The sequence below is a fragment of the Coptis chinensis genome, chromosome 7 (genome assembly GCF_015680905.1).
Source record: "Coptis chinensis isolate HL-2020 chromosome 7, ASM1568090v1, whole genome shotgun sequence".
In the NCBI taxonomy this organism is placed as follows: Eukaryota; Viridiplantae; Streptophyta; class Magnoliopsida; order Ranunculales; family Ranunculaceae; genus Coptis; species Coptis chinensis.
In genome coordinates this window covers 75,569,407-75,640,513 of record NC_141462.1, presented here as the reverse complement: position 1 = coordinate 75,640,513, position 71,107 = coordinate 75,569,407, and the positions used below count along the sequence as shown (strand labels likewise).

The 71,107-nt window shown below is 37.1% G+C and overlaps 6 protein-coding genes and 1 non-coding gene across 9 annotated transcripts; 5 read left to right on the top strand and 2 right to left on the bottom strand.

Annotated features, from left to right (window-relative positions):
- Positions 1-7,863: 7,863 nt before the first annotated feature.
- LOC147488911 (glucan endo-1,3-beta-glucosidase-like) lies at positions 7,864-11,915 on the top strand. Of its 2 annotated transcripts, none has more exons than XM_086573370.1 (3): positions 7,864-9,132; positions 10,242-10,590; positions 11,640-11,915. In XM_086573370.1, exons 1-3 carry the CDS (start codon positions 7,933-7,935, stop codon positions 11,666-11,668), a joined length of 1,578 nt encoding a protein of 525 aa, XP_086429496.1. In that variant the 5' UTR covers positions 7,864-7,932; the 3' UTR covers positions 11,669-11,915. The 2 variants fall into 2 exon arrangements, with proteins under 2 accessions (XP_086429496.1, XP_086429495.1); XM_086573369.1 differs by having other exon boundaries at positions 7,868-9,132; positions 10,242-10,596.
- Positions 11,916-33,676: 21,761 nt separating this feature from the next.
- Positions 33,677-34,057, top strand: LOC147488910 (zinc finger BED domain-containing protein RICESLEEPER 2-like). The gene has a single exon (XM_086574517.1). The coding sequence runs from the start codon at positions 33,677-33,679 to the stop codon at positions 34,055-34,057; it is 381 nt and encodes a 126-aa protein (XP_086430643.1).
- Positions 34,058-44,365: 10,308 nt separating this feature from the next.
- LOC147488909 (uncharacterized) lies at positions 44,366-45,349 on the top strand. The gene has a single exon (XM_086573409.1). It carries the CDS (start codon positions 44,469-44,471, stop codon positions 45,132-45,134), a length of 666 nt encoding a protein of 221 aa, XP_086429535.1. The 5' UTR covers positions 44,366-44,468; the 3' UTR covers positions 45,135-45,349.
- A 5,309-nt stretch (positions 45,350-50,658) lies between these two features.
- TIM9 (Tim10/DDP family zinc finger protein) lies at positions 50,659-52,450 on the bottom strand. Its single transcript, XM_086571821.1, has 2 exons — positions 52,290-52,450; positions 50,659-51,039 (listed from the first exon to the last, which is right to left on the bottom strand). Exons 1-2 carry the CDS (start codon positions 52,373-52,375, stop codon positions 50,853-50,855), a joined length of 273 nt encoding a protein of 90 aa, XP_086427947.1. The 5' UTR covers positions 52,376-52,450; the 3' UTR covers positions 50,659-50,852.
- Positions 52,451-52,490: 40 nt separating this feature from the next.
- On the bottom strand, positions 52,491-52,564 carry TRNAN-GUU (transfer RNA asparagine (anticodon GUU)). Its single transcript has one exon. It is a non-coding gene; the product is annotated as a tRNA-Asn (tRNA).
- A 53-nt stretch (positions 52,565-52,617) lies between these two features.
- On the top strand, positions 52,618-54,934 carry LOC147488906 (uncharacterized). The gene is made up of 2 exons (XM_086571820.1): positions 52,618-53,151; positions 54,033-54,934. Exons 1-2 carry the CDS (start codon positions 52,695-52,697, stop codon positions 54,830-54,832), a joined length of 1,257 nt encoding a protein of 418 aa, XP_086427946.1. The 5' UTR covers positions 52,618-52,694; the 3' UTR covers positions 54,833-54,934.
- An 8,496-nt stretch (positions 54,935-63,430) lies between these two features.
- OEP16-1 (outer plastid envelope protein 16-1) lies at positions 63,431-68,370 on the top strand. 2 transcript variants are annotated; one of them, XM_086571818.1, is made up of 6 exons: positions 63,431-64,141; positions 64,244-64,295; positions 65,658-65,689; positions 67,147-67,180; positions 67,292-67,359; positions 67,878-68,370. In XM_086571818.1, the coding sequence occupies exons 1-6, from the start codon at positions 64,025-64,027 to the stop codon at positions 68,016-68,018; spliced, it is 444 nt and encodes a 147-aa protein (XP_086427944.1). In that variant the 5' UTR covers positions 63,431-64,024; the 3' UTR covers positions 68,019-68,370. The 2 variants fall into 2 exon arrangements, with proteins under 2 accessions (XP_086427944.1, XP_086427945.1); XM_086571819.1 differs by having other exon boundaries at positions 63,809-64,078.
- The last annotated feature ends 2,737 nt before the right edge of the window (positions 68,371-71,107 follow it).

Genomic DNA, 71,107 nt, shown 5'->3' with positions numbered 1-71,107 from the left:
GATTGGTGATGCCCCTCATATATGGTTTTGTGTGTGCTCTCTGATATGTCTACCCCTTGTATATGGCTAGTATAGGTTATGGTTTAATATCAACCTGAATGTTGGATGCTTGGCCTTAGTCATTTGGCCATATATTTTGTTTAATTATATGCATGTTATTTCGTTGATAAAATACAAGGTTAATTGGTTTTTTATTCGTCTTGGTAAGATACATCTAGATGGTCGAAGGGAATGGATCGACGACATGGAGTTTTGTAGTCATTCGTGCGAGTGCCCTTGGTGTTGAACTAGTAGCTCTTCTTATGTAGCCTATTTACAGTGAGATGCCTTAGTGGTGCCTTGTAAAGCTTACAAGCTTATTATCCATTACGAATACAACTTTCCATTGCTTTGATCCTCTCTAATACTTCAGGCACACATACACATAATACAAAATATCTTGATATATCGCAATATTTGGGGATATCTATCTAGATTTCAGAGAAAGATATATAAATATCACAATATGTACAGAGATATATACGACTGTAAATATCAGTAATATTTCGATAATATTTGCGATATTTGTGATGTTTGGGGATATTTGGAGATATTTAGCGATATTTTGTGTATATAACAATTTTATTTAATATTTACCATTATATTTCAAATAAATATAAATAATGTATCATGATATATCAAAAAATATCCACAATATCTATGATATTTTGGATATATCCACGATATTTGCATGTGAAACAATGTTAAATATCCCTAAAAAGGGGGATATATCCACGATACATATCCAGAAATTGAATATCGATAAATACCCATATCCTGATATTTTGTACTATGCACATACGCACTTTAGTTTCTATTATGGCTAGTGTATGTCGGCATAGTTTCTTGATTATTCACTTAGGCCGTGACTAGTATGGAAGTTGGGAATTATGTGCTAGCTATATAGAATTGTGAAGTAAGTATTACTTTTTATGCTTATGTTTATTGGATTATCCATATGATATGATCCTATTCAAGTTGTGTTAGTTTCAATGAAGGTTAACAAGACTAAAAACCAATGTGTAATTTTAAACAAACCACTGTATTGCTTTAGATCTTGTAGCATACTAATGCTACGTCCTCAATTTACTTCTAATTGATCACTTACTCCATGCTCTTCTTTTTCCTCTTTCAAATGTGGCCACCGCAATGCATTATTATGATTATTAATGGTGTACAAACTTGTTATTTTCAGGGTCTATATAGAAGGGCTTTAAGATATGCTAAAAGCTCCACCCATGGAAACTTAAGCTAAATATCTTACTCTCTGGACTGGTTCTATACCTAGTCATTTCTATTTCAATGATATGTTCTAATTTTTTTATTCGATTTTTCAGGATGCAGAATCAAACGTTGAAGTAGTGACATAGTGGCACTTGCAAGAGGTATGATTTCTCATATCAATTGTTCTATATTTATTAAACATTTTGGGCGCGTTGCATAAATTGCCATTGTAGCTTTGTAGAGTTTGTCTTTTTAGAGTTAGCGCACCTTTATTCCTAATTGTTGGTGTCTTGGTGCTTGATGGTTATTTTACGTGTCATAGATTCTAAACATGCTTGATTTTCAGCAACTTCTGTAACTCTCTGCATGGAGCTTAAAAGAAATAATGTACTTGTTGATACTATCGATATATAGAGGTCTTCTCCATTTTCGCACTAATTTTTAGATTGTGGCTCATATAAAAGCAAGTTAAGGAAGTGTGCAAAACAGGAACTTAATTGTGTTTTGTGGGCTTATGATCTGATGTGTTTTATTAATACTTAATGTAATTGCCTTACCAAGTTGTAAAAAGAGGCATTGGTGGTTTTTGTTTATGCTTCTGGCTTTTGGACATAACATTCAAATATTTTAATTTCCTTTTATACATAATGGTTTACATTTGTATGCCTCTTTTTGCTTTCTTTGCATTTCTGTGAAATATGGAGTTCATAAAGTGGCAAATTACAAACATTGCCATGCTTTATTATTTGTTCCCTTAGGCTATAGCTACCAATGGGTAAACATAGTTTCTTCAATGAACATTAACTGATCAAGTTTATTGTTGGTTGTTGTAGGTGAAAGATAATGACTTAAAAGAATTAATTGGTAGAGGGTTAAGATTAGCAAACACATCAAAGTCTTTCTCTTGTTTTTTGTAAAGTATAATAATCCTCGTATCCTCGTAGAAATATAAGTCTAACTTTTCTTATTTATACTAGGGGCCCCTTTATACTATATTTACATTTCATTTCATTTGTTGCTTGTAAATATAATGTCCTCGTATCCTCGTAGAAATATAAGTCTAACTTTTCTTATTTATACTAGGGGCCCCTTTATACTATATTTACATTTCATTTCATTTGTTGCTTGTAAATATAATGTCATCTTGTACGCATGTTAGCATTTACACTTAGCTTGTTCTTCACAATCTTTAGTTTAGTGACTATAGTACCGCTATAATGTAATGTTTACGACTTTGGACTTGTTTGAAATTCCATTTGTGCCATATACCTAGTCTTTGGTCTCATTATTCATTAGACATATGATATAGCGGACTTGTGCATGTTCGTTGCTTCTTTTTTTGTTTTAGGTTACTACTAATTCAACTCACAAGCTTTTTACTCTCTTGGATTTTTGTTTACATATATTTTTGTTTATTTATCCCAAGCTTTTGTGTGATCTAATGAGACTGTCTAGGGTGTTGTTCAAAACAATCAAGCTCAATCAGGTAGATGACATCTAGCATGGTCTTCCAGTGCTTGTGGGAGAATGCATTTGCAACCATCTAAATTCTTCGTCATTTGTGAACTGAAGAGTCTTAGATGTTAAAAGTGTGATTTATTTGGTTATTTGTACTTGCACCATTGTTATGGTATTTTTGTCTTGTTGCACATTTTTATTTTTTTTTTATTTGGCCGGTGTGAAATGCTAAATGTACAGACTTGGGATTTCTGAGTAAGTTGGAAACTATAGCCATAAATGAATATTTCTTGTGTAATCATATTGTGATATTTTCCTTGTATACAATGCGCGTAGAGAGGGCATCTTTATACAGGTCCAGGAGTCCCCGAGCAATGAAGAAAAACAGATTTTTTTTTTTACAAATACAATTCCTTTTGTAACGGTTATAAACTGTTACAAAGTGATTTTTTTTTCAAACAAAAAATATTTCCCAACGCCCCTGAACCGTTACAAATTTTGCAAAACCGTTAGTGGACTTGTAAAAAATTAACAAAAGAAAGTAGCAAAAAACCGTTACAAATATTTTTATTTTTACTAACACTTAATAACCATTAGCAAAATAATGCTTTTACAAAAATTTGCAACGGATTACCCATGCCCAATTCGATTACGGATACAAAGTGTTACAAATATTTTATTTAATGGTTTTTTATTGTTAGTAATAGCCTACTATGGTATAGTGGGGGGTGGGGGTGCGCGCAAAAGCACTAAGAGTCTAAGATAGTAAAATATGTATAAATCACACCACAACTTCATAAAAGGTTTGGAAATTGTATATTGGTAGACCATTACAAGATGTCTTGTTATCTACATGGATCAATACATACCTTGCATCTCCACTTGTTTTTCTCTTTTCCTAATTATAGCACGACAAAATTCTATAGTGCTTGAGACTTTCTAGCTAACATATATACATATATATATACGAAACATTTCATAGAATACTATCATTCTTTAAGTGGTATTGTCATACTTTAATACTTTAAGGGTTTGATATATGCATGATATAATATTTGGGTTTTGTTGTTAGGCTACAAGCACTTAGACAATAAAATATGTATAACTTACATTACAACTTCATAAAGGTTTGGAAACTGTATATGATAGTTTTTTTCTTTTTAGCTATCCCTAAAGGAACAAAATCAAGAAATCAAGTGCACATATTTTTGTAATATATTATTTAAATTACTTATTATTCAATTGGGGATGTAGCTCAAATGGTAGAGCATTACAAGACGCCTTGTTATGTACGAGGATCGATACCTCACATCTCCATTTTCTTTTTCTTTTTCTTTTTCTTTTTTCCTACTTGTAGCACTCGTGATTTCATTTGGGTCGGACTTACGACCAACTAGCTATCATACATGAAACATTTCAAGTTCTTGCACTTTTTAGTTGTCCCTGAAGGAACAAAACCCTGAAATCAAACACACAAATTTTTATAATATATTATTTACATTATTTAGTATTCAATTGGGGATGTAGCTCAAATGATAGAGCATTACAAGACGCCTTTTTTACGAGTATCAATACTTCACATCTCCACTTCTTTTTTTTTCCTTTTTATTTTCTTAATTTTACATAACACATCTATATTGATTGAAGCCGGACTTATGACCAACTAGCTAGCATACACGAAACATTTTGAGTTCTTGCACTTTAATTAATTTTATATTTTCAGTCTTGATCACTATAAAAAAGAATAGGGGCGGGGGAGGAGAGCTCAAGCCCTAGTTTGATATATGGGACAATATATGGGTTTTGTTGCTAGGCTTTCTTATGGGTTAGTTACAAGCACTAAGGCAGTAGAAGTAGAAGTAAAATATGTACAAATTACACCACAACTTCATAAAGCTTTAGAAACTGTATATGATAGTTCTTTTTCTTTTTAGTTATCCCTTGAACAAAACCATGAAATCAAACACAAATATTTTTATAATATATTATTTACATTATTTCTTTATTCAATTGGGGATGTAGCTTAAATGGTAAAGCATTACAAGACGCCTTGTTATGTACGAGGATTGATACCTCACATCTTAACTTCTTTTTTTTTTTTTCTTTTCCTATTTTCTTTTCTTTTTCTTTTTTCCTAGCTAATATAATTGTAGCACGCCTAAATTCAATTAGGCCGGACTTACGACCAACTAGCTAACATAAACAAAGCATTTCAAGTGGCTCATGCCCTTTTTCTAGAAAATAATGAGGGATATTAATTGTCATACTTGAAGGGTTTGATATATATGGAACAATATATGGGTTTTGTTGTTAGCTTTTCTTAGGGGTTAGTTGCAAGCAACAAGCACTAAGGTAGTACAATATGTATAAATTACACCACAACTTTATAAACATTTGGATATTGCATTGGATAGTTCATTTTCTTTTTAGTTATCCCTAAAGGAACAAAACTATGAAATCAAACACAAATTTTTTTATAATATATTATTTTAAGTATTCATTATTTAATTAGGGATGTAGCAAAAATTGTAGAGCATTGCAAGATGCATTGTTATCTATGAGGATCGATACCTCGCATCTACATTTAGACCATACTTACAACTAAACTGGCGACATATGTTGGAATGTGATTTTGTGAATGAAAACTCTCTTATGCATGGTTCCAATGTGCTGAAATAACTACTTGTTATAAAGGTGATCAGTTTTTGAATTTGTGGAGATAACTGCAACAAAAACAATTACATTCATATTCAATAACCACCTAACGTTGGGCAGTTATTTCTTCTGTTGTGGCAACATGTGAACATCCTCTACGTGTGTATTTTTTCAGTGAATGTGTCTTTTGGAAGAGTCTCTATATAAACCTATCTTTATGGTATAGAAATAACTAACTCTCTTGTACTCTCTCCCGGCCTCTTAAAACATCTCCTGGTTCTGCCTCTTATCTTCCTAAGAATCTAAGTGTTTTGAGAAAGCCTTCCCTTTGAATTTTGTAAGTCTGTGAGAGATAGCGCAGTAAGGGTTCACTGGAAGTATCAATTGTAGTGTGTTAATACTTATTTAGGTGTTATATCTTGGAGAGTGGATGCTCACAAATTGTGGTACTAAGACAGGAGCAAAATCTGTTTGAGGACATTGTGTTAAACACAAGTCTCAGCCATTTTCAAATAAGTTCATCATCTTTGGTTCTTAACCTTTCTTTTTCATCTGTATATTTTTTATGTTGGGGTTTTTCGTAGTATAAAAGTTTTATTACGATTCTAACAACATACACGAAGCATTTCGCACTTTTGAAAGATACTAATTTAATTCCGGGGGGTGGGGGCTCAATCCCTAAGGGCTATTATCACACTTTAATATTTTAAGGAATCAATATATGAGACAAAATTTGGGTTTTATTGTTAGGCTTTCTTAATTAAGGGCTGCAAGCACTAAGGCAGTAAAATATGTATAATTAAATTGCACTACAACTTCATAAATAGGTTTTGAAATTGTTATGATAGTTCTTTTTATTTTTAGTTGTCCCTAAAAGAACAAAACTATAAAATAAAAACACATATGTTTATAATATATCATTTACATTTTTCAATATTCAATTGGGGATGTAGATCAAATGGTAGAGCATTACAAGAAACCTTGTTATGTACAAGTTACCTAGCATCTCTACTTTTTTTTACAATTCATGATTTCAAATGGAATCTTAGAATTTCATCGAATATTTCTATTTTTCCAATAATTGAAACAATATCAAACTAATATAGGGCTGAAAAAACAAATTCCGTATTCTGGTGGGATTAAGATTATGGTAGGAATTCCATATTTTTCTCTCGAATCAACAGTTCCCTTTTCTCCCACTCCGATGTATCCACTACTGCTTTTAGAACTGTCGGAATTTCAAAATACCGAATTGTGGCTAACATACACAAAACTTTTCATGTTCTTGCACTTTTGAGATTACTATTGTAATCCGAACGAACGATAGTGAGGTCTCTTAGGATAGGGGGTTAAAAACATTATTGCGTTCTCTGTTTTCATGTATGTCTGTTTTTTCCCCTCTATCTCTCCATCTTTTTGCGAGCTGGCGTTAGGGGCTTAAAAACTATTTAACAACCTTCTTACTCTCCCTCTTTTTTCTCTACCCTCAACAACTTCTACATTATCAATCCCACTCTGATTTTCTTTAAAATCTCATTTTTAATTTTCTTCAAGGATTTTATTCTTCAATGATTAAGGTCTAAACTTTCGCTTGTTTCACACTGCTTAGCTACATACAAGCTCATATTTTCACTTTCTATTACCAAGGAAAAAAAAGAGAGCAAACTTGCCTTTTTGCTCATAATTAAATTAGAGACGAGAATTTATTTTCTAATCCAAGTCCTATGGAATGAAAAGTTTTTGAAGCCCAGGCGACCATACCTAGGAATATCAAAATGGCCCTTAAGTCCTTAGCCTGTTCGCCCCGACCCAGCCCATGGGCTAAAAAAGCTCTCAAAATGAGGCCCCCACACATCCGTAGGCCAGGCTAACTCAACCCTCAAGCTTTTGAGGAGAGGGTAAGGGTCTAGACTTTGAAACTTAGGCCCTACCCTAAGCCCAAACCTCCTAGGCCCTCGACATTTATCACATAGATTTTAATAAATTTTCTTATAATATATTTCATTTTAGCATTAATACACTAAAGATCAATTAAAATAATGCTTATTTTTTAAATTTGTCAACTTTATAATTTTATAATAATATTTTATGAAATAAATTTAGTTGATTTTAATTTACTTATACAACTTTAACAAGTTTTTTAATAATAGATTGAAATTTTTAATCGTGAAGTGCGTATATTTTTATTTTTTTTAACTAATGTTTCTAAATTTATTTTATAAATTAAATATATAATATAGTACCTGACCTTGAAGCCCAACCTTTAAAACACTCTTAAAAAGATTGAGGGGCGGATAAGGGCTTCGAGATTTAAATATTGATCCGACCCAACCTGGCCCTCAAAGTAAATGAGGGTAGGACCGGTCTGGCCCATTTAACACCTCTAGCCAAACTGGTCAGAAATCGGGGTTTAGGCGTTTAGCCCATCATATTTGAGTTCACCCAAATACCCAATCACCCATTCACCCGAACCAAATTGCAAACTTTGCATCGAAAATCCTCCAAGAGCTATTGAAATGACTTGTGAAGCCAAAAGCATAGGATGGTGTGATTGGAATGCAAGATCATTTGTATGGTCAATTCGCAAAACGCATTTCAATTTTTAACCCAACCAACAACTCTACAACCTTAAATCCCAATACCCTGTCGCCCACTACTCCATCTCTAACTCAAAACTCTCCAACTTCCTCAAAACCTCCAACCATGACAACTTCAGCTTCCTCCAACATACTTGTCTCCCTCCTCATTCTCATCCTCGTCCTCCTCTTCAAAACTTCCACTTCTCAGTACACTATAGGTGTCAACTACGGCACACTTGCAAACAACCTCCCACCACCAACCCAAGTAGCCCAGTTCCTCAAACTCAAAACCACCATCGACAGAATCAAACTCTTCGACGCCAACCCCGACATTCTCAATGCCTTCTCCAACACCGATATCATCTTCACAGTCTCTGTTCTCAACAGTGACATTCTCCAACTCTCTAAACTTCCAGCAGCCCAAACTTGGATTTCCACCTACATTACTCCATTCTACCCACAGACTAAAATCAACCGTATCGCAGTCGGTAATGAAGTCATCGCGACATCTGATAAAAACCTCATTGCCCATCTTCTCCCCGCCATGAAGTCACTTCACTCTGCTTTACAACTTGTTAACATCACTGACATTCAAGTTTCTACTCCACACTCACTTGGCATTCTTTCTTTATCCGAACCACCAAGTCTAGGCCGGTTTCGACGTGGTTACGACAAAGTTGTGTTTGCTCCACTGTTACAGTTCCATAGAGATACTCAATCTCCTTTCATGATTAACCCATATCCTTATTTTGGATTCTCACCCAACACTTTAAACTACGCGTTGTTTAAACAGAATCCTGGCGTTCACGATAAATATACGGGGAAAACGTATACGAACATGTTTGACGCGCAGATGGACGCGATTTATTCGGCAATGAAAAGGTTGGGTTATGGGGATGTGGATGTTGTTGCAGCGGAAACTGGGTGGCCGTCAGTTGGTGAACCGAATCAGCCTGATGTGAATCTCGAGAATGCAGTTTCTTATAATGGGAACCTTGTTAAGCATGTTAATTCGGGGAAAGGAACGCCGTTGATGCCGAATAGGATATTTGAAACGTTTATTTTCTCTTTGTTTAATGAGAATTTGAAACCCGGGTTCACTGATGAGAGGAATTTCGGTTTGTTTCGCTCTGATTTGACTCCGGTTTATGACGTTGGTGTTCTGCGTGATGGTCAGGTAACATTAATGGGAATTTATCTTCAGGTGGCAGTGTCGTAATAGTTTTTGTTTTGTAATGCGAAAATAGGCAGTTTTTTTGGGAAAGCTGTGTAGACGTCGAGAAGGACGTGTTCCTATAGGAGTAGTGTGCCACGTGTAGTTTGTCGTGTTGAAAATTCAAATGTGCACCTGAAAATCTCTGACATTGCCAGGGTCAGGATTTTGTGTTGGGCGTCAGGAAAATTGCGTGGTGAGAAACTTGTGTCAAACTGGGTTTGATGATTTTTGGCCAAAAGTTAACGGTACAATTTTATTTATTTCATTTTGTTGTGGAGCCCAGTTTTGTGCGTGCGTGTGTGACTCTGTGGGGACGTGAGGTAGTATATATGTAGTCAAAATTGGATTGTCTTTGTTGATATAGAATTCATAATCTCACAAATTTGTAATTGCCCGAACATTAGATTTGACATTTCGTAATCCCCTGATATATATTTAGGAAAAATGTAGAGGATCCTAAAAATGTGAAGCGTGTTTAGGAGAATTCAATTAAAACTTCATAAAATTGAATATGTGGCAATGGTAATGGTGGCATGAATCTGTGATTACAGAGTGAAGTTGATATGAAATGTTCATCCCAATTTTATTATATTCCGTTGAGGTTTGCTTGGGAGACATTTTACTTTGTACCAAGTGAATGCATGCAATATCCGCCGTACTTATCAAGTTGTTGGTCGAAAGTAGACCAAACAGACTAGAGGACTTCCACCCCCGGCTAGAAGTATTGCAGATTTCTTGACGTCTAGTTACAGTGAATGAGGAGCCATCAACCTCAGAACTATCAAAAACGTTGAAGTATGAGTAGCAGGAATTAATATAGTGATTGCTTATTTGCTTTCAGTTAAAAACAATAAAAAGAACATTCAGAAGTTACCTGTATATATTCGTTTACCGAGTTATAGAAAATCAGAACTAATTTAGCTCTACATACACACTTCAGGGATGACTTTCTGAGTTTCAATATATAAAAGAGGTAGAAGAGGCTCAGAGAGTAGTCAATGAGGATGTTGTCAGCTTATATAATCTTGATCGTACTTATGTGATGACATTTGAATTATTTGTCGGGTCAGGTCGAAGCTCCAAGTATTGCACCCACACCCCCTGCACCAGCACCAGCAGATTCTCCTCCTGAGGCTCCAAGTACCACTCCCCCATCAGCAGCGCCATCTGATTCAGGGGTTAATGTGTGGTGTGTAGCTAAAGCAGATGCTAGTGATGACTTGTTGCAATCAAATATTGATTATGTGTGCAGATTGGGAATCGATTGCACACCAATACAAGAAGGCGGGCCTTGCTTTGAGCCTAACACGGTTAGGTCTCACGCAGCCTTTGCTATGAATGCATATTACCAGACTTACGGTCGGAATGATTTAAACTGCAATTTCGCCGACAGTGGAATGATTGTAACTTCTGATCCGAGTAAGTGTAAGACCTTGATCTCCATATTATCTTGTTTTTTTTTGTTTGTTCTGGCATTCTGTACATTCTTAGTTAGTGAGCCACAATCAAAATAGGTATATGTTATCTTATGAACATGGTTTAGCTGATCCTTGGAACAATTTGGCAATTTAGACAGACACGCCTAATTAAATTTTTCATAATTTTAGACATTTTTGTAAAACGCACCTACCCAAATTTTGAAGTTTATTTGCTTGTTGTGATAGGGCCAACTAAGAATTTCAGTATGGTATTCAGCAAATCTGTGTTTCTATTTTGTTTTTGGATAAGCATTAATGTGTACTCATAATCTGGTAGCTGTGTACTTTGTTTAGTTAGAATAATTCACCTTGTGTTTGTTTTCTTAGTCAACTCCATTCAATAGTAAAACGGTGTTGGGCTAAAACTGTTAATTGAGTTCACCACTTCACAGGACTAATTGAAATTATCTTTTAGACACAGAACTTCAGGAACAACTATGTTATCGAAGCACCATTGAAGTTTTACTCAATTTTTTTTCCCTACACTCAATGTTAACATCGTTGTTTGTTTTTTGGTTTGTTTGTTTGTTTTTTATGTTGTGACATCCAGAGTCGTATAAAGGTACAGACGTTGTTTTGCTATAAAAAGTCATTTGTCGTTTCCTGGATCAGATGCAATAAAACTGTTCTTCCAATGAACCTGATTCAATAATTAATACAACTCAGTCAAACTCATAATGTTTATGTTAAAAGAACCCGTTTTTAGACATTTACATGAGTTAAAATCTCAAGCACCTAACCATGGAGGCGTGGACATCTCCCCTTTCATAGGGATGATTTTATACCCAACTCTAGAGTCTGGAATGACATAGACCAGCATGCTGATACACCAGCTGAGAGCCTGAGACCATTCACTATCCTGATTTAGGGGTACCGACTAATTCTCATGTTTTTGTTATAAAAGCACAGCCAACAGACTTACATTTTCTTTAAATGTCTATTGGATTGTATTCAGGCATTAAAGCAATTATTTCATTGTTCTTGGTGCAGGTTATGCTACATGTAAATTTGTCTCTTAGACATGAAAGTGACTTGGACTTTTGCACTAGGAAATTGGATAAACTTCCCAGTCTTTATGTAACTCAGACACATATATAAGGTACTTCTGAAAGTGTTGATGAGTCTTTGATTCAAGTACTAACGGTCCTTTGACGACCTATGTTACGAATATGTCATGTCTTTCTTTCGTGTACTTACTTGTCTACCATGATTATTGGCTATTCATATATTATTCCTATAGGTAAATGAAGTTTTAAATGAGCCAAATGGATTATTCAGTGTGTGGTTAACTGGTCATTATTATGACTAGATAAAATTATGTTCGTACTCATGGAATTGATACTATCCTACGTGTGCCACCTGATTTCCAGTTAGGAACATTAGAATATTTGATTAGAATAAAAACTATTAAAGCATCTGGATTCAAAATTAATACAGAGAGCCTAATATCAACAACAAATGTACAGGAATTTAGTTAAGTTATTAGAGTTCAGAAAAATAATGATAGACATTGTGTTTAAGTTTGATAGTAGTATGCTGTTTTAGCTTGCGTTTTCTTTTCTTCATCTTCTAAAACTTCATAGTAAGTACAGTTCTTCATAGTACTTTTGAAAAATATAATCTTTATTACTGTTGTATGAAGATAAGAGACTGGTAGTGTGCATAGCATCATGTATTGTGCAGACCTGTAGGTTTGTGTCTTTTTCTTATTTGCAAAACTTTGTCTGGAAGAAAGATAAACACAAACCAAAATACCCTTTAATAAAGTGGATTTTCCTTAAATCACTATTTATTTGAATTGTAAAACAATGTCTAATTCTCCAAATGAATATGTTTCTTTATGTAGCGGAAGTACAGAGTTAAACAACATCTAATTTTCTCTCTGATATTGTTATTTACTTTTATAACCATCTTGGTGGAGACCAAGAGGAACATTGTGACACGAGGAGCAGAGCTATGTTCATAAACTCAATAGTTACCATTAGTTAGTCAAACATATGTTCCTCACATTGTTACCCGTCCATGCATAGTTGAAGTGAACTCATCCCCTTGCCCAAATACTGCCAGAACATATCATATGCTCTGACTTTTCAATGCAAATTGTTATGTTTTGGTTTCTTTTGTAGCCTGAACCACACCTGATTATTTAAATTTTGAAGCCTTGTGCTAGGATAATGTATGTGATGGAGCAGACTTCGTATGCAACTTCGAAAGTTGCTAGTTACATTCAACTTTTTCATCTTATTTTTCAGCTTATACAGCTAGAGGTGAGCCTAGGGGCTAGGCACAGAGCCTGCATTACAGTAGGAGGGGACTCTAGGTGTGTACAGTAGATTCTTTTAGCACTAGAAGTTATCCGAAAACCTAGGTGTTCGGCCTAGCTAGAAGATATCAAGATCTTTACATGTATTTAGGTGGTATTTACGATTTTATGCAGCATATAAAGGATTACCAACTTGAGTTCCCCATCTGAGTTACCCTGCATCTTACAGAAGAAAGAAAATGCACTTTGATGATTTTCCATGAGGGTTAGGTCTAGCAACTAAATAATCAATCAAGCTGCTGGGCTTGCGCCTTGCGCTAATCTCTAATACGTTCAGTCGGTTGATGTTGAAGTCCTTTTGTGACATAGCACTATAGCAGAAAATTCCCATGCCAACTTAAAGGCCTACTACTGATTCATTTCTTACATCTCTCCTTATTGTATATGTTGCTAGAGCAACAAGTATTGTCTGTCTTAGTATAAATTGAGTTAGTTACTTCAAATTGTCAGGTACTTACCTTTTTATTTAACATCAGGAGTCAGATTTAGATTTGTGCAAAAGTTTGCATGAAGCCATAAAAATTGAAATTTTGCTCAGAGTCGTGGCTACAAATGCCTGCAGAAAACTTGCAGAGTTGTGATATCGTTGACTCCAAATAGCCAAGTCGACTTAGATGTTATATTTGATGGCGTTGATTGAGATATGGTTCTATATTGTTAGAAATCTCATTCTAGTGTAGGTTTGATTAATACTGCAGCTTGGTGAAAGCAAACCAGTGATTGATATTTGGTAATAGAGTAATTAGCTATGCACCAGTTTTTTAGAGTGATTGTCCTGGGACTTCTAACGTTTTCAATTTTCATATGTACATTCTTGCATACCCATTCACTTGATACTGTTGTCTGTAAGAAAAATACTACAAACACCCAAGTATCCCATCCACCATCCAGCGCTTTCAAACGGGTTTTTTGTGCACACAATAGATTGACATTGGAATAAGTAACGTCTTATAAGTAACAAGGATCCATCCAGGTCTTACAAGATATTGAATGCAAGTGTCTTTCCATAGAGAGAGAGTTTCCACTGTAATAATTTCGATACCAAGAGGAACCTTGAAGTTTTCAGCCAAACATAGCACCAACACCCAATGAACTCAAATCTCTCAGCTAGTCGCATGTCTCCAGCCTTGGCCATCACTGGCTCCAACTACCGTAGGGCCTAATATAGGATGCGGGGTTTTATATTAAGAGGCCTCGGCTTTTTTTTAAGGCCCAAGAGCCCACTAATAAGTGTCTGTCTTTTATTTGGGAAATTTATTTAGTGTGTCATAATCAGTGTTCTAAAAATTGGTCTAGGCAGGTGGGCAGGTGCCCAACCAACTTGCCTAGACATAAGTCGGTTCAAAAAGTGGTCTAGGCATACAAATCGGCCTCTAGGCGGTCCGATTAGTCGGGCTAGGCAGGCTCAATTTTTTTAAAAAAAAGTAATTAAATATCAAAAATAAAAAAAAAGCCCAGAAAGACTTCAGATTTAAACGAGTTTAAAAAACTAGAGCCTTATGTAAATTCTATGCCACTATAAGATAGAGATGTGTGTAAAGGAGTAAAACTTTACATATAAACTAAGGTCATAATAACGAGAAAACGGTTGCACTCTTCCTTTGGAGAAGAATTGCCTACGTATTGAGTCTTTTTGCCATACTCGAATCAAGGCAATCGTAGTTCCATGGAGATTGAAGATTGAGAATGTGACATAGAGAAGATGGAGAATGGAGATGAAACATAGAACCCCTTGCCTTTGGTTCCCTCTTTGTCCTTTATAGCTTTCTTTAGTACTCCATAAATATCAATTAAATGAAATGACCTTTGGTGCTCCCTTTCATTGATGACCTTTGGTCCTTGTGTAACCATTTAGTAACTTATGACTCTTGAGATGTCCGGTTGCTATGATCTAATAGGTCGGTCATTAGTTAGGTTGATCAATGATAAGACACGTGTCGTTAATATATTCAATATGAATATATATCCCTCACATAGCCCCCTCTCGTTAGGTTGTGCTTTTAGAGAACGATCTGACGAGAGTAAGTAATTTATGACACGTGTATTGTTGATTAGTAATTGAAGATCTTATCTAATTGATTATAGAAGTACGTATAAACCTTGAAGAAATTATCGATCTGGCAAGAAATGAAAGCACGTGTGGATCTTGGTTTGTAGTCAAGATTGTTACGAACTGTATCCGTTTTGTAAGTTGGATGATGTTTGTTACTTAAAGCTTTGTTACGAGCTGATATGTTAGCTTGTGCTCCTAGATCGTAGTGCGGAGATTTGATTTGACTGATAATTAGCATTTTAGTGGTAATTATAGTTGAATCGAACTTAACCCATGTATTGGCGCTAAGTTGATTTGTGGGCCTTTTGGGGGCACCTTTGATTGAATTTGACTGATAATTTAGCCTTTGAGTGGAAATTACAGTTGAATTGATTGTAACTCTTGCATAGGCGTTAAGTCGATTTGTACGCCTTTTGGAGGCGTTTTTTATTGGATTTGACTGATAATAAGTCTTTGATTAGCAATTACAGTTGAATCGGGCTTAACTCATGCATAGGCGTTAAGTCGATTTGTACGCCTTTTGGGGCGTTATTGTTGATAGCTAGCCTTTTGGGAGCGTCACTATGGGTGATTCCCATTGGGTGTCCTTGATTGCGATATGATATCGTAGTTTGTGGTTTGAACTTAATTCTTAGCAAGGCATCAAGCTAATTGGTTGATATTGAGCCTTGGATGTGCATCAATATGTTTGATTGATATTAAGCTTTGTGAGCGCATCAATATGATTGATATGGAAAACTTGGAGATTGTCTTTGCCATTTTGTATGGTATGGTGAACTACTTTGCTTAAGTAGTGCCGAATTTGTAAACTCCTTTGTAGCCCTCAGTTTGGAGTGTTGCTGATCTGTACTAACTCACTACTACCAACAAAGAATTAGTACAAATCAAGTGTAATAATTTTAGAGATGCATAAAGTATTGAGCCCAAATTATAACTTGACTAGACGTGGGCAGATGACTTTAGCTAGCCCCAACTTGGAGTGTAAGAGACCTGTACAACTAATGCAGCTCCCTATATGTTCAAAGTATAGCCGACCTGCAAAGGATCCAACTATAATAGAAAGGTCATTAGTAGCTACTGGTTGATGAGGTCGTCAAACACGAGCTAATGTATTAGAAACAGTCACGCCCTCTTTCAATTGTTGCCCTTAGGCTTTATGGCAACATAATGATAGTTTCAATCCAAGGACAGAGGCAATGTCCATAGTGTAAGCGAGTAACTGTAACAGATTTAACACCCATTTACAAGGGCAATGTACAGCCCTAGCCAAAAGCTAACTGTTATGCTTAATACCAATACCAATCGATCCCCACTACACATATAACTTGTACTAGGACCAACAACAATCACCAGACAACAATCTAAATATCAGCTACAACCTAGCTAACATGTCCAACTCTTTAAACAACTATTAACAACAGATAATAATGTAAAAAGAAGAACAAGCATACCACAACATAAAGATATACCGTGGTTCGGCCAATGGTACATACTTCCACAAGAGCTAATCCTTTTATAAAATGGGAAGAAAGATTACAATCACTCCTTTCAGTCTCTCAACTTACTAAATCACTCCTCTCTCTTTATAGGCTTGTCTCTCTATAAAAATTATCTCTCAATCTTGATTGCTTTCAAGATTGGGTTTTCTCTCTCTTGTGTTGCCTTGGTTCGTATGTTTGGTTTTGCCAAAAACCCCAACTTATATTGCAAACTCGCGGTTTCACAAAAATAGAATTCTGCCGAAAATAGGCATGAGCACAGGCGCGCCTTGGGCAAGGCCAATGTCGAGCGCGCACGCCCTCAATGTATTGTAAGTTGTTCACGGCATGGGAGTGGGCGTGCCTTTGGCAAGACCAATCTGAGCGCACGCGCGCTCAGACTTCTTCACGTAAACATAACTTCTTTCTCTCCTCATATGAGGGATAACTCCAACAATCTCCCCCTCTCGAACAGTGAGGGGGGATACCTCCATGCAATTTCCAAATCAACAAGAAGAGTCTACTACCATTCCGGGTATAACAACAAATATCAAACTTACCTTTCGGTAAGATTTTGGTCATTATATCCGATCCGTTCTTGTCGGTATGGATCTTCTCGATGCACAAATGCTTGTCTTCGAGTACTTCTCTAATCCAATGATAACGCACATGTATGTGTTTGGATCTAGAATGAAAACTCGGATTCTTGCTCAAATGGATGGCGCTCTGACTGTCACATAGAACTACAAATTGTTTCTGCTTTAGACCTAGTTCATCGAAGAACCTCTTCATCCATAGCATCTCTTTGCAACACTCAGTGGCTGCACTATACTCGGCTTCTGTATTGGAGAGGGCAACACATTTTTGCAACTTAGATTACCAATAAACTGCTCCCCCTGCAAAAGTAACCAGATAACCGAAGGTAGACTTCATCGAGTTAACATCACCTTCCATGTCTGCATCAGTGTAGACTTCATGTAAGGGCTTACTTCCACCAAAAGACAAACATGATTTGGAAGTGCCCTTGAGATATCTCAATATCCACTTAACACCTTCCTAATGCTCCTTATCCGGATTTGACATAAATTGTCTTACAACACCAACGACGAAAGCAATATCCGGTCTTGTACACACCATTCCATACATCAAGCTGCCCACTGCGAATGCATAAGGAATATTTTCCATCTGACTCTGCTTATGCTCACTCTTTAGACACATCTATTTGGTCATGCGAAACTGACCACCAAGCGGGCAACTGACTGGCTTCGCTTTATCCATGTTGAATCTCTTCAACACTTTCTCAATGTAGCTTTCTTGAGAAAGCCATAACTTCCTACTCTTTCTGTCACGAGTGATCCGCATCCCAAGTATTTATTTTGCTTGACCCAAATCCTTTATCTCAAAGGACTTACTCAAGTCTTTCTTTAACTTGGATATCTTGTTGATGTTTGGGCCAACTATCAACATATCATCCACATATAACAAAAGCACTATGAAATCCCCGTCTCGAAATTTCTGAACAAACACACTATGATTGGAAGCAGACTTCTAGTATCCTTGCTTCACCATAAAGGAATCAAACTTTATGTACCACTGTCTTGGTGCTTGCTTCAACCCATACAAGCTCTTTATCAGCTTGCATACTAGGTGCTCCTTGCCCTTGCCTCAAACCCCTCTGGTTGGTCCATGTAGACATCTTCTTCAAGGTCTCTATGAAAAAAAGTTGTCTTAACATCTAGCTGCTCAACCTCTAGGTTTATACTTGCGATCATACCCAATACCATCCGGATAGAAGTCATCTTCACTACAGGAGAGAAAATCTCATCAAAGTTAATACCTTTCCTTTGACCAAATCCCTTCAAAATAAGGCGAGCTTTGTGCCTTGGGTGTTGATTATTCTCCTCATGCTTAACTTTGTAGATCCACTTATTCTTGAGAATTTTTCTTTCTTCTGGTTTCTCAACTAACTCATAAGTGTGATTCTTATGCAAAGAATCCATCTCATTATGCATGGCTTTCAACCACTTCTCTTTGTCTGTAACTTCAAGAGCCTCTTGATAGTACATAGGTTCTCCACCATCAGATAGTAAAACATATGTATGTGGTGGATACCTGATTGAAGATTGTCTCTCTCTGTCTGACCTCCTTGCCCCATCTGCTGGTGCCTCAGGAGGATGCACTTCTGCTTGCTCTGGTGGTGGTTCATGCATTTCATCTGCATCTTCTATATTAATAGATTCTATCCCATCATGAGTAATAAGATTCTCATAATGAGCTTCAAGCCCATGGTTCTCTGCATTCTCAATGCCTTCTACACGTTCCACAGTATGAACTTCTGGTTCCGAATCAACAAGATCATTAGTGAAAGCTTGTAGCTTCTCACCCTCCTCGAAATCTGCTATGATTTGGTCTTCCAAGAACACAACATCTCGACTTCGGATTACCTTCTTGTTTTTTCGGATCATAGAGTTTGTAGCCAAACTTCTCATCCCCATAACCCAGAAAAATGCACTGCTTGGCTTTGTCATCAAGCTTGGATCTCTCATCCTTCGGAATATGCATAAATGCCCTGCACCCAAATACCCTCAAGTATCCATAATCAACATCTCTGCCTGACCATACTCTCTTTGGATAATCACTATTTAGAGGCTTCGACGGCGATAAGTTGATCACATGTACGGTTGTGCACATTGCTTCTACCCATTAGCTTCTAGGTAGTTTAGAGTGAGACATCATGCTTTTCATCATCTCTACAATGGTACAATTCATCCTCTCGGCTATACCATTTTGCTGAGGAGTTTTGGGAACGGTCTGCTCATGACGAATCCCATGACTCTGGCAATACTCTTCAAACGGCCCAATGTACTCACCCCCATTATCTGAGCGAATACACTTCAAAAGCTTCCCTGTCTCTTTTTCCACCATGCTATGGAATTTCTCAAACACGCCAAGTACTTCATCCTTGGTCTTCAGATTATATGCCCATACCTTTCTCGATGCATCATCAATGAAGGTCACGAAGTATAAAACTCTCCCGTGGGACTTTACTTTTATAGGACCACATAAATCTGTGTGCACAAGTTCAAGGACGTTGTCCTTTCTATGTGACGGGAATCTTTGGAAAGACACCCTATGTTGTTTTCCTACCAAACAATGAGTACATTTATTTAAATGTGTACCTTTGATGTCTGGCAAGGCCTTTTGCTTGGCAAGAACTTCCATCCCTTTTTCGCCCATATGACACAGTCTCTTGTGCCACAGTTCGGAGGAAGCTTCTTCTTCTACTGCATTTACTTCTGCTTTACACAAATAGCCCGTGTCTTGTAAAGAGAGCAAGTTTTCTTTTCTTTGGCTACTACAATGGAACCTCTGCTCAGTTTCCATACCCCGTTACCAAACGAGTTTAGAAAGCCATCATTATCTAACTTCCCAGCGGAAATTAGGCTCAGCCGAATGTTATGGACATGTCTTACATCCTTGAGTGTCAAGGTGTATTCGACATTGGTTTCTATATGAACATCCCCAATGTCTCCAATCTTCGAGACTCCATTGTTGCCCATCTTCACTTCACCATATTCACCACAGCTGTAGGTAGTGAAGAATCCCCTGTGCGGTGTGACGTGATAGGATGTTCCTGTATCTATATCACCCACTCTATATCCTGGCATGAGGTACTAAGACAACACTCATCATAATCTGACACCATTGCCACTAGACCATCATCAACTAGTGTGGTAGTATCTCTGCCTGAGTTTTCGTTCCTCTTTACCATGTCTTCATGTACACAGTTATTCTTCTCATCCCTCTTCAGTGTTCTGCATTCATACTTGAAGTGACCCTTGGTGGCACAGTAGTAACATTGCCTCTTTGCCCTCTAGCTTCACCCCTAGATTTCTTTCGTCATCACCTCTAAAATGAGATGGTTTTCTGTTTTTACCTCTCTCCCGTTTCTCTGTGACAAAGATTTCTGAGTGAGAGGAGCTACTTCTTGAACTCCTTCTAGTCTCCTCATTCAACAAAGACGCGGTAGCCATTTCCATGGAAATGATTCCATCTTTATCTGATCCGTGTAGAGAAACTGCTAACGTCTCCCAACTTTCAGGTATAGAGTTTAATAGAAACAAAGCTTCAACTTTGTCTCCCATATTAATCTTCATCAAATGCAACTGATTGATGGTGTTCTGTACTTCATTAAGATGCTTAGACATTGAAGAACCTTCTTAGTACTTCGTGTTGGCGAACTTTTTAACGAGCATCACTTTGTTTCCACCCGACTTCTTTTCATAGAGGTCTTCAAGTTTCTTCCACAAGCCAAAAGTTGTAGTCTCTTGGGATACATGGTGAAAGACATTGTCATCAATACACTGTCAAATGTACCCAATTGCTTTTCTATCAAGCTTGCTCCACTCAGCCGCAACAACAGATTCCGGTTTTTCTCCTCCATTCTCAATGGGTTGTGCCAAGTCCTTGCAATAGAGGAAGTCTTCCATCTTGGTTTTCCAAATGGTGTAGTTCTTTCTATTCAGACTAGTCATGCGAGTGTTCACAGAATGATCCATCTCAACAAGTTATTTAAACTTAAATCTTCTCTCAGGAATTTTGTCAAACACCTTCCGACCAAGATTTAGATAACACCCTAGGTTAATCTAACCTTGGCTCTGATACCACTTGTTGGGGTTAATACCAATACCAATCGATCCCCACTACACATATAACTTGTACTAGGACCAACAACAATCACCATACAACAATTTAAATATCAACTACAACCTAGCTAACATGTCCAACTCTCTAAACAACTATTAACAATAGATAATAATGTAAAGAGAAGAACAAGCATACCACAACACAAAGATATATCGTGGTTCGGCCAATGGTGCCTACTTCCACAAGAGCTAATCCTTTTATAAAGTGGGAAGGAAGATTACAATCACTCATTTCAGTCTCTCACCTTACTAGATCATTCCTCTCTCTTTCCAGGCTTGTCTCTCTGTAAAGGTTATCTCTCAATCTTGATTGCTTTCAAGGTTGGGTTTTCTCTCTCTTGTGTTGCTTTGGTTCGTATGTTTGGTTTTGCCAAAAACCCCAACTTATATTGCAAACTCGTGGTTTCATAAAAATAGAATTCTGCCGAAAATAGGCATGGGCGCAGGCGCGCCTTGGGCAAGGCCAATGTTGAGCGTGCGCGCCCTCAATGTACTATAAGTTGTTCACGGCATGGGCACGGGCATGCCTTGGGCAATACCAATATGAGCACGCGCGCTCAGACTTCTTCACGCAAACATAACTTCTTTCTCTCCTCATGTGAGGGATAACTCCAACACTAACAACACCACTGATATCGGTATTAGACTCCTAGCTAGTGAGTCATTTGATGATGTCATACAGGATTGGTGATTGTATACATGTGAGTTTCTATGTATATATATCACGTCTGATCTTTGGTTATTCGAAGTTGCGTCCTTTGCAAGTTTTTGAATTTCAAATGACCTACATATATAACAAGCCACTTTTGCTCTTATCCATACTGTAAAACACATATTGCAGTTTGTTGAAACAAGAAATGAAACTGGTCGATCGGTGTAAGTCTTAAGCAAGTAGGACGTCTGGGTCCACTACCTGTACATAAACTTGATGGCAACATTTTTTGATCAATCAAGTTTGAGCGTAAGGAATTAATTGTACTAGCTATGTTCCAATAGTCATGAGAAGTAAATTGAAAGGATTTGCCTTCAATTCAATTTATAGTATGTAAGAGAAAGAAGAGATCACAAATTCTATCTTGTAACGTGTAAAATTAAGTATAAATTTGGCACGTCATAAAAAACTATGCAATAAGTCTAAAATTAAATAAAATTAAGTATGAATATTGATTGCATAGTTACTAAAAGTAACTAATGTAATGGTAGGAACAACATGTGATGAAAATTATGTGTGAGTACGAGTCCGGTTTTGTTGTTCCAAAGTTAAGCTATCTTAGCTATCCAACCAATCATATTCAAAGAAAATAGGAGTCTTTTGCAATTTAAAATTCTTGTATTATTTCAAATTTTCATCAAAGTCCCTACTCTAACAACCCATATTTCACTTGGAGTGTGTTTGTTATGATGGAAACACTATGGAAAGAAAAGGAAAATAAGAGTGGTCCACCTTTTCCATAGTTTTTAAGGCATTTGTTTACCCATAGAAAGGAAATGGGTTTTTCCATATGGAAACAAAATCATGGAAATAGAAAAAGTTTTGTGTCCTTAGCTAATCCCTGAAAATTTTGTGGAAAAGAAAGGAAATAGATAGCTAGGGACTTACTACTAGTACACCCAACAATACAATTATTCATTTCCATAGCTTTTGCAAACAAACATAATTATTCATTTCCCCAGTATTTACTTTCCTTTCCCCTGTTTACCAAATACATACCATTTAAAATTATTTTCTTTCCATTCCATAGTGGACCACCCATTTTATTTCCTTTTCTTTCCATAAGTTAAAATTTAACTAACACACCTTTGATTCCAATCCCACTTGCAAAACAAACCCGGAAAAAATGGAAAACACTGGAAATTGCCATATTATCTTCTTCCTTCTAATATTGTTTTATCCATTGTTGAATAGCATCAAAATAATAAGAAATTAGCATCAGAAGAAAGAAAGAAAATAATTTTCACTGTTACTACTACTTCAAGACATAAACAAAAAAACAATCTTATTTTAAAAAACACAACAACAATCTCATTTTTTGCTTCTTTTTTATGATGATAGATCGCGCAATTTATTTATGAAAATGAAATTGGTCATATATCCAATACCAAAACAGATTATGTCCCAAGATTTAATTATGTTTAAAAGACTCTTATCAAGTATCAAGAGTTCTAATTCCAAATAAATTATGCTAATGATGTATCCAGCACCTAGTTTATAATTCATATGGTCATGAAAAATGGGACTAGTACTTGTACGTAGGAAAAATTAGTGATTTCGGTAAAAGCGACTTTGTGCACAATAACAATGAAGAAACTAATTGTTATACAATAATGTTTGTGACCAGAAGCAGTTGTTATTTTCACTCAAAAGTTCCTTAGGACTATTAAGTAGAAGAAAACGGGAATAACAATGAGGAAGAAGTAACTTGTTTCCTTTAATAAAAGTTATCATTTTTTTTTTTGGATTAGATTTGGTAAGTAGGAGCTAGAATCTGAGGAGATAAAACATGATGGTTAGAGTAGGGACTTGGATACAAATTCAAGATAATATAAGAATTCTAAATCACAAAACGCTCCTATTTTAATTGAAATTGATTGGTTGGACAACTAGGATACCATAGTTTGGGACAACAAAACCGGACTCGCGGGAGTACTGAGTAGTGCATTGTGTGATGATTTTTCCTAATCTAGAAACACAAATATTTTGTTGATGATCAAAGAACAATGAGAAGTATTGGATCAAGAAGAAGAAGAGATGTAAAAGATGATGAGTTGAACCACGTTCTTTAATGACTACCTACGTATCCTATGAATAGGAATCAAACTCAAAGTGTAGTTCAACTATTCTATTTATAAGAATAGATGAGGTTTCCCAATTAGTGTTTAACTAGGAGACCGTCTCTTGTTAAGTCTCATCTTGACTCTTCTAGAAGCCCCATGTTTCTCAAGTCAAATAGGTTTCCTTTATTGACTTAAACAACAAAAAAACATGTTTAGGTTCGGAGTAGTAGTTAGAGCTCCTAGCCTAGTAGTTGAGTTTCGGATTTGGAGTTCATAGTTAGGAGTTGGTTATACGAACCTACTACTTCAACTAGTTCCAAAGCCCACGAACCTGCTCCGAACCTAGTAGTTGAGTTCCGGATTTGGAGTTCATAGTTAGGAGTTGGTTATACGAACCTACTACTCCAACTAGTTCCAAAGCCCACGAACCTGCTCTGAACCTAGTAGTTGAGTTCCTGATTTGGAGTTCATAGTTAAGAGTTGGTTATACGAACCTACTACTCCAACTAGTTCCAAAGCCCACGAACCTGCTCGAACCTAGTAGTTGAGTTCCTGATTTGGAGTTCATAGTTAGGAATTGGTTATACGAACCTACTACTCCAACTAGTTCCAAAGCCCACGAACCTGCTCCGAACTTAGTAGTTGAGTTCGGATTTGGAGTTCATAGTTAGGAGTTGGTTATATGAACCTACTACTCCAACTAGTTCCAAAGCCCACAAACCTGCTCCGAACCTAGTAGTTGAGTTCCGGATTAGGAGTTAGGAGTTGGTTATACTAACCTACTACTCCAACTAGTTCCAAATCCCACGAACCTCCTCTTCTTGTCTCACTTCTGAACTTAGGAAGTGTCTCACTTCCAAACCTAGGAAGTGAGAAGATTTGGACTTGAAGTGTGTTCTGGTACTTTCTACCCACACCAAGACCGTATCCGAACCTTAAGAAGATGTTGTCACGTGTTACATATATATTTGCTAAAATATGCACACACATGCATAATTTTATGTCATTCTATTTCGATTGTCCTAACCAAAAAGGTTATTAGCATCACTGAAAATAGTACACATATTTGAAGAAAAAGATTTCTTATGCGGCAATTCTTTGTAAACTGAAAGTTTATTGTCAAAAGAGAAATAATTGTGTACATAGCAAGCAAACAAGTGTAGTAACCGTGCAATTCATTGTCAAGTCGAGCCTTAGTAACCCGAGTTTTGAAAGATCGACATGATTAAGTCGATAGATCGACCCATAAACATAAATATAATTTTAACTATGCTGAGGTTTTCATTACCAAATCAGGCATATTGTTTATGAGGTCGGCATGTGAATCAATAAGCTCATGGTTAAAAGTAAGGTCTTCTCTAACACAATTCGTAGAGAGGACTAACTTGGCATCTTCAACTATCTATATCAAATACCAAATGGTATTGGATGCAAATATGTAATTACTGAAGATACAAATAAATGATTGTATGATATTGGCTCCTCTATAACGTTATGCACTGATATAAGTCATTTAAGTCATAAGTAATACTAAGGCATTAAGTGAAGGGAGTATGCCATTTCAGAATTTTGGTGGTTCAATTCCCTCTAAGCCTTGACAGAACACAATCATCATTTGAGCCTAAAGCCAAGGTTGGTATAACAATCTTATTTTTCATTCCCATTTTTATTAAATATATATAAAATTAAATAATAATAAAAAGAAAGGATAAAGATAGAAACATAAAAACGTGGGAAGTGGGATGAGTAGTTGTTGGAAATAAGGGATGGGGGTTTTCGGGTGTTTTGGTTTTACCAAACACTCGTTCTTGTTTTTGGGGGGAGTTTTTTTAAAAGAAAAAGAAAACAAAAAGAGAATAGACGTGCTCTAAAAGGGAGAGAGAGAGAGAGAGATAGAGAGAGAGAGAGCTTACGGTTGTGAGAGAGATAAAAGCCGAAGAGAGAAGACAACCTTCATATATGCCAAGACGATGACTTTGACTTTCGATTTTTCGTTTTTTATTTGGTTTTCACTTTTCTGATCAATTCACAAGTGAGTAATCATTCTACCAATTTCTTGTGGATTTCGGAATTGAAAGTTTGGGTTTACCTATACCATTATTTTTCTTTGATTTGCTTTTATGAATATACATAGTTACTAAATCATAGACTACGGTGGAGGAGATATTTGAACCAATTGATATTATTGCTTAGTTGATTTAATTGTTTGAGTATGTGGTATGATTGTCTAACTGTATGGTTGGCTTAACGTTTGTGCTATAGTTGATGTTGATCCCTCACCTCATTGTATTCTTTACATAAATTTTGTTGTGTATATATTGTTGTTCAAGTGGTGTTCATCAAGTGTATATAATCTGGTCATGAGTTGGCACACTGTGTTGGATTGCCTAGTATCATTAAAATCATACGTGGGAAATGTTAGACTTACATCTTGAAATATCATAGAATATAATTTTAGTTGTATTTGTGACTTGTATCCATTTTTAAGTTTTGGACATTTTGAATCATTCGTGAAACAAAAAAAAACTGGAACACTAATACTTGTGCCCTGTTTGGAGCTAATGTTTGTATACTTCGAGTTTATGTTAGATTTTCCTCAAAACATGAAAAACCATGTTTATTGGGTCTGCTTTTTATAACAATAAGTCTTTCTTCATTTGATTGCGAGTGTGAAAGGTTAGGAAGTCAATAAGGTACACCGTCAGAAATCTGTCTTCTGAAAATCAGAATCTGCGTCACAGTTTTGGAGCCACGTTTTCACCTAGTTTGGCTGAGATTCAAACCCATGCTAAGACATGAAAAAGTAAGACCCGTGTGTCTTCTTTCCAACCCAATTGGTCTCGGTGCATTATGAGGCCTGTGGAGATAGTTACGATGTCTAAAAGTTTGGTTGGCAGAAAATAGTGCGTCAGAAATCAGTTTCTGCGCACTATGTTCGAGCCTAGTTTTAGCATATTTAGAACAACATTGAGAATTTTCGTAAAACATAAGAAAGTAAGTTCTGTGTGTTAGCTTTTCAATGCAAAAGCCTTGATGCATTTGGACACTTGTGGAAAGCATTGTGTCATTCAGAAGATAGTCCATTAGAAATCTAGTTTGCTAAAAAATTAGGATTTTTACAGTTTTCAACTTAAGTTTTCTTCTAGATGGGTTGACGTTGGGACTTCGAGTTCTACATGAAAAAGTATGTCTACATACCCTAGTTTCTAAATATTTAAGTTATATGTCATTTGGATGAATCTAAGGAAAACTATAGCATTGACTATGTGGCTGATAAGAACTACGAATGCTTGATTCCAATCTTAAAAGATTTGGATACGTAGGCAGTTTTGAGCAAAAGTGCAGCCACTACACTATATCTATAATATATATATTAGTTTGTGTGGTAACTATGTGATTGTGTTATAAATTACTGTTGTTTGGAGACTACATAAATATATATGTGTGAGATAGAAGTTGTATATGAATATAGACTTTAGTATATGTGGATCTGTTTTGGACATTAGTGTGTGTGGACTTGAATTTGGGCTAATGAACTATTTGTTTACGATATTGTGTATATGAGTGTGGTTATGTAAATTGTATTTGTTTGATTATAAGTATGTTTACATTCAAGGATATTTAAGTGTTTGGTTTGCCTTGACGCACGAAAATGACTCTCTGCAGGTGTGGTCTGTTTTGACATGAGTAATGCTAGTATAATTATAAGTGATAATAATGTTTTAATGTGTTGCCCACATCTTTAGAACTCTCCACGCCTCAGGATTTAGTAATGAGATATTATGACTTGTGATGTCATGTGATAGATGGGTATTCATTGAATGTGTCATGAATGACCCGGGTATTCATTGAATGTGCCATAAATGACCGTTTAGACTGCCCTAGAGAGGAACTAAGGTATTCGCCTTGCGGGTTGGTTGTATTCTTTGAATGTGCGGGAATGTAGATTTGGGTATTCCTTGAATGTGACGGGAATGACTCAGGGCATTCATTGAATGTGCCATGAATGGCTCGTTAGTGTTATAATGGGTATTCCTTGAATGTGGTGGGAATGACCCAAGGTATTCATTGAATGTACCATGAATGACCTGATAATTTGTTATGCCCAAAGGAGGCTTTGTGATTATGTGTATTGAAAGCCCAGAGATAGCTGTGACTCACAAGTTACGAGTTTACAAGATGAAAGTATGTTTCCTGGAGGTGATATCCCGCTTGGGACATATGTCTTGTAGTGGTACTCGGCGTGAGTAAGGCACACGGATATGTGTGATTTGGCAAATGTGTGTAGTGCAAATCGTGGAGTAGGAACTAAAGGTTAGGTTGAGTCTGTTTATAAATGAGTCAACAAGATAATTAATAAGCAAAGTGAAATATTGATTTTACGTATGAGTGAGTTATTGCCTATGAATATTTATGTATTATGATGTATATGCTTTCTTACAAAGAAATATATAGGTGGTTTGTGTGAGGTTATGGATGTGAAGTGTGACTGGGAATAATATTATTGAATGTTTGTGATCTTTTCTATGATTGTGGAATGACTCTAAAATGATATGTTATTATGAAAGCATTAATGACTTGTAATAGTCTGAGATATATAGTTATGCACTTGGAATCTTTATGACGTAATGATGTCATGTGAATGACTACCCTTGATATAGGTGGTATGATAAGTAGTATTCCCCGAATATGCGGGACGAACTATGTTGTATTAATTAGACTTCAATGTCTTAAATGAGGTTTGATTATGAATGGAAATTTGACTGATTGAGATAAATCAGTTTATTGTGATGTCTAACTCTGTTTTGCAGGAAGGTAGGATCTATTAATCTTTTCTGCAGGGACGTAAATATCCTACCCTAAGACGACGTGTTGGCTTAAAGGTAAGGTATATTAAACTCATATTTAATTAGATTATCCTATGTACATTTAATAAATGGAATGTAATTGGTATTTATGTTGTGAGTTATTTTGAAAAGTGGGAATGATGAGTACTGTTATATGAGATTCTTGGAATTTGTATATTGGGGGTGAAATCTTACTTGGGAAGAAACTACACGCCGTTTGGGAAAACGAAACTATATTGTCTTCCAAGTTGAAATGGTTGGTAATTTTATATTTATTAATTTGAAAGATTTTTATAAATATTTTGTTGTTAGTCTACTCATACCAGCAAATTTAATTTGCTGACTCATGTTTGCTTTGTTTTGCAACGTGGGTGTGTTCTTGAGAACATAGATGGTGGAAGGCAACGGATGAAGACGCTTGATTGGAATTCACTCTTGGAGTCTTACTGGTATAAGTTTTATGAAGTATAAAGTCTTGATTTGAAATAGATGTAATAGAGTGGTTTAGTAAATTCTTGAATTTGTACATTAAGAGTTGTTCGTTTGGTTTTAATTTGATCTCATATTTTAATATCATGATTGATAACAGGGTTTTAGGTTTTGTTTCACCCCGGGTTTCCAGATAATTAAATATAATTGTTTAAAATATTGTCTAAAAATTTAGGGTGTGACAGTTGGTCACTTGCACTATGGACTTATTTGCTAAACAAGAAGTGACACTATACCTAGTGATTTTTTTTTTAATAGAGATAACCCATGTGACCATTTGGATGGGTCAATAACGAAAATATATAGTATACCATACGTGTTAGATAATGGGAAAACTTATCTTTCATGTGCTAGCTAGTTGACTAACTCCATGAGTGAGCTTTTGTTTGATGACTGATCCTCATCGATCTCTTCAGAGTGGCTATGCACCACGCTTTGTAGGCTTGGAAGTTAAAAATATTGATTGAAGGAACTAAAAATTTAGTAGTTGAATAGTTTACATATAACCCACGTACGGCGCCAATGTAAAGAACTAAAACTTTACATATAAACTAAGGTCGTGATAACGAGAAAGCGGCTACACGTACTCTTTCTTTGGAGAAGAGTTGCCTACGTATCAAGTCTTTTTGCTATACTCGAATCAAGCCAATCATAGTTTCATAGAGGTTGAAGATTGAGAATGTGACATGGAGAAGATGGAGAATGGAGATGAAACATAGAATCCCAAATCCCCTCATAAACTAAGGTCATGATAACGAGAAAGCAGCTATACGTACTTTTCCTTTGGAGAAGAGTTGCCTACGTATCGAGTCTTTTTGCTATACTCAAACCAAGCCAATCGTAGTTCCATGGAGATTGAAGACTGAGAATGTGACATGGAGAAGATGGAGAATGGAGATGAAACATAGAATTCCCCCCCTCCATAGTACAAAGTATCGTGCCAGAGCAATATATCGGATGGGCTAATTTCCGATATTTTTGGTATATATAATGTCTAAAGGGTTGGTAAGATGAGATTTGGAATTATTGAAATAATGGTAATTTGACATAAATATCGATATATCTCGAAAAATGTCAATTAGATATAAGCTCAAGTCATAAACTCATAATGGCTAGCCTTTAGAGAGTAAAACAGCTGGTCACAGGCCCAAAAATGTAGTGGGCTCCTAATTTTGAGTCCAATTCTTAGTGAATACGTGACCTTCCACCATCCAAATGGGTAAGCACAAAGTCTTCTGTCTTCATCTTGTTCTACTCTTACTCTGCAAAATTTTCAGATCTATGTTTTACTAGAGCTACACAGAATTGATTTTACATGTACAAATTTTGATTTTACTTTCAATTCATCTTCAAAGTTCAAAGGCATAGTAGATCGATTAGCTGAATTGACCATCACCATATGAGAAAGCTTTGGCACTACCCATTTGTTCTTTGAAATTTGTTGAGTAGAAGAAGTGGTAGAGATAATCCCATATTGCTCAAGTAAAACGTTTCAATTGAAAAAACATGGTATATTGGCAAATTGAATTTATCCAAAATATCGCGATTTTTGCTTGTATTAATACGGTAAGATGAGTTACCCTTACCAGGAATGAATCGCCAATATATCGATATCGGTTCTCTAGAAAACCGGCACATATCGCGATATATCGCGATATATCGCGGCATTTTGTACTATGCCCCCCTCTCTTTTGCCTTTGGTCCCTTCTTTGTCCTTTATAGCTTTCTTTAGTACTCCATAAATGTCAATTAAATGAGAAAACCTTTGGTCCTTGTGTAACAATTTAGTAACTTATGACTCTTGAGATGTCTGGTTGCTATGATCTAATAGGTCGGTCATTAGTTATGTTGATCAATGATAAGACACGTGTCGTTAATATATTCAATATGAATATATGTCCCTCACAATGTGTTTTTGTATGAAGTCACTCTTTGGTCTTTCTATTCAACTTGAGCAAATCACTTGTTACATTCTTCAAATGTTATGCCCTTTTGTAATAAGTGCTTTTGTTTGTGTTTATTTTTTGAATTATGATAAATATTTGATTTTTTTACTTCTTGTAATATGGTGTGTGCACGATTATATATTATAATATAATATTTTTTATTAAAAAAAAAGGCCTAGCATCTAGCCTGCCTTCTAAGCAAGGCCACCACCCACCTAGCGTCTTTTAGAACATTGGTCATAGTGTTCTGTGTCCAATTTCCAAGTTTGAGTAGCTCCCTTGGCAATAAATCATGATATTTACCGAATTGAGTTACACATTTTCTTTTTTTGTGTGGATCTTTAGGACATTCTTTATGCAAAAATCATTTGATGATGAGACTTGTTTACTGTCGGTAATAATCACAACTCTCTTTGGCACACGTACTCGATCTAACAGTACTCTGACATGTAATAATAATGAACAATGAATCATGGACCAAAATATCGCCGATATATCCGATATATATTGGTATTTTTGTACACCGACATCGATATTTCGGACATATATCCACCAAATATAGAACTCTTTTTTTCCGATATATATCGGAATTTCCGATATAAAACTTTATATCGCCGATATAATCGATATTTACGATATATATCGGTTGACTTTTTGACCATTTTTTAATATAAATCCGATATTTCCAATATATTTTCGATATATTTCTGATATTATATTTTCGATATATCCGATATTTCTGATATTTTAAATAGTTTGGACTGGTCACCAAAAAAATAGATATATCCGATATATCCGATTTATATCGGTTTTTTGGTACACCGATATATTTATCGATATCGATATTTTGGGCCTTGCAATGAATCAAGTTGGGACACTCAACCCATTTTAACTACGCATCGCAAAAAAAAAAATCATTTTAACTACGACTTGCTAATTGCTTTTTAACCAACAAAGTCACCAAACAATGCCAAAAAACTGATACTAATGTATGTGATTTTAATTGTTGGACTCAATGGCGGAGCCAGGGGGGTCCAGGTACACCCTGGCTCACCCTAAGTTTTGGTACAAAAAGAAATTAGTCAGTACTCACTAGGGCTGGCAATGGGTCGAGTAAGAACCGATACTCGGTCCGAACCAATAAAAACGGGTCTGGGACAGGTAGTTAGCATATTGGACCGGTTCTGGACTTGAAAATAAGAACCGGACTTTTATTGGATTGGATCTGGATTAAGTTTTGATCGAACCATTTTGGACCCGATCCGGTTGAAATGAGGTTAAAAACTTAAAATTATTCTTGCCGTATATTCCCATTTCCTTCTCAATTTTGCATTATTTTTAACATAATAAAAAAGATTGTTTCTATCTAAAGAAAAATCTTCCCTTACAAATTTCGATTTCAAATCATCTATCACGCCCATTCAAACCACAAATCATGCAATTAAGATTTGAATTCCTAACTATCTAGTGCATATTCCAAAAAAATCAAAAGGGAATAATATCTTGCCAAGGTGAATTCTCTATAATCATCTATATATACTTCATTCTTTACTGCTACTATCACAATAAATTAGCATACAATCCAACGTTTTTTTTAATGTAAGCCTCTTAGATTTCATATATTTTAGATGCATTATTTTTAATTATTATTTTAGATCATATTGATAGATATACTAATTTATATTACTTTTGACTTGTTTGGTGCAGAGAGTGAAGTTATGAGTAATCCTATTCCCATTGTTGAGAATGTCGCCCCTGCTGAAGCTTCATCTCCACCATCTGGAGTGAAAAGGAAGCTAAGGTCAAAAGTGTAGCAGGATTTTGACAAGAAAAAATCATCGGAAGGTAAAGACATTGCTACTTGTAAGCATTGTAGGAAGGAGTTTACTGCATCTAATGAAAATGGTACTAGTCATCTAGCAAAACACTTGAAATCATGTCCTAGAATGAAAAACAAAGATGTGTTTCAGCCATTGATTTTTGCTAATAAGGATATCCATGATGGAACTCATGCTATTAAAACATTCAAGTTTGATTAAAGTCGAAGCCGACTTGATCTAGCACGAATGATAACAAAGCATGAGTATCCATTTTCAATGGTTGATCATGAATTTTTCCGTATTTTCATAAATAATCTTCAGCCACTGTTCAAACTTGTAACAAGAAACACAATCAAGAGTGATATTCTTACAATATATAGAGAAGAGAAGGAAGCTTTTACAATTTTTCGATTATTTTTTACGGTAGAGTCGGGTTTTTACTCATCGATTTATGGACTTCAGAAACACAAGATGCATATCTTTGTTTGACTACCCATTTCATAGATAACAATTGGAACTTGCAAAAAAAGATTTTAAGTTTTGTGTTTATGGAAGCGTCTCACACATCTGATGAGATATCAAGGGTTGTCATGGCATGTTTGCTAGATTGGAATGTGGATAAAAAGGTTAACACTATTACTATTGATAATGCATCTAATAATGATGCAATATTAACCAAGATTAGAGCCATGCTTAATCGTGATCAGTTGTTAGTCCTTGGAGGAAAGTTTTTACATGTACGTTGTACCACTCACATTCTTAATCTTATTGTCAAAGATGGTTTATCTGTTATTGGGTCTGCACTCTCTAAGATTAGAGAGAGTTGCAAGTTTGTGAAGGGAACACCACAAAGAAAACTCAAATGGAAATCTGCAGTCGACCAAGTGAAGGTAGCAACAACAAAACAGATTTGCCTAGATGTTCCAAACAGGTGGAATTCGACCTATAAAATGCTTAAAAGCGTGCATTGATGTATCAAGATGCATTCATCGATTGGAACAATGAGTCCGACTTTTAACGAACCCAAGCAAAGAAGATTGGGAAATGGCTAGGGTGATTTCTGGATGTTTGAAGGTGTTCTATGATTCGACAAAGACTCTTTCAGGTATATGGTTCAATAACTACTAATTCTTATTAACTAGACTATTTTTTTTTTCTTTTACATGTTTCTAGTTTTAGTTTTATCTCTTGGATGTTTCAAGTTAGTAATGAATTATTTGATATACAGGCACTAATTATCCCACCGCAAATATGTATTTTGCTGAAGTATGTGAAATTCATGTGAACTTGCTTCAATGGCTAAATCATGAAGATGTATTGGTGATTCTGATGGCGGAGAAAATGTATGAAAAATTTAAGAAGTATCGGTCTGTTTGTAGTTTGCTTTTAGCTGTTGCAGTGGTTTTGGATCTTCGCTTCAAAATGATGTTTGTTCAGTTTTATTATAATCTCATATATGGAGCTGATGATGAGGTTTATGTTAGTCAAATACGAGATACTTTGTTTGACTTATATAACGAGTATGCTTCAGAGTCTAGCTCGAACTCAAGCACTAGTACTCAAGTTTTCCATGATAGCTCTTCAAGTGAAGCAAAGACAGGGATTAGTAAGGACAAGCTCCAAAGGTTTGAAACATGGTGCCATAATAAGGAGGGTTATGATGGTGCACCACAAAAATATGAGTTGGAGCAGTATTTGGACGAACCCATATTTCCTGCTAATAGTGAGTTCAAGATACTGAGTTGGTGGAAGGTTAATAGTCCAAAGTATCCTATTTTGTCTAAGCTAGCACGTGATGTTCTTACAATTCATGTTTCATCAGTCCCATCTGAATCAGCCTTCAGCACTAGTGGCAGGGTGCTGAACGAGTACCGTTCTTGCTTGACTCCAGATACATTGCAAGCTCTTATTTGTGCACAAGATTGGTTGAATTCGGGTACTGGAGGTATGTATCAATTGCAAAAGTTTAGTATGTCAAATTATATATGATATCAGTTTTCTCAAATTGGTTTTTTACTTGATAGGTTCTTCCACTGTTCAAATAACACACATGGATGTTGACAACGAAACGGTGGCTTTGATGAACTAGGTTGGTGGGACTTGGACTAGAGTATGGTTTGGAAGTTGCTGATTATAGGAACAGCAAGTTTTTTTTTTCCGGAGCAGGAACAACAAGTTAATAAGGGATGTATGCAATTCCCAGTTATTTATTAGTTTTTTTTAATAAACAAGAGTGGGCGACTGGGCGTAGAGTGCAAGATTGTAAGCTTTTATATTGGCTTTTTATTGAGTAATGAAAATTTTCTTCTTTTATTTATGTGTTGCCTTTTTTTATTTCTATGCATTGTTTATATATAATTATATTTAGACAAAGAAGGTATTCCACCTGATCACACAGAGATTAATCTCTGCTGGAAAGCAACTAGAAGATGGACGTACTTTAGCTGACTACAACATTCAGAAAGAGTCAACTTTGCATTTGGTGTTGAGGTTAAGAGGTGGATTTGCAGAAAGACAAGATGATTTGCAGGAAGTGCTGCGCTAGACTGCACCTGAGGGCAGTAAATTGCAGGAAGAAGAAATGTGGTCATAGGCTCATAGCAATCAACTGAGGCCCAATTGCCTAAGAAGAAAATTAAGTGAGTTTTGGTCTCTTCTGCGGGGGGCATCTTTAGATTTTAGGCAGGTCATAAATTGCACTGAATGTCAGAGTGGTTTAGCTTCAGAGCTTGTACTGCTACTTTATTTCCTTCAGAGTTCAGTCTAACTTCTGAGCTTGTACTGCTACTTTATTTCCTTCAGTCTGTGGACGTTGTTAGAGTTTTGTAAGTTTGAAACTATATTAATTAAGTAAAACCAATTCAGTCTGTGGAGTGTGGACGTTGTTAGAGTTTTGTAAGTTTGAAACTATATTAATTAAGTTTGAAAGATGAAACACTGTCTTAACCAGGCCAACAAACATGCTCATTATCCAAAATACCAAATATGGAAATGACAAGAAATATTTTGACATTCAAACAACAGCCATATGCCCATATCCTCTTTCAACTAAAATGGACCTACAAAACCTTGAACAAAGGATAAAATGTAGAAGCAAGAGAGATTCCAATCATGGAGCAAAGAAAGTGAAAGAAGAAGCCAGGGAACTACTATCGTCCGCCCAACTTTGATCAAGATCCGTGACCAGTAGATGTGATTACCCTTCCACCCTTAGGATCAACATCAACAATTTTCACGTCCTGTAGCTGATGAAGAATATTATGAGCAATAGCACCACTGCTCTTGCAGAAATGTAGTGGACGACTTCCGTTCCTCCTGTTTTGTAAGTTGTAAGACCATGAGGTAGCCCAAGCTTAACCGGGTCAGTTCAGATTGGGAGTCTTGCATTGCATGTTTAAGTCTGCAATTCCTAAGGTTGTGCCTATGCTGTTAACTTATGTACTCTGTACTCAATGAAACAGTTATTCCATTTTGGTGGGAGAAAAGAAAAGATACCCCACCAAGCAAGTTTGCAGGCCCTGCAAGTACATGGGAGCAACAGATTCAATAAGTACCATATATATTAATTATGTCATTAGGTTGTGCACTATATAGAAGAGAAGGGACACACCTCTACACCACCGATGCAAAACAGGACCACTAAAAGCTCAACAAACCAATACGACATTAATTTGTAAAGCAGAAGCAAGAAACTGGAAGCAATGACTCCAATGAGGGCAAACAACACTGTTGTCTGTTGATGTTGGGTTGATGTCCACCACACCGCTAGCACCTGTGTCTTCAGTATTCAAATAATCATCCGAAGCATCCTATAAGCAAACATTAATTTGCTCATAACTACTAGCTCGCTTGGATTTCCGTACTTTTACACTTGAGAAGAAACAATCATAATGCCTAGAAATACATATCACTTCCAGAACCATTGAAAGTATTATCTTTAGGAGTTGGTCTAGTTCAATGGATGCTTCTCTGGCACTCCATGCTGTGATGCTAAGTGCTGACCAATAAGATGCTCTTAAAAGTAGTACCGACCGCCATGATCCATAAAAACACTTCTGCAACATCAATTAATGGACGTCGTGGAGACTGGTAACATCTTAATATGTTATTGGTTTGGATCCAATTACAAAAGACCCGGTCCACCCGATCCAAATTAAAGTTATTGGTTCCGAACGGATCGGGTCCGGAATCAAGAAAACATTTTCAGTCCGGTTCTGGTTCTCAATTTCAAATTTTCATTTGGGTCTGGTACGGTTCTGGATCTAAACTGTTAAAAAGCAGAGCGGTTCTAGATTCTCAAATATCCGGACCGATCCAACCCATTGCCAGCCCTAGTACTCACACACTCTTGAATAAGTAACCAATGGTTGGATAACAGGTGACAATAAATGACAATATAAGAAATTGAATAACCACACCCTCTCCACTCTTGACTCTTGGTATAACTGGAAATTTTCTCATTCCCTAAGGGCTTGAGCATATCAATTTTGCCTATAAAAAGAAAAATATAGTAAGTGTCTCTACTCTTTAGTTAGATTTGCTAAGGGTCTAAAACTAATTTTGTACTTTAATTTATTAGTTAGCTTTGACAACACAAGTGCATATAGATTATGATTGCACACACGTGCGCTTCAAGTGAAGATGGTGTAGTTCTGTAAGTTTGTTCAGAATATAGTCTATAGCCGGCAAAAAAAAAAATAAAAAAAAAAAAAAAAAAAAAAAAAAGAAAATATAGACAATTAGATGCACCTTAACTATAGAAATTATCAATTAACAAAACAAACAAATTAATGAACTAACCTTTGCAATTCATAATCTTGTTTACTCCTATGAATTACAATAGGCCTGAGTTATATATGATTGTTTTTTCAAATTAAAAAAAAAAAAAAAAATCGTTACCTAAACTATAATATGATTTGATTTTTAAAAATTGACAAAATAAACTAGCAATTGTTTGTTTGCATTTAAAAAAAGCGAGAGACTAACAAATATTAAACTAAAGAGAAAAACAAGAAAAACATGTGTATCCTCTAATTGAGTTGCGTTGAAAATTTGTAAATTTGTAGTGCTAATCGGCTCATCCGGAAATAAATTCCTGGCTCCGCCACTAATTGGACTAGGCACTATTTTTTTCTGCTTGCGGTGGTTGCAAACTTGCAATGTGATTTCACAAATATTAGCATTTAAAATGACATAAGACGTAAAGAAATGATATCACGAATATTTTCCTTTACAGTATAACAACACACACCAGGATACTGTCTTACTGATATATCACGATAATTTGGATATCTCATTTAGGACGAAAATATGGGTGTGCTTGATTGCCAATAACAATTTCCGATTTTAGTGAGAATAGGTATATGGTCTTTTTTTTTTTTTTTTTTTTTTTCCCGATAATATAATAGGTATATGGTCTTGATTCCAGAAGATAGGGATGTTTTCAGTTGAAAGCAAAAAGCAAAAAATGAGTATGTGACCCTACCATCTACTAACTACTTGCAAGTTGCAAAACACTCGATTTTAGTTTCAGATCGACTTTAGAGTCCAGAGTCCAGAGTCCAGACTATTAACAAGCGCACACAGCATCAATGGGAAAATTAATAAGCAAAGGACATGACCCTACCACCAAAGCTACATGGTACACTTTAAAAAAGTGATGGTCGTCTTCTGGAGATGTCTTCAATAGTTCAATTTAGTAGGTCCTCAGCCCTCTGGAGAAATGCTGGACCTTCATAATATCAATCATGAAAAGTAGTGGTTCTTTTGAAATAAGTGGAAACATCTTTAATAAGAAAGACTTGTGTAGTTGTCAGATGAGGTAACTCGGCCTTATCTTTCTCGTCACCCATGGAGAGACCCAATTTTGGCCAATTATACCATGGCTTTCTTTCATTGAAAATCCTCCACATAATTCATGGCAGCTGGGGGATTGGGTAGCTTCGCAACCTGATCGATCTGGCCCAGCCTTTTCATATAGTGTGAATTTTATGTTTTTTTTTTCTTGCACACACAAGTAGAGATATTATCAATAATTATTAAAGAATGATGCCTAGAGAGAGAGCATACTCTATAGACAGAATGATGAATAGAGAGAGAGAATCAAAGAATGCCAGTTAAAACTCAACTCTATAGACAACCTAATCAAATATATAGTAGGTCATGTGAGCGCATTCTATATACTAGTTATGGTAGGGGTGTGGTTGTGCTCGAAATTGTTTCTCCCATGGTAATAGAAGATCCCTTCTTTGCGGCAGCATCTGCACCAAAATTGACCTCTCACAATCTATGTGAGATGTACTAGTGATCGAGTTTTTAAACTACCCTCTTCCATTTTGCTGTAAAGGCAATCCATAGAATGGAGCCTTTCCTTTCCTTGAAAGAGAGAACTGACGCCATCGAGTCACTTTCTAACCATAGCCTCCTCTAGTTGTTCTCAACAGCTCTTTCCATTGCTAAAGACAATTGTTGTACATTCCGCCAGGTCTAAAATTTCAAAGTCGAACAATATTTCATATACCCAAAAACCAATATATTTCGAAAATATCAAAGATATATATCTTTTTGTTGACTGGTCAAAATTATTTTGTGTATGTCGATATATCAAAAATATCGTATATATTGCTAATATATACAATACATACCGGAAATATTAATAAAAAATAGGTCAAAAAATATCGTATATATTGCTGATATATACCGATGTACATACCGGAAATATTAATAAAAAATAGGTCAAAGTCAATGATATATATCAGTCGATATGTATTGATATCTCAGAAAATTTGATATATATAAGTTCCAAATTATATCAATATATCCATCCGATATTTTCAGCCCTGCATTCGGCCACATAGTTTGAGGTGACCTCCATTCCATGTGCAAGCTAAGAACTGCCAAAAGAATTGAATTGTGATCTTTGAAGATAGCACCCGCACCTCCAATCTTAGAATTTCCTAATGTTGAGCCATCAGTATTAGCCTTGATTGTACTTGGTAGTAGTGGAACCCATAATACCTCTCTAATTCTGCCTTTTTTTTTTAGGTAATCATCGCATATAGAGAGGGATCCATATACAATGGCCTATATCTCACTCTACAAATTTACTTATGACTTGATTTTTTGTGGATGTCGTCTTTCCACCTTGAAAAAAAATGCTCATTTGAAAATTTCTAAAGATGCCAAATGAAGGTTGCAAAATTTTAAATCATAACCATTATAAAAAATCACATTTTCAAATCAATTTTTGATAGGGGTTGAGATTTTGAAATTAGCTCAAATTTTTGTTACATTATAAATAGATCGTCTAAATGGTTACATTATTTTTTGTAGTTTCTCTTCATCCACTGCTTTCGGAAGCCATGCATGGTGGAGGAAGTGATAACCATTCTACACTACTAGAACATGTCCTGCTTGCAAAAGATGCTAATTACACTACAAGAGATGAGGCATTTTCCTACGAAATTATTTGCAACGCTTAGCAAATGTAGTTAATACTACACATTAGCAACGCTTTCAAGCGTAGCTAACCTTTTCTGGGGGTACAAGGTAATTTACAGTATCCACAACGCTTTATGACCTAGCTAAAGGTATTTCATATTTATAAGAAAAGAAAAATGATATTTGATTCCTTTTAATATTAACATCCATGCTTTGAAACGTAGCAAATAGTGACTAGTTTTTTCTACTGGCAAATGCACAGCCTAATACTTCCTTCGGCCACACTTCTTTATTTCGTTGCAAATGACAAATGTTTTGCTACGCATTAGTGCACACCAAATACTATGCAATAGAATTATTTATTGATTCACAAATAAAGTAGCTTCAACCAAGTTTTATTATTCGTTGTTATTGTTAAATTAAATAAACTGATATCTTTTTTTATCAAGTAGGGCTGGTCATCGAGCTATCCAAGTCAAGTTTTAGGGTGCTCAAGTTCGACTTGTGTGTCTTTTGAGCCAAACTCGAGTAGAGCTTCATAGGGTTGCAGATGGAATGTTTTAGATACGCTTATGCGTTGCTAATGATTTTTAATAACTAATTATACATTTTACGAAAAAAAAACTCCAAAATATTATCAGCCATGTTTTAGATATTTCAACAACGCTTTTGAGTGTAGTGAAAGGAAAGAGTGTTAGGCTGTTAGCCATGTTTTTAACATTTCCAATAGGCATTTGTTTCGCTACAAGCTGCAATGACCGTGCAATTCTAGTTAAGGTGTAGAAAAAGATCTTATGTTGCGGTTTTGCTGGTATTTGCTACCCTTGCAAGCGTTGCTAAAATCTTTATCTCTTACACTATAGTGTATGTGTTATTGAGTTTGCACTTCTATTTACATATACATATTTAACTTCCAAGAAAGATAGAGATTCTACTATGAAATCTACGTTATTGATAATAGATTTTGATATCCACAAGATGTTTCTGTTCTTCTCAATTCTCCAAAAAGTTGACTACAAACTTTGCATCCATCTCTACTAGTAATATGTTGTGGTGGTGCTTGAACTGTCTGCATGACCATGTGAGAGCCTTGATGACTCATCTGCACTCAGTTGATTCAGGATCAGTGCCTCATCCATTGTCACACCCTGCAGCAATGTAGTTCTCATTATATAATCAAGCAGAATATATCCATAGCCTGCTCTTTTATTATGCTCTAGAAAGCTAGCATCAAGATTTAGCTTTATAGAGTTTTGTGGTGGGCATTACCAGTTTATCTCTGCATTGAGACTTATAACAGACATATCATTTTGGCTACTCTTTACCAAAAAAACATATCATTTTGGCCACTAATAAAATCATCATGAAAGGGAAGCTGGAGATAAGATTGTACACTATATCTACAGATGGTGTGTGATATTTACTGTGAAAAATGTTACATCTTTCAAACCATAAACTGGAGTACAAAATCAAACATAATTTTGTCCATGTTTCTTTCAATATAGGTCATTGTGTTGGTGGATTATATCAATAGTCTATCCATTCCTAAACACTGAGGTGCTTCATTGAATCAAGAGAGAGGTGCCAAGGAATGCGGTATCATATTAATATAGTGAATTCACATTCAAGGCCCAAATACTGAGCTTCCTCTTTATTGTTTCTATATATATAGCTAAGCTCGGGTCTTCGGTTCTATCTTTCGTTGCATATTTGATATTTGCATCTAAATTCTAAACTTAGAGATTCTTTTATTAATCGAAAGATAAATAAAGAAACCTGAATATCATGCAAAAGTACCTAGTCCGCACCCCACACCTACACATTAATAGGCAGAATTCCTATTAATAATATGAAAAGAATGTAAAAACATGTCCAATCATTTATTTTCCAAACAGCTTTCCAAGTTTTTTTTCTTTTGGTAAAGATAGAAATATATATATTACTAATAAGATGGTACTAATCGGTCAGTACCCTGACCTTGTACATCCAAATTTAATACATGACCCAGGAAAGATGGAGGTATCTTCCACTGTTCCACCAATACAAAGAGTGATGAGATGATCATGAGCAGCACTCCAATCCAAATGAGTCACCAATTCTGAAGTATAATTCGCCAAACAATCAGCAGCCTTGTTTGATTAACGATAATTCCATTTATTTTCCAAACAGCTTTTCAAGTTGATAGGATTTGGGCAGCAACTTCAATTCTATAGGCAAGAGGGGCTCACGATGCTGCATTCTGAAAATTGCACGGACTAAAAACACTGGCATTGTCATTGAAGTAGAGCGTAAACTGAGAAAATGGGTAATAGTCTAATAGACACTATTGATTCTAATTTTGCCAAAAATCAACACACAATGTTGATTATGTTGCACTTGATAATGGATTCGAGGATGCTCAAAGTGCGGCAATGTTATGCACAAGATGCTAGGGAACCGGCTGACTTTTAAATTAGAAGATGTCTAAGATGGACCATATAATGTGGTCCCAGATCCTCTGTATCTGGCCCATTCCAGTTAACAATACATGGAGAGAACATTGAAAATGCTAGATACTATAATTCGACACCCTTCAACCATAACTTAACGACCTTCCAGCTGATTCTTTTAGTTATGCTTCCAAGTCTGAAAAACAGCTGTTTTGCTTTAACTTTCAAACAAGACTAGTCTAGTTGGAATGGTAATGTTGTTTGCATAACAGCATAACTATCCGTTTCCATGCTAGCGTCGATTGTTACAGACCCTGCTTATATTAAGCAAACTTAACTATACACAAGATTTATATGTGGGAAATCATAGTCTCAAGCATTTATAGGCTTCAAAAATAATTTTTCATCAATCTCTTGCCCAGGCTCTCTCTTAAACCTAGTCCGTTAATGGACATGTTTGTGGGACAGTTTATATAGTGTCTTAAAACAGCTTATATAGTATCTTAGAACAACTTTTTAATTTACGCTTATATATAACACTATATAAATTGGGAGATGGTTATATAAACTCCACCTTTATAGTGACTCCAAAATTACTCTATTCTTAAAAATTATCTTACAAAATGAATTAAGGGTTAATTTTTTGTGAATATATACATCTCGTGATGGAAAACACCCTCACAAAAAATCAACTCAATTGAATATGTGTAACCTTGTCAAACGTTATATCAAAATTAAAAAACTGGATCGTTGGATATTTTTATAACTTTTCTAAACGATTTTAGATGAGGTTGTACATCGTCAAATGAACTGATTTTTTGTGAGAATGATCTCTATTGTGTGGAGAACGCCTCCACCAAAAATCAACTTCTAATTCATTGAGTTAAGTGGTAGAGTTTGTTTTAGTGGAGTTCATATAACCATTCCCTATAAGTTGTGCAAGACACTATATAAATTTCTTAAGACACTATATAACATGTCCGTAAATGGACGTCCGTTTAAAAGAAATTCCTTGTATATTATTTTTACATTTAAAACTTATACCTATTTGGAATATACAAATGTTATTTTTGCTGCAAATTACAATTTTTAAGAGCAACTAAAATCTGAAAGAAACCAAAGATGAGAAATTTTGTTTTAAATAGCAAGACATGGCAATGCTCATATTAAAAATTGAAATAAATTAGAAATGAACAGGCCCAATTTTGAATGGTTTAAAATAAACAACGTACACCTAATAATTAGCAAAGGAGACTTGCCAACTTAACAATAAACAAGAGACACTGCAACCTATTTCCATCATTTGGGCCAACTAAAGCAGATAAAGTTGACGAGTGCCAAACATTAGTTGGTACATAAAAAGCTTAAAAAATAGAAATGAAAATTAAAAAGAACAAAATCATGTCAATGTACTGCTAAAAGCCTAAAAGCATTAAATTGGTCATCAAACAAAAGTGAACTCTCCTCCATACCACCACCATAACTACCCCTGCTCAGTATCCATAGCCACACCATGAAAGAAAAAGAGAGGAAGAAACAGAAACATAAACACCCAAACCAACAGAGTAGTGAAACAACATCTAATCCAGCATTCAAGCCCAGTTCTGAGGTCAAGGGACTCCGGTTTGGCGGTCAGTTCATCGTAAAATCCTTCACGGTTCGACGTGCTGCCCCTCTAGAGCTCCTGAGCCTACTTGCGCTTCCAATATCAAACAACCAAAACCACTCCAAAACTAAACACCATCCCTTTCTTTCAACAACAGCATTCTTGCCAACAAACTTCACAATTTTAGCTCATCATGCATGGCACACCCTTACATTAGGCCTTGGAACCAAGAAGTCCAAAGTACTACTATTTGTATTTGAATCAGAGAGTATGAAGGCTGCGGTTGATCGGATATGGCCACCGGAAATTCCACTTGGTGACGTAAATGGTAAGCTCATAAGAGGCCTAAAAGGATGTGAAATGGCTCGGTTTAAGTTTAGAAAAGGGTGCATCACATTTTATGTGTACGCAGTGAGAAGAGTGGGTAGTCAGGGGTTTTATTGTGCTGAAGATCTCAGGACCATTTTACAGTCTGTGGTTGAACTCAAGGATTTTATGGATCACACTGCTATGCTTGCTTTGCCCAGTCAGAGAAGTATCAGTTACTCTCCACCAGTTGCCATGGCACACTAAGGTGGTACGACTACTCTTTTCTTTGATTTGCCATTCACATATATTTCTCGATCTTACATTTTTTTTTTTATCTCTACAGCATTTTCTCCATCGGCATGGGGAGATTGTTTTATTTCTGGGAATGTATCAATTTACTTCCTAATTCCCTTGTATCAATTTACTTTCTAATTCCCTTTTCTTTCATGTGAAGAAGTATTGGAAAAATTGTTGAGTAACGTTGGTTATCCATGTTGATCTTGTAATTAACTCTGACTAATGACCTTGTAATTCTGACCAAGTGACTATGAAATCTAACCTCATCGTAATGTACTAAGTTTTATCAATCACAAACAGATTTGAATTGTCAATTTTCTGAAATACCTATTGTAAATTTTCAAAGGTAAGAATTTTACATCGATGATTTGATCTTAGACATGATGATCTTAACCCTGAAGAGCTCAGAGTCCCCAAAAGTCACAAACAGAATGCGTGATTTAAATCAAGGACGCCAATGAAATCCTTGGAGAAATCCAACATTTAGTGTGTATTTGTGTGGTTAATTTAGATAATGAGAATGATTGCGCTCAATACAATAAAAGAAACAATATCCTAAGAAGTAAGAACTACATACATATATCGTTGTAATTTTTGCAAATCTAATGGAAAGTATGTGCAAGAGATTCTCAAGATTACGCGCCTACTGCGTTTACTCCATTACACACATTGGACAGAGTGCATCTGTGTTTGCAACTGCTGGGCCTAGGAAATCATCAAAGAAACCTCAAAGTTAGGACACAATAATGTTTCCGTGACCGAAAACTCACGTTAAAGTTCCTAGGCTCACATCTCCCAAATTTGCTCGTGAATCTCCACATGCCTGAGACTCTATTGTTAATTGGATTTGGGATGGAGCAACTTTGGGACATTTTCAAAATGTAATGTATTGGTCGCTATCTATCTCAGAAGCTTATTCTGAATAAGTATGTGGTGAAAACATGCTGGTGGACGGCAAAAGTTCGATCGTCAAATCAGCCTAATAGGCGCCTTTTGAGTCCATAAAGTGATAAAACAATCTACGAATATATTTTTTTGGCTTTAGGCCTAAGGCAGGGACCCAAGTGAGGCCTTAAAAAATAAAAAGCCTTGAACAATCTAAATGAGACTTCTTCTATAAGAAGAACTATGAATGCCTAATTTATAGGATTTCTATGTAGATTATGTGAATCAAACTCCTATTTTCTAGGCGTGCAATTATACACATACCAAACTTTCTGGGCTTGCCTTGTGGGGTCCTATTTCACTTTGTATATAAGTATATAACGTTTTTATTTTTATTTTTACAATTTTATTCCAAATGTCATTTTATTAGCCAAACCTTATAATTAAGTGAATAGAATACCCGAATAATTTGTGAATAATTCGGCGAATTACTAGCTATGGGTGAAAACTTCAAATCACAGGCGCCTTGAGTCCATAAAACAAGATGGCTTTACCCTCACAATAATGAAATGCACCGAGCGTGCAAAGGGCATACCTTGCCTTGTTGGGCTTGCCCCATAGACCCATATAGTACTATACTTGGTTATGTGCCCAGTGCCGAATGCAGTAATGCCTATCAGCCTATCAAGGGAAAACTACCAATTTCGTCACATAGCTTTGGTTGTCAATCGTCGTGGCAAGTGACTAGAATCACTAGAGTCTAGAGTACTAGACCCAAAACCTCTATCGATCTTCAGGCTGCAAGTGCTTTCAAAATTTAAAGTGTAAAAACATCAATAAAGTTTTGAAAGTTTGGAAAGTATTTGCAGCCATTACTGTCGAGAATACTCAGAATAGTATGCAAAGAAAATATATTAGCATCACTAATTTTTCTTTTTTTAAAAACAAGAAAAAGAAAAATGGAATTGAAGGGTGCCAAACAATTACACGAACCAACCTTACTCATGCTCACTTTATGTCCTCAAGAGCAAGAAATCTTCCTCAGTCCACTTTAATCACGTTGAATACTAACGATTGAGAACCTAACCTTGTTTCCATTTATTTGTCATGAACCGAACCACGGCATACATGATAAATGGATACTTGTAAGGGTGTCATTGGGTACCAGTTTGACCGCAAAAAAAAAAAAATGGGTACTAAAAAAACAGGACTATATAGAACCAGAACCGAATGATTTTTTTAAACAAAATAAGCAAACTAGAATGAATGTTATTGTACTTTTAACATAAAAAAATATTGGAAAATTACCTATGAGCTGAACTTTTGAATTTCTATGACCAAAAACAAGGTGGTCTAACTTTTAAGACCAGTCAAATGGTAACATACAATTTTTGTTACAAAAAACCAGACCAACCAAGGGGTCCAATTATATTATCGCAATGCAGTATTTTATTACTGTTTTTTCTCAAAAATATTTTTTTTTCCAAAATTAAAAACGGTGCATAATTCTCTCCTTTCTCTTTTCTATCTTTGCCGCCCATTAAGTCTTGTGATGGTGCATTTAATACCGGTGCACTCTTTTCCTAGGCACAGTATTGGCACTTATTCTTTGACTGCAAACTTTTAGAGGGTTTAGGGAAAGAGGTTTTTACCTGGTGGGGTGTTAATTGAAACCTACAAGTTGGATTTTGTATATTGGTGAAAGGGATTGGCACAAACTTGCAGCATGAGTGAGGACTTATCAACTGCACAAAATAATTAAAAAAAATAGGAAAAAAGATGTGAATTTACGCTCCTTTGAGTTAGTCTTATCCGGCTCCCCCTAGTTAGTTTGGTTTTTAGTAACAAAAATTGTAGATTACCATTTGAGTAGTCCTAAAAGTTAGACCACCTTATTTTTCGTCATAGAAATTTGAAAGTTCCACCCATATGTAATTTTCCGAAAATATATCAAAATAAAATATATAAAAACTCAAAACGGTTATATATATTAATAAATTATATTTATATATTACGAAATTATATTTATTAGTGTAACATGTAGTTTTTATAGTATTTAATATTATAAATTATATAAATTATATAGTTTACAACTTTAAATATATTATTTTATTTAACTTATTATTGAATGACATAATTACTTATATCAATATTTTAAAAACAACTCATTCATGGAGTATTTTTGTGTTTTTAGTACACAATGTGTGAATAGTGAATCTCTTAAGAACCGAAATGAATAACCGGAACCAAAAATACCCACTAGAGATCGGTGGTTATGGGTAAGGTTCTATATTTTTAAGAACCAAAATCAGAACCGCAAAATTAAATGGTTCCCGTTGACAGCCCTAGATACTTGTATATAAATTGCAAAATCTTGTATGTTCACCGTGATCATCTCTTGTCATTTTATGACATAATGAAACTTACCGAACTCATTTACATTTCAGCTAACTAACTGATCATTGTGTAGGTTCAGGACTTTCAGCTTTACAACAACAGACAACAATATTGTTTGTTATGACTTATGAATGGACAATTAATCTGTCCAATCTAGGATATGGAAATGCCTTTCTGAAAATATAGTTAAATTTCTTATTGGCAATGGCCAATGTGCATTTCACCAATCGTAGAACTGTAGAAGTATGCATCTTAGAGTTCTTAGGATCGTTTAACTTTCACACTCTCAATAGGGCAATACTGCATTACTGCAATACTCAATCTACCATAACACCCTGTCAACTCTTCAAGGATGTTGTTGGATGATTGAGGGAAATGATTGCTCTCCAATATTTATTCCAGGTATTTCCATTCCTTGTTAGCAATTCGAAATACAGGAATTATTCGGTACTGGGAATAATTTGATTTTTATTTGTTTACCTGTTAGAAACATTCGGTCAACAATTTGATAAAAATCCGCAATACGTTAATAATACGTAGTATGTTTTATATGAGTATTACACGTTTTGAAATAAAAATTTGGTACACTTAAAGAGAAATTATAATATATATTTGTCAATATAATTAAAATGTTCTACTAATTTTACTCAACTTATTATAATTTTACTCTAACTATATATTATAATGTTCTACTTATAACTATATATTGCAAATATATAATATTCTACTTATTATAATGTTTCACTAATTTTACTCTAGTATAATTTTATAATATATATTTGTCAATATTTCTCTCTCTTCTATATATACATCTCTTTTAAAATGTAGATTTGTAAATTATATAGAAAAATAAGAATTAGAAGCAACACATTCATGTCGTTATGTTAGTTTACTCGATCATTTGATTTGCAAAAAGAAAAAAGAATGTCTTCCATAGATATACAAAAGTTTTTAAGTCATGGTCAATCTCATATCTCTTTTCCCCTCTATTTTTTGTTTCTTATTTATGTTTATTCATGATACTCATCCTTACAAGAATTTAGTTTTTAATTTATTTTTTTTATATGAAGTATTTTTTAAATAAATTTTTGAATAATTCGGTAATTTGTGTTTTATACGTTTATAATGAAAAAAACGTGAATTATTCCGAATCATTGAAAGGTTCGGAAGTATTAAACGTTTCTGGCTTAAAAAATTCGATTCGTGAATTATACGCAAATTATTCGGAGTATTGCTAACAAGGCTTCAATCATTATCATCAACATTTTATTAAATTCCTCACTTCCCCGTCATATAAAGATGGGAAACTACCACGACTTTAATAGTTAATAATCTTAATACCCAATCCTCAAAGGATTGACTAGGAGGACCGCAAGATTACGGTCCAAGGACAAATGCTAATAATAATTTCGCCAGTAATAATAAGTCCACTTCAATTTTAATTTCGCCATAAGTCCAAAACTAGGCTGACGTCATCATTTTTTACTTATAATTTTGGCTCAAGGACATATTTTCGTTAATAATTTCAGCTCAAGGACAAACCGGGATGATGTCATCGTATGTAAATTTTTTACATGAAAATTTAAATTTATATTGTATTTTTACATATGTAAATTGAAATTTTTATGAAAATATAAATTTACATAGTATTTTACATATAAAAATTTAAATTTACATGCTGACGTTAGCCCGTGTTTTTAGATTAAGGGCAAATTAAAATTAAAATTCAAGTGGACTAAGTGTGATTTTTTTTTGAAAATTGGGCCTTTCAGCCCAATTACTTGTATTACAAAACTTCTCAGTGTTTTAACTGAAATGGTCTAATAAGAAGCAAAAAAACACTGAAATGGTCTAATAAAATATACAATTGGATTATGAGGTTGTTATATTCCACCATGTATACAGAAATCACTTTCACAAAAAGGAAAACCAAACAGATTACAAGGCTGTGATTTGTGAAGATGTAGACTGTATTACCAAGTTATCAAAAGGATATGACTGATAAGTTTCTCTGGAATCATCCATCTTGCCAAGACAGTTATGATTCTTTCTTAGTTCTGTAGAAGGCGCATTTGTCTGAGATCAGCAAAATGTGGATGTTTACTTTTACACCAAAAGTAAACAACCTGACAAATTCTATTTTATTTAGAGGAAAAAGTTCCACAAAAACAGCAGGTCATATACTTGTGTACTAATAGTAACAGCAAAATTGCTCCCGCACAATTTAACAACATTTTCACTAAATCAACGCAAATCAGCCATGCAGTACTGCAATTAACCTGTAATGAATAACAGATTCCCTACATAATGAAACTTAAAGGTTTTAAAAGCTGAAACAAAAGCAATTCCGTTTAACATAAACCATTTCTCAGTCATTTAATTTCTTCATGTCATTCAGAGACGTTAATCAGGTGTAGCAGCTCCTTGGCTGAGCTCTGCAAATCTCATATTAACTCGCTGCGTGTGGGCCAGGAACTTCTGTGTGCACCTAGTAACACATGACTCCTCTTGCTTGTCAAGTGACTTCCGACGGAAGCTCTCCACACAATCAGTGAAACATCTCTCCACCACGGAATTGTACATCCTCAGACTGCAGGTTAATTTGGACCAAAAGGAAACCAATTCAAAGCATCAAAAACTATACAACTTGACAAATCTCTATGGAAAAGTAGCGCACCGACATTCAAAAACATTACAAATCTAATAATATATAGGAATGTTGAGAGATGTTCATTGCACACTATGATCAGAAAAGTTTATATGACCATTTAGCAAATACTAAAAATAAAATAAAATTTTAGAAAGTCTGTCTCCTCAACCAACAAGGTAATGTAGATTGAGTGTCGCCCATTTTTGGCTGTTTTCCTCCATGGAAGGAGGATATAGGTGGGAAGAACCTTGGGAAAAAATGTTAATGGTAGGCCGAGTGTATCAAGGAACCTCATGTACCAGGAGCTTCACAAGAAATGCTTGGTGTGAATTACTCAGTGATTATGTTCCGGAAGAACAAGAAAATGACCTTCAAAAGCTTGAGCATTCCAGCAAGCCCTGATAGAGAAGCTCAAGCTTTGCCTAAGCAAAGTTGTTCCTTGATACATCGATCCCCATCTTCTCTATCATCCAAACCCCAAGGATTAATGTGCAGGGTAAGCAACCTTTGCCTAAGCAAAACAGAGTAGCGGAGCTGGATATGTTTGAAGGATTTTCAACGGACGAAAAACAAAGCAGACAGTAGGTCCAGTGGAATAGCTCGGGCTTATGGGTAGAATTGAAGACTACTTACTGTTTCTCAAAAGGCAATGTTAAAGATTAAAGGCTCAAACAAAATGGCAACTTAATATGGTGAATTGGGATGTTAAAACCCCAACACGATTTCATTTGTTCTTCCCAATAACATTTCTTAAAACCCATACTTAAATTTTGACCAATGGAACTCTACTACTAGTCTACTTCCATTCTAAACTCCGTGTCCTAGTAATTTCACCCCAAGTGATCATTCATTTTCATTCCAAGGGTAATATTTAGGCACATTAGTGGCAGAATCTAGGCGTTACTGGTTAAAATGATTATGGAGGTGTGAAAGCTAAACCACGAAAAGGCAACATTTGAAATGCGAGGTTTTAGTTGGGCAAGAAGAAACATTTAAGCTCTAGGTTTCACTTTTCTTTGTTCGGCTTTATGTGTTTACGTTTCATCCACAAACATACATAAATAACGTAAATACTAAAATGGAACACCTTATTCTATTACAAATCAGAAACCCAATTTTATTCTTACAATGTTTTCAACTTTCAACCTAGAGAGTAATAACAAATAACAAATAAATAATTATTATCATACCTGTCGCGGACTTGTTGCTGCTCGATCATGTTAAACAATTTCTTTTGCTCTTCTTCAGAAAACCCTTCCATATCGATCCCATTCATCTTCTTTTTTCAACTCGGCTACTCTTGTTTCTTTATTAGCTTTCACAACTTTGTGTATCACCAAAAACCCTAGCACACGTGTGCAACCGCACGTGCACAAAAAATAAAAAATGAACGCTAGAGGAAGGGGTCGAACCTCCGACCTTGTGGTTAACAGCCACACGCTCTAACCAACTGAGCTACTCCAGCTTCCGGTGCTCTTTATCGTTTTTGTATTTGTTTTTTATATGCTGCAGAGAGTCCTGATTAACAAAAAAAAAAAAAAAAAGGGCCTGTTTATCTCTATCAATCTCTCTCTGTAAATTATTATAGTTTACAGATGTGGTATCTAAGTAGACACCCGAATTTAAATTCAGACGATCAAACCAAAGCTAACTCCACTCTCATCACATGTAGAAACTCAATATTTTGTGCATCAGATTCCGGCATTTTCGAAAACATCTCAATTATACAAGTTGCAGAAAAATCCATTGATAATACACCTTGGAACTGGTTTGCTTATCAAGCCACTCCAAATAAATTTCAAGCTGTTGTAATTCCTCCAAATCCATCGTTAAAAATACAAATTATATCCGTCCTTCCTAACAATGGTAAATTCTTATGTGCCGTTATAGTCCCTTCTTCCCCTCGGCCCTTTGCAAACATATGCATGTTTCCACCTCATCAGAAATTGTGCAGTGCTATCAATTATGATGTTCGTAATGCTATGGTCGCGGCCACTGCCATAATAAAAAATTGCCTCTATCTCGCCGGCGGCTACATGGGAAATCCTTCTTGTATGTGCTCTCCTTCACCATTAATTAGTTTATATTTTAATAGCTTCTTTGGCTTTTTAATCCAACCTTTTGATATTTCTATAGTTTGATCAGTTTTTCATATTATCAAGTGTACAAGTAATTTATTTCGAAAATGTTGAGTTCTCACTTCCATAGTACATATGTGTAAAGGTCTATTTTGGTCACGACCTTACAATTCAATTCTAGGTAAATGGATTGAATAAGTGAGAGTGAGGGGAAGATGGAGGTTTAGTATTGAATTAACTGAGCTCGCATTTTGTACGAGCTGCCTACGTATCAAGTTCTTGGGTGAACCTGAATCAAGTCAGATGTAATTCCTCTTCTCTTGATATTTATATAGGCAAACTGTAGATCCTTCCTCTTCTTCCGCATCCGGTCAGGTCTTGGTCTTGGAATCATTTAATGAGTCATGATGAAGAGTCGTGGATGTTTAATAAAAGGCACAACTGAAGCTTTCGGTCGATCTTGATGGTGATAGTTAAGTCATACCTTACTAGCCGTTGTGGTACTGGATGGTGTGAGTACTCTGGAGGTCGCTGCTGGGTTGAACTGTCAGACGACCTGTTGTAGAGGTCGTCTATCCAGTTCAAGTTATTCCAATGCGATCTGTTGTAGAGGTCGGCTGAAGGTTACATTGTGTTGGACATGTGTCTAATATTCACTGGATGTGTATATTACTCGCTCACAATATGCATTGCTAGAAGATTGGCTAGACTGACCTTTTTCTTTGTTCTAAAGTGTTGCTTGTGTAAATCTTTGTATCATTGTATGTGGAAGTTTGAATTGTACTCAGTTATTTCTTGATTTATTTTCTGTCCATTGTCAAATTATTGATTGATCAATGGCTTGGTAATGATTAGACGTGGAGCCACTTGCTTACCTAAGTTCAAGTGAGCGATTGAACCTTGCAACAGGAGAATGGGAAATGTTGCCACCAATGCAGAAGAGAAGGTCATCTGCCGAAGGGGTTGCTTTCAGAGGTATGTTCTATGTCGTTGGTGGTTCAGACGATGAGCCAGATTCTGCTGAGATATATAACCCGGTATCAAAAGAGTGGAAATTCGAGAAATTGTTCTTGCCAGCAGCAGAATCAGATGGCTTTGCTATGGGTACGTTCGACCATTTTATGTTGTTACTAACATGGTCAGCTAGGCTAGGCATAAAAGTATGGATTCAGACGTCGCTTCCAAATCTACAAAAAGACCGTGGATGGCTATTATATGCTTATCATCCAGACCAAGAGGAGAGATACAGGCTTAAGCAATATGGAGCGAGACTTGTACGTGTTGGGAAAGAGTTGTGGATTGTTACTGGTGATCGTGGCGGTTTTCATGTCCATGAGGCATGTGCATGGCCTACTTTTCCTGGTCCTACATTCATGCCTGCTGAAGATCGTTCAGTGAAGCTCGTGAGTTATGTGTATGCCTTTTCTATTGGGATTAGGCGTTTAGCCTGGAGAAAGATACCAATTTACTTTCGTGTTAAAGCTCCTTGGGAGGTGGCTTGTGTTCTTCAGGAGTGTTCACAGTTGATAAGTACCCTGGAAAGGATCGATATGAAATGGAATTATTGTGAATCGAACTTTGTGGCGGATGTTTTCGCTTCTTTTGCCTCGAACGAGCTGAAGATGCTTCTTGCTTATCTAGTCCGGTTGGTTTGAAAGTTAATGTACCAAGAGAATTGGTGGACTACTTAGATGCTTCTTTTTTCTTTTGGTGGATGCACCTACCAACGTTTGTATATAATCTACTTTGGTATGATCTTACCGCTTGTTGTACAGAACGATTAATTTCGCAATAATAATTGGCGGTTACCCAAAAAAAAAAAAGCTCCAGCTTGTTTCAACTTTAAGTACTTCATTTTTGTTTTGTTTCATTCCAATATGATTGTAGGGGAGTGATATTCTCTATCCAGCACGCGCATAACATGGTGGAAATGACACATCGACCTATGGATCCAGGTTGCATCCATGAGCTAATAGAACGATACAGACAGGTCACAGTATCATGCGAACTACGTTAGGAAAGTGACTCAGATACCCCTTCCAGAAGCAATCATGACTAAAGGTGTACTTGCACATATCTTTACCGTCGACCATCGGTCACGACCGCCAAGCTACTTGTACTGTCGCCACTCCACATCATTCTGGCCAGACCTATGAGGACAGTTCTCACATGCTATCCTGATCTCCACCCCTCGTTTGGGATACCCTTTACACGTGGTGGGCAATGATACACTCTCAAAGTCTATAAATACCTCTCCTATGAACTACACCAGGCCGGATTCTGCTCTCCCCCACAAAAATCAAGAGCAAGATACGTAGGCAGTTTGCTCTCAAGACAAACTCGGTCCATCCAATAACCTATTCTAGTCCCCCATCAACTGTTTGTAAGGGAAAGTTAAATCACACATTTACATTGGCGCCGTCTGTGGTCTCGATTACTTGAGAAACCAAACCACATCCAAACTCCAGAAACCAAAAGTCTCAAGCCCACGAAGCATGGCAAGCCTCGAAGCTTAAGTCCAGAGTTTAGTCGGTCACTTAGGCACAATGAACGGGCACATTACCCCGCTCGGTGAAAAGTCTCAAGTTAACAGTTTTTTGTTCTAATTTCTTTTGGACATTAGTTCGATCTAGTGCAGGTCAATCAAACTCCGATGCACACTGGGGGCAAGCCACAACCATCTCCGGACTGGGGCTCCTTGTTGTCATCTAAACAAGTTCAATTATGTTATTATGATCCATGCATCTTCAAAATTACTACTGTTAGGTAGTACTAACTCTTTGGTGTTAGCTCGCATTTTGTACAGGTTCTTCAAGCTCCAAACTAGGGGCTAGCCATAGCCATCTCCGAACGGGGGATAGTCATTGTCATCTCAATAGGCTCAATTCAGTTATTATGCTCTATACATCTCCAGAATTACTACTCTCACATTTTGTACAGCTCGCATTTTGTACAGGTTCTTCAAGCTCCAAACTAGGGGCTAGCCACAGCCATCTCCGAACGGGGGATAGTCATTGTCATCTCAATAGGCTCAATTCAGTTATTATGCTCTATGCATCTCCAGAGTTACTACTCTGGCATTTTGTACAGCTAGCATTTTGTACAGGTTCTTCAAGCTCCAAACTAGGGGCTAGCCACAGCCATCTCCGAACTGGGGCTAGTCAATGAAGCTCCAAAATTGGGGCTAACTATAGTCACGCCAATTCAAGGCTAGCTATTGACGATGATCTCCAAAGCAGGATGCCCACGGACTTCGCTCGGGTCACAACACCGGTGAATATAACGCCACTTGAGCTCGAGCGCTACATAAGCGTCACCACTTTCTCCCGTTGATGAGACCCCAGAGGTCGTCTCAGCTCCTGTTGGAAAGACCTCAGAGGTCGCCTCCGCTCTTGTTGTCAAGACCCTAGAGGTCGCACCAACTCCTGTTGCCAAGATCTCCATTCCTCCGGTCGAGAAACAATCACCCGAGACCCGGCTCTCGAAGTTCGATTCATCTTCTAGGCAAAGATGAGGAAACCACTCACAGTTCGGTCTCTATAGAACAAAACACTCTCAGGAGTTCAAACGTGCTCAAGCACAAAACGCTCTCTTAAGCTTACAGGCTCGATAGCCTCTCTGAGTCTCGCTAGTTGAGGACCTACATCTCTAGGATCAACTCAGCGAGAACGCTCTCAGTAAGCAATACGCTTTCATAAGCTAACACGCTCTCAGTGAGCAATACACTTTCATAAGCTAACACACTCCCGGCCGAAAGCGTAACGCTCTCGGGGGCTTTACGGGCTCATCGCCTCTCGAGTCTCGCTAGTTGAGGACCTATACTCCTAGGATCAACTACTGGCGAACGGCTACCGGGGAGCATAACGCCTCGGGGTTACATACGCTCTACGAAAGCGTAACGCCTCTCATGAGCTTACAGGCTCATCGCCTCTCCGAGTCTCGCTAGTGGAGGACCTATACTCCTAGGATCAACTTCTGGCGAACGCTCACCGGAGCATAACCGGGGGCTACATACGCTCTCAATAGCGCCCTCGGGGGCTATAACGCTCTCCAGCATAACGCGCTCTCGGGGCTTATTACGGGCTCATCGCCTCTCCAAGTCTCGCTAGTTGAGGACCTATACTCCTAGGATCAACTACGGCGAGAACGCCTCGGGGAGCATAACGCCTCGGGGCTACATACACTCGAAAGCGTAACGCCTCGGGGCTTACGGGCTCATCGCCTCTTCGAAGTCTCACTAGTTGAGGACCTATACTCCTAGGATCAACTCTGGCGAGAATGCTCTCGGGGAGCATAACGCCTCGGGGGCTACATACGCCTCTCGATGAAGCGGAACACTCGGGGAGCTTACAGGCTCATAGCCTCTCCGAGTCTCGCTAGTTGAGGACCTATACCCATAGGATCAACTCTGCGAGAACGCTCTTAGCGAGCAACACGCCCTCAGAAACTTGCAGGGTCATGAGCCCCCTAAGTCTAAACTGATCGGACACTTACATCTCCCAGATCGCTCTCCCGAGCAATACTACACAAACATAACGCTTTACGAGAGTACATCTCAGAAACAAGCCCCATAAATAGAGTAATAGCTACAAGTAGTCAAGCAAAAGATAATATTAAGCATACATTTACCACGAAGCCACACGACCAATTTCAGATAATCAGTTCTAACCCACCAATCTACTGGGTTTACCCAGAAAATCCAGATCGGACCGGTGAACAAAGGGAGAAAAATTAACGAACCGCCACTTTCGTGGTGGACACCGGTTTCAGATCAACAAAAGCGAACCGCTTTCAAGCCCCGAAAACACAGCTCTAATGTTTCACCCTCGTAGGGGCAAAGAACGGAACATAATAACTACGGATGAACCGTGTTCTTACCAAGACAAAGAAGAGAAATCACCATCACGGACGCGACCACATGTTTGTCCCGAGGGCGATCTTCGGTCGAACGCGGTCTCGCGAGCATGAACAACAAGCTTCATAACCGTCCTCGAGAGCCCGTCGCCTTTTTTAGCTGACAATACTTCTCGTCCAACTTGGCATACTCGCTATAGGCCGTGGTATACGCACTTTGAGCTTTGCGAGCAACCCCCTGACATCGCTTAGCGTACTCAGTGACTTCCGCTACCTCCATTTGCGCATTTCGGCATTCGCGAAATGACCGGTTTAAGCGTTCTCAAGAATAATGATGGTACGCCCGTCATCGCATCTAGCTTCCTCTTTTCAGCCCCCCATGCAGCTCGCAAACATCCCAACTCGACTCGGGAGTTGACGTCAGTATCAGCACGTTGCACAGCGTTCTTTAGCTTATCATACCCAACCAGAAACTACGAGTACAAAATCATAGTCAGAATTACTTAAGAAACAAAGTGGCAAAGCTGGCGGATAAACACTCACCAAACAACTAGCCATGTCCATGGTCCCCAGCAGCGTCTCCATATCTTCATCCTCGACCTCAGCTTTGTCCCCGTCTAACACAATCCCCTTCAGAAGACTAGTCGCTATGGGTGCCGAGTGGAAGCTGCAATCAGAACGTTTTACAGCACGCTTCTTTCCCGTTTTCCCCACGTAGTAGAATTCGCTCCTCACGTCCCGACACGAGGGAGCGAACTCTCACCAGCGACGTGACAACCTTGCTCAGTGTCGCCGCTTCCATCGTGACCCGATGGGTATCTACGCCCAGGCGAGGCGAATAATACAATGCCGCCAGTCGAGCGACCTGATCTCCGGGATCGCTTGCTCTTCTTGACCCCCGACGCCACAGCTTTTCTTTTACCACGGTCCTCATGCACATGAGGACGGAACTCCATCTCCTCCATCAGCAGAGGGGAACTCTCTTAAACTTCCTTCCCCCCTAACGTACGGAAAGCACCGAGCCATAAGAGAAGTCGAACCACGAGAAAACAAAAGAAAGTTTGGTTTAGAGCCGCCAAGAACCGTCTTCATGATCTAAAAAAGAAAAAAGAAACGTGCGAGTAAAGCGGAAAGGAAAGCGAAACAAAAGCAAGAGAGAGAAAAAGCGTACGCGGCAGGAAGAACAAGAAGAGCAAATCTTTGTTGCACTCCCGACCGATCATATTTATACCCACGAAACGTCTCTTCCCAAGGCACACCATTATGGCATCGAGACACCAAACGCCAGCCAACCTGGCAGCCATCATTTCATATCTCCCGACCGCCCACATTTCGACACGTGCCACGTACGCACTATAGCTCAGGCCGCTCCAGAGTACAAAACGCCCTGGCGTCCTCATAGAGATGTGCGACCTGCACCGTTTAAATCGCGACAGCATGCATATGCTTACAAATGCAAACATTCATATCATACACAAGATTAAGTATAGAAAGCAAAGGCAACAAGATTCACATTCATAAAAGAAGCGACCTGGCGACATCAGGGACGCCCCAGTTCACAAACTAACCATGCTGCTGAGAATACTCAGAAAATCCAGCACAGTTAGTCACTAGTTATCATAGTCAATGGAAAAACAGAAAAACGAGTGGCCAAGGTCAACCCAGGAAACCAACTCTATTGTTTACGGCCAGAGGCCCATTACAAACACAAACAACAAAACTTCCTAGACAATATCATCAAGATCTTCTCCAAGAGCGACATTCAACACGGAGGCAGAGTTCGGATCACCAGAAGACGCCACAACTGCCTCAACACAGCGACCACGTTTGATTTCGCCCGGACCCCTGAAGTCGCTTTCGCTCACCACACCGGTAAGGGGAGAAGGCACGCTGCGGGAGCGATGCCCGGCATCTTGGCGATTCGCGCCCGAGTTCTCTCGAAGTTCGGCGTTCCCGCTCCTCCTGCAAGTCGTCCAACTTCTTCTCTAGTTCCTCCACCTCAGCACGGATGGTGAGATAGGCCTCTTTCGCTTGCAGGGTGGAAGTCTTACATCGTTCAGCATAGGTGTTCGCGCGACTAGTCGACCCCTGGCGCCTCCACCTCATGCTTCAACCCGATCGACTCATTCACTGCAGAGAGGTCTTCTTGAGTCGAGGCGATGGTGGGCCTCAAGCATCTAGTTCGGCTTTCTTAGCTGTTGCGACGGTTTCGCAGATTCGGCAATTTCGTCCCTCAGCGACTCAACCTCCGCCTTCTCCAGGTCAGCGATCTGCGCAGCCGTCTTCAGCTTCTGGTACCCAGCGATCAGCTGCGATAACTCGCACAACATATCACATTATTATCAAACAACAGCATGTAATGCGATAACACAGTCAAGTTGAGCGCAAAGGCGACTTACCAGACATATCGCCTTATCCATCCCCCTCAGATTCGACTCCAGCTCCTTGGCATCTAAGTCCTTCCTATCACCGTCCAGGGTCATACCCTCCGGCAAACAAAAGCGTATATAGGCGGACTTGTAGGCTGCGATCGACTTCCTCACATAGCGCTTCCCGGTCACCTTCATCTATGTACATCAGGTTAGCTCCATTTCGTCTTTTCGATCTTTGGAGTGCCCCTTACCAGTCTCTCTCGCACCAACCTTTCCCTTCATCTTGCTAGAGGGATCTCCAACAACCCTGGGTTGAGTGACCTCCGGGGCAACCTCCGGGGCGTCCTCACCTAGGACGCTGAAGTCGGGCATCGGTCTCGCCCTCGAGTTACGAGCCGCCCTTCCCCCAGTTCGCACCTCACCACCCCCAGTGCGGTCTTAGCCACCCTCGCAACATTTGTAGGCCGAGACTCCGGGACTTCGAAAAGATCGTCCTCCACATCGAATGGAGCGTCCTCGCCCTTCCCGCTCCGGACGTGAGGCCCCAAAGACCTCCGGTGGATCGCTTCACCCCAAGATCGACGACCCAGCGGTTCCTATCTTCCCTCGTAACGGATCACTCCTACGCTTCTCCATCACGAAGTCTCTTCGGCGTCCTCCCCGCTTTCACCTTATCCCGCTCACGGTTTTGCACTTGCCTTCTCTCCCTAATTGCAGGTCCTCCACGTTCTTCAAAGAAATGAGCAACTTCCGGTAGCTTGGCTCGTTTCTCAGCTCGCGTCAACCTAGCGAACTTCTCGATCACCTGTCGGCTCGACCCCTTTTCTAAGTGGATATCTGCACAGACAACGAAACAACAGTTTCAATATAAGATTAACCAAAGCAAGTTTGATATTATCAGACTGCGTACTGGTACCCACCAGTAAAGTCGCATATCTTATTGTCCACACTGAACCCGCTAGCACAGTAGTTTCCAACAAGCAGCAGTGGTCGTTTATCCCACGACTCGTTACTCTTTGTCGAGCGCTTCGGCCAGAGTGCTTCGAAGTTTGCAAGCTAAAGTTCAGTGACCGAGATCGCTTTAAGAGGTAGTGCTCGATAACATCAGCGACCTCTATTCGGTACTCACCGCTGGCGTTCAATAGGTCAAAAACCTTGAACAATCGCCACGTGTTACCCACAAATTGAACAGGCGCCTTGCCACAGCGGTTCAAGAACTCACAGACCAGTTTGGAGAACGGTATCGTCATGAACGCCCTCAGTTGCCCCTCACAGATGATCACCCCATGATTTGGTGGGGTGTACCTATCGCTATAGACCAGAGCGTTCTGGTCAGGCTCATGGATCTCCAGACCGCTTACGGTTATCCCATATTTCTCTCGGATATGGGGAACGCCTCAAAGCATCGCCCGTCGTCCACGATACAAAGCGTGACCCATTTCGAAGACGACCTCTCCTCACAAATGACTGGAAGCTAGCTTCAAAGAAATTTCTGACGCAGATCGAGCCGCATCTTCCTCACTACTAGCCCCTCAACCGCCTTCATCTTCATCATCACCCTCAACCACCCCACACACAGACTCATCTTTCTCATCATCTTCGTCATCCCAGCCAAGAGAAACTTCACGGACCTCATTAGATCGAGTGTCATTGGAGTCAGACATTTTTCTTCTAACCCTAACAGGTCTAGCTACTAGTAACTAACAGGGTATCTTAACAATTCTAGAACAGAGGCTAAGCACGAAATAAGAAGCAGAGGTTCAACAATGGCAGAGAACTAACCTGAAGAATGATGCGGTAATGAAGTAGTGTCTACCAAATGAAGCAGCCAAATGAAGTTTCAAAAAAGCCAGCGAAATTTTTGAGCAACCGCCCCTCCAGTTTCCAAGGCATCATGATTACACCCGACGCTTTAGTCGCCTACCGACTTCCAACCAATCGTCTGTCTTTTCACATCGAAAAAAAAAGCGGGCGACGCGTTTTTTCTCGCGAATCGCCGGATCTCGTCACGCTTTGAACACGCATCAAACGTTTGCACCCACCAACTCACATGGTTAACACGGCCGCTCCTCACAGATCGTTGCAAATTTCCACCGCTAGCATGCTCCACGCGCGCGACCGATCTCTCTCAGCAGGTCGTTTTCACAACCTACTGAGAGGGGGCTGTGTAGGGGAGTGATATTCTCTATCCAGAACGAGCATAACATGGTGGAAATGACACATCGACCTATAGATCCAGGTCGCATCCATGAGCTAATAGAACGATACAGACAGGTCGCAGTATCACGCGAACTACGCTAGGAAAGTGACTCAGATACCCCTTCCAGAAGCAATCATGACTAAAGGTGTACTTGCACATATCTTTACCGCCATCGGGTCTTTGGTCGCGACATAAGCTACTTATCTGATTGCCACTCCACATCATTACAGTAGACCTATGAGGACAATTCTCACATGCTATCCTGATTTCCACCCCTCGTTTGAGACACCCTTTACACGTGGTGGGCAAGGATACACTCTCAAGGTTTATAAATATCTCTCCTATGAACTACGCCAGACCGGATTCTGCTCTCCCCCACAAAAACCAAGAGCAAGATACGTAGGCAGTTCGCTCTCAAGACGAATTCGGTCTATCCAATAACCTATTCCAGTCCCCCATCAACTGTTTGTAAGGGAAAGCTAAATCACACCTTTACAATGATTACTAATGAACAAGGAGTTGAGATCTCTACAACCGGGTACAGAGATCATTTCTGTAACCGTGTTTTCTCGCTGTTGATCCGAATCCGAGATGTGTGTGTGCCTTGATATTTGTGTGTGTGCCTCGAGATAAAAATCTGTGTGTGTTACAGAGATCGTACCCGGTTATAGAGGAACCGGTCTCAATGAAAAATGGTTATTCTCTGACTGACTGACACATAGATTGGCAGAAGAACGTACATGAGATTGAAATAATTAAGAACAATTTGCGGCCCCATGCCATCCAATGCTGCATATAAGGTGTTCTTGTGTTCCATATGATTTTCTGCCCCAATAAGGGCACCTAAACTCCTAAAGTACCTAACGTCAGTGTCGCTCACACCTTCAACGGTTCGAAGGTTTTATCAAGAATATTTATGCTACTAGTATTCTGGACTGTGTGCTGGAACTATTTGGAAGTCGCCAATAGCATGGCCGACATGAAGATGCCCCCAGTCCACAAGGAGATCCCTAAACGTTACAAATTTTTGGAAAAGGACCATAAAAAAAAAAATCAAAATCCGATGGTGAAACAATTTTTGTTTTTGACGGATACCCTTCATTTGGCAGGTCCATGCCTTGGAAATTGTAACGGACACGTGATAGAAGATATTTGTAAGCTTTTGGCACTCGGTATTAAAGCTTCACCAGGGTACTTGGCTACTTGCTAATGATTCAATTGAAAATTCTAAATCAGATACTAAAACCAATTAGCCATAATCCAAGTGAATTAGGCAGGTAAATCATTGTACACGTGTACGGCGAAAATCCAGTGTCGACCAGAAAAGTAGCAACTAACGATAAAGACAGTAACTGTGGAGGCATTGCATAATAAAACTAGGATCTGTCAGCAGCTGTAGTAGAGAAAGAAAGAGAGCGAAGATGCCAATGAAGAGTTTGTCAGGGGGTTCATTCTCATCTCCAAAAGTTGATGTGGTAATTGACACGGGCAATCCTTTTCTTAATCTCACTGTTGATGGTTTCTTGAAAATCGGAACTGTAAATACACTCTACTCTCTTTTTCATACATTCATATATTCATTATTTTTTTTTTTTTATCACTCAAATTCTCACTCATGTCTTCCTTCTTATGTTTCGCAGGTCGCAGCGGGCAAAGTTCTTGCAGAGGAGACTTACCAGTGCTTGAAAAAAGGTCTTGGGGCTTTTTACCACTTGCCACTCATACATGTTTCACGCCAAAAAATTTCATCTAATCTTCTACTTTATATTAAAAGTAGATCATTTTCGTTGGACCAAATAATTAAGACTTTTCAAATTTCAAATATGGTTCATCTACTTTGTGAGGAAAATCCCCATTCCTTATGTTATGCATCAGTATCTCTATTACCTTTTCTAACAGCTCCTTTGTCTTTGGTCAAAACCCATATGCTGTTACAGTTGTTTACACATTACAATACTCGGTAAGGGAGTTTATCCCTATTCAGATGATTCGCATTTTGATAATAATTGTTACCTTGCCTCTGGGCACCAAACAGTTGGCCATTTGCCCCATTCCGTGCTTAAAGAAGAGAATCAGTTTTGTAAGATTTTCGTACTATCATTCTAACTGGGGATTAAAGTCTAGTTTTCACTTTTATAACAATCTCGGGTTGACGAAAGGTTAATGGGATAAGAAACTGGGGTGCTGATTTTTGTTTTACCTCTGTAAAAATGCTACAATTGTGAAACGATTGTCAGAGGTTTCGATTAAACGAACAAACATCAATTCAATCTAGAACCCTATATTACAAGTATGGAAAAGGGAAGAAAACGTTAAACACCTCGTCTTTACCATTTTCCATTAATAGAAACACAACAAACTTTTAATCTATTACATGCCCTTTTTTATAACCCAGGATTTGCTCGACAACAAAGCAAATCCTTAGGCTTAAACTTGAACAGGTCCTACTACATATTCCCACTGACCACTGAACTAGATATTATTGTATAAGAGTTAGAATAAACTTGTTTGGAGCAACTCATCTCAAATTATTGCTTCAATCTATTACAATGATCTTTCAAGTACACCTGCAGAGTTTGAAAAGCCTTGTGTCATTGTGTGTGGGTATTTTTTTATTTTTATGTTCTGTTTTGTTATTTAGTTTTTATGAGCACTTGGAAGATTTGCAATAGGACAACTCTCGCTTATCTTATTATTTTTATTATTTCTTTGGTCATTTTATCTGCATCTTCTCCGATTTCTATCTTCACATGGGTCATCTGCAATCTATGCTTATAACCTTATGCATATTGGCTAGAGATACTCTATGCATCACTTGGATGTGATGTGTAAGCACATGACATAAGAAGAGAAATTGCAACCTAAAGTTAGTATAAAGATGAACCTGGACATGTTGAAGTTGAGGCTGTATCTTCTGTTGTATGTGCTCTGTGTTTGAAGTACTTAGTTCATGACTTAGTGTCAACCGTTTTGGTTTGCTAGTGCATGTTAAGAGTTAAGATAACCATGATATTCGATAGGTATTTGACACGAAATTTATTTGTTTTTATGCAGGGAGTGTTTCAAAACACAACTTTGAGCACTCGGTAAGATTTTGTTATCTCACTTAGATATGGTAAATAATAACATTTTGTCTACGTTAGATAGAAATATATGTTTTACTTATTCGACTTGTTCGTTGAAGAAACTTCATTTTCTAGTTTCTCTTTTGGGTGCTCAACACTTGGATCCATAATTTGGAGATAACAATATCGAATACAATGTCATAAACATTTATTTATAAATTTGTTTTTTGTATTTAAAATTTTATACAAGTACTTTTTAGTTAAGAATGCAATTGGCTTGGTCAAAAGAATTAAATATTCCTTTTGTAACCGATTTTGCACATGTTTCATTGGAGCACTAAATGGGTTTTGCTACAAATTAATGGGTTTTGCTATAAAAGATGATTTTGTGGAGTACACAACTTAAGAGTTTAAATATTTCTACACAATAATAGTGTGTGAGATCTGGTGGTTGAGTCCTGGGAGGTGTATTAGGTTGGAAGCATTTGAGGCAGCGGCATTTCACCTTTGGATTTTTGGAAAAACTATACAAAAATACTTGAATACCAAGCAAGAGCTAAAATTCAACCAAGAAAAGAAGGCAACAATTGAGTGGAGGCTTTTGCACCCACAATCTCCTAAAGGTGAAAATGCCATTGCTATTTATGCTGAACGATTTCAAGGCGCCCAACTCCTAAGATCCAACAACAGATTCCCACAATCAGCACGTAGGTGGAAGCCTTTGGAACTCTAATTATTGTACTCCTAGTTATTTACACCAAGAAGTATTCTAAGAAGTTTGGGCGGTTACACAACCTAAAATGTGTCTTCTCGGTTTTTCTTCCATATTCATAAGTGTAACAATAACATCCCACTAAATTCACAATTTGTAACTGAACTCATTTAGTGCAACGATGAAACACATGCACGAAATCGGTAACATACAGATCACCCAAACCGTGGGTTTCATCCCAGCACCCTACTTTTATTGCAATGCATCCTGGACTTCACCATGCCACTAAATCATGTTAATGAAATCTTCAAAAGAAATAAGGTCCATAGTGTTAATTTTAAGTGGCATGGGGTTTAAACCATATTTACTACGCCTGGGTGGAAGATATCCGGTCGCAGGAGTAGATAGTAGATCGTTTTGGGTTTCTCTACTACAGTTGTCACCATGTTCTTTTCATCTGCCCAACCATATAGAGTGTATAGCTATCTAGAGTTGGCTGTTGAGCTTACAGATGCCCTGGTTGACCTTCTAAAGACAGGACCAATCTCAATGGGTGGACATATATGGCAGAGGCATTCATACGGAATCCTATTACTAACCTGTTTAAGTTTGAAGTGCTTCTCATAAATGATCCTTTAGGAAGTTGTGACATTTCCTGCAATCATCCCATGAAACAGGCTTACAATAAAATTATTTGATTAGGACTGAATTTAGAAAATTAACATTATCTTCAAATGCTGCTGATGGAAAATTACTCTTGTTGCAGTTTAAGAAGATGTGCAAAGAAGGTGCTTATTGGGGTGAGTCTCAGTAGAATCCAGATGCCTACTTTTTATGAAGTATTCCTATGGTTAAAGCCGTTAAACTATACATACTTCATTAGTTTGAAGAGAATGCTATTACATGTACAGGGTCTGTAGCTGGAGTTTATGTTGGAATGGAATATGGAATGGAGAGGATACGTGGCACCAGAGATTGGGTAATCCCTACTCTCTGTCCTGTATCAGATTGTGTTGTTTCGTACCATTGCTTAATTTTTCTGTCCAAACAACTGCTTATGTATACACTGGTCACGGCTAACTCTGTTTTTAGTCTTTGCTTATTGTTATGGATTTCATACTTGAGTATGGCTTTTCTGTGGTCCTGCTATCTATAAAGTACATTCTCTGGAAAACGAAATTGGTTTTGGCTCAAGACTATGAGAGACCGGAAAGGGGAGCCAAGTGTGCTGTCCCAGTTTTGGGGTTTTTGTTTAGCTATTCATGAATAGCAATATTATTTATTACTGCCAATGTCATGATATTCTGCAGGATTATTGTATTTATGCATTCAGATATTACATCTATTCATTTTCTTGAGCGGGACCAGTACGTAATAATATTTGATCACACTAGTATAATATTCCTTCTTCATTTTCTTGGGTAAGAATCAAGAGTGAATCCAACAATTAATTTAGTGGTGATGTTGTTCATTTCAATCATTTTTGAGGTTTTGCAGAAGAATGCAATGCTTGGAGGTGCGTTAACTGGGGCAATTGTATCTGCAGCCACTAATAGTAGCAGAGACAAAGTTGTTATGGATGCCATTGCAGGAGGTGCCATTGCTACTGCTGCGGAGTTCCTTAACTATGTTACTTGAAAAACAGAACTGATGTAATTTTAATGCTTTTCAAGACTGTAAGGGATAATCTTTCGCTTCTACATCTTATCATTTCTAGATTTGTAAGGAAAACCTTGTGGCCGGAGCTAATAATTGCTACCATTGTACAAATGTCTGGGTATCCTGCATCTGTATGGTCTGCGTCCTGGATATATCTAGTATGCATCAGTGGATATTGAAGGAGACTGTAATTTTCCTTCAGATTGTAATGGGGAAAAGATATTGGTGGGTGGATGGAAAGCAAAACATACTTCTCCGTGAAACATGTAATTAACAATTCCGAGCTCCTCTATAATGTAGGCCTGAACTTTATGGAAGCCTATTTGCTGACTATGCCATTTTGATTTGCTCAACTTGGTGGTGCTTTCATTATGATCCATGGTTCCCCTTGGATGTTGTAATGGTTCAGTACCAGTGGGTTTACGGTTTACACAATTATTGATTCGAATAACATGAATGGCCGGTCTTTGCTGTAGCTAACTGTAGTGTCCCGTGTCCGTTCCCGTGCTACACCATACAAAATGCATTTCTCAGGTACATTCCAACCCTCCAAAATATAAATGAAAACTTTCTTCCTGAAGCTATTTGTCGTGTTCCACTTAATCTGCTGTTCCACTTTAGTGTGGTAATCAAGTGAGCGGATCGAATGTTCTGACAAAAAGTCATTTGGTTGGTTTCTGTCTGTCCTCATTCCTTGTCTCTTCTCTTCGTCTCTTTCTCTCTCCACCCCCTCTCAATCTCTTCCTCTCCCCTCTCCACTCTCCCTCTCTGCTCACGCCCCACTGCATAGCATTATACTGGTATAAAATCTAAAACAGTGCTAAATCAATATATTACTAGTTTTTGAACCCGTTCAACGAACGGGGATCGTTTTCGTAAAATATTTTGTACTAAAATTTTTTAACTATAGAATATTGTATTGAGTTAAATTTTGATGAAAACACTAAAAGTATTGGTTTCTATCATTTAGGGAGGAACTAATGTATTGAAGTTACATATCTATACTTGCAGAAGCAATTCACATGGCATACATTATGAATTACAAACTTAATAACAGGCCCATCTTAGAAATCTCTTAAGGGCGTTTAGGCTTGTTGGTTAGGTGATCCCAGCCTTTTTTAACGAACAGAGACCATTGTCATAAACTATTATGTGCCAAAAAGTTTTAACTATAGAATATTGTAATGTTTCAAATTTTGATGTCAACACTAATACTACAACATAATATTAATAAAAAAAAAATAGCTCAACAAACATAATTAATTTGATTTATGACCAAATTAAACCACTGATAAATACAAATTATGGAAAACAGAGAGTGGTTAGAGAGTGATAATGTGTACTCGTATATGTCAAAATGAGTGACCTTGCCTTATGAATTATTGTGTCAATGACAATTAGCACAATACTTATTATAGAACATTCTCAATCATGTATTTATGAGTCCTTCATGTTTGTGCTTTATACGAAATTAGAAATCATGTGCATCCGGTAATAGGACTCCTCCAAGTTCATTTGGTTACATGTAAAAATATCACATGAAAAGTCAATAAATTTGGTTGAACAACCGGTTGTATTGTGGATGAGATATAACGTTTTCATGTTTATATCTTAAATATCAACATCGACTATTGTCATGCAATTGAATTAAATATAAAGTTTTAACTATAGAATATTATAATGATTTTTTTTTATATATATATATAAAAACACAAATTCTACAACCCTGCATGGGCTATAATATTAATTAAAGGAAAAATAGCTCAACAAACATAATTTATTTGATATATGAGTGAACCACTGACAAATCCTATAATTTAGAAGTAGAATCCATTTTACTTGTTCAACATGTTTTTGGCTTGATAACTGAAGGTCACGTTGGGAAGAAAGAAGGTGACATCACTATTTTAATGATTTCAGTTTTGATCAAAATATTTTTTTTTTTTTTAATATTCAATGTGTCCCAGATTTTATTTCCTTGTAGAACAACCGGTTTGTAGAAAGGTGTTGACGCACAATAATATATAATTACAAAAGAAAATTATAGTTCAACAAACATAATTAATTTGATTTATGACCAAAGCATTGACAAATCCTAACATTTAAAAGTATAATATATTTTAATTTTATGCACAAATTGAAATTGGAAAAGTCATTGAACTCCAAATTTAACTGTTGACTCTTTTTAATTGATTATATTTTGACAAATAACCAATTTTGTTTTCCTATTTTACACTTTAATTCATAAGCAAAACATCTTATGATTTGGACCTGTTATATTTCTGGGCTTGTTGTTAAGCCAAAAGCCCATGTTTTGTTATAATAAACACGTGGCAAGGTTTTTACCATTTGTTTGATTCATTCAACAGAAACTTGACAGGTGTGAACATATTTCTCCGGGTAAGATTTTAATCAATTTTATCTTCTCCAACATTGACTTGAGCTTGTGCTGTGTTATTTTGTTTTTACAGATTAATTTGAGGTAATTTTTTTTTGTTTATTTATTTTTTTAAAATTACTAACCCAACTCTCCAATTTTTATAATGGTACTTAGTTGATGCTAATTAATTAATTTAGTTAGCAACTATTTGATGTAATTTTTGTTTAGACTTTCATTTGGCTCCTCTATTTGATTTTATTGTACCTTGATAAAATATTTGAATCTTTGTCTCTTTGGATTCATGTGTTTAACTTAACGTTTTTGTTGGAACTAAACAATTTCTTAACTCATTTTGATAGTCGACAATCATACTAACAATTGTGATCATTTTGTAGTACATTATCGATACTAACTTGGTATATGTGTAATCAGTTAGCTAGCACTCTAGGATTCCACAAACAATAAGAACGTTAGGCATTCTTTTAGATTTCTTATCCCTTTCAAAATTTTGTTTTGATTATCGGTTGTTTTTTATTAGGTATGTATGTATGACTGTATGTCTGTATGTATAACTGTATTTGGGTAATGGGTTTTGTTAATACACATGAACTAACCATAGTTAGACAGTTTTCTGGGATTTCCAGCCTCCACAAAATGGAAAAATTATTGTTGTTTTTCTACCAATGGA

What these genes read in the sequence shown, in the direction of transcription:
- TIM9 (XM_086571821.1), bottom strand. Translation starts at nt 52,375, where the DNA reads ATGAATGGGATCGATATGGAAGGGTTTTCTGAAGAAGAGCAAAAGAAA. An exon ending in CAGCAACAAGTCCGCGACAG is followed by an intron (nt 51,040 to 52,289) that starts GTATGATAATAA and finishes ATTAACCTGCAG; the next exon opens with TCTGAGGATGTACAATTCCG.
- OEP16-1 (XM_086571818.1), top strand. Translation starts at nt 64,025, where the DNA reads ATGCCAATGAAGAGTTTGTCAGGGGGTTCATTCTCATCTCCAAAAGTT. An exon ending in TTACCAGTGCTTGAAAAAAG is followed by an intron (nt 64,296 to 65,657) that starts GTCTTGGGGCTT and finishes GTTTTTATGCAG; the next exon opens with GGAGTGTTTCAAAACACAAC. An exon ending in CAAAGAAGGTGCTTATTGGG is followed by an intron (nt 67,181 to 67,291) that starts GTGAGTCTCAGT and finishes TTACATGTACAG; the next exon opens with GGTCTGTAGCTGGAGTTTAT.
- LOC147488906 (XM_086571820.1), top strand. Translation starts at nt 52,695, where the DNA reads ATGTGGTATCTAAGTAGACACCCGAATTTAAATTCAGACGATCAAACC. An exon ending in CTACATGGGAAATCCTTCTT is followed by an intron (nt 53,152 to 54,032) that starts GTATGTGCTCTC and finishes GGTAATGATTAG; the next exon opens with ACGTGGAGCCACTTGCTTAC.
- LOC147488910 (XM_086574517.1), top strand. Translation starts at nt 33,677, where the DNA reads ATGGCATGTTTGCTAGATTGGAATGTGGATAAAAAGGTTAACACTATT.
- LOC147488909 (XM_086573409.1), top strand. Translation starts at nt 44,469, where the DNA reads ATGAAAGAAAAAGAGAGGAAGAAACAGAAACATAAACACCCAAACCAA.
- LOC147488911 (XM_086573369.1), top strand. Translation starts at nt 7,933, where the DNA reads ATGCAAGATCATTTGTATGGTCAATTCGCAAAACGCATTTCAATTTTT. An exon ending in GTGTTCTGCGTGATGGTCAG is followed by an intron (nt 9,133 to 10,241) that starts GTAACATTAATG and finishes TTGTCGGGTCAG; the next exon opens with GTCGAAGCTCCAAGTATTGC. An exon ending in AACTTCTGATCCGAGTAAGT is followed by an intron (nt 10,597 to 11,639) that starts GTAAGACCTTGA and finishes TTCTTGGTGCAG; the next exon opens with GTTATGCTACATGTAAATTT.